The 72,089-nt window shown below is 40.0% G+C and overlaps 1 pseudogene; it reads right to left on the reverse strand.

Annotated features, from left to right (window-relative positions):
* Positions 1 to 10,288: 10,288 nt before the first annotated feature.
* On the reverse strand, positions 10,289 to 24,091 carry LOC121996213 (annotated as a pseudogene).
* Between the last annotated feature and the right edge of the window lie 47,998 nt (positions 24,092 to 72,089).

Raw genomic sequence — 72,089 nt, forward strand, 5'->3', positions numbered from 1 at the left:
CTTCAGTAGATATGGTTATGTGTACTTGATGACACATAAGTCTGAATCCTTTGAAAAGTTCAAAGAATTCAAGAATGAAGTACAGAACCAGCTTGGCAAGAGTATTAAGATACTTCGATCAGATCGAGGTGGTGAATACTTAAGCCATGATTTTCGTGACTATTTAGCTGAGTGTGGGATTCTATCCCAACTCACTCCTCCTGGAACACCACAGTGGAATGGTGTATCCGAAAGGAGGAATCATACCTTATTAGATATGGTACGGTCTATGATGAGTCACACAGATCTTCCGACATATCTATGGGGATATGCTCTAGACACGGCAGCTTTCATACTCAACCAAGTTCCATCAAAGGCCGTGAAAAAGACACCATATAGGATATGGACTGGGAGAGATGCCCAGGTGTCTTTCATGAGGATTTGGGGTTGTGAGGCATACGTTAGACGTCAAGTCTCAGACAAATTAGGACCCAAATCCGACAAGTGCTATTTCATCGGATATCCCAAGGAAACTAAGGGATATTACTTCTACATTCCCAGTCAGCACAAGGTAGTTGTGGCAAAGACTGGGGTCTTTCTAGAAAGGGACTTTGTTTCTAGAAAGACTAGTGGGAGCGCGTTCGATCTTGAAGAAGTTCAAGATGCGAACAATAGCACTGATGCCTCGATGGAAATTGAACTGGAACCACAAAGTGTTGTGGATGATGTTCCACAAGGAGTTGAGGAACAACAACCAGTTCAAGTAGACATTCCTCTTCGCAGGTCTGATAGGGTGCGTCGTCAGCCTGAGAGATACTCATTTCTCTTGTCTGACCATGATGACGTTATGCTCATAGAGGATGAGCCTACCACCTATCAGGAAGCTGTGATGAGACCAGATTCCGAGAAATGGCTAGAGGCCATGAGATCCGAAATGGAATCCATGTACACCAACCAAGTATGGACTTTGGTTGATCCACCTGAAGGGGTAAAACCCATTGGGTGTAAGTGGATCTTTAAGAGAAAGACTGACATGGATGGACTTATCTATAAGGGTCGCTTAGTAGCTAAAGGTTTCAAGCAGATTCATGGTATTGACTATGATGAAACCTTTTCTCCAGTAGCGATGTTTAAGTCCATTCGGATCATGCTTGCTATTGCAGCCTACCATGACTATGAGATATGACAGATGGATGTCAAAACCGCGTTTCTGAATGGAAACCTACTCGAGGATGTGTACATGACACAACCTGAGGGTTTTGTAGATCCCCAGCATACTAGTAGAGTATGCAACCTGCATAGGTCCATTTATGGATTAAAGCAAGCTTCTCGGAGCTGGAATCTTCAATTCGATGATGCGATCAAACAGTTTGGTTTCATCAAGAACGAAGATGAGCCTTGTGTCTACAAGAAGGTTGTAGGGGACATAGTTGTCTTCCTCATATTGTATGTGGATGACATACTACTCATTGGGAAGGACATCCCTATGCTTCAGTCTGTCAAGACCTGGCTAGGGAGTTGCTTCTCAATGAAGGACTTAGGTGAGACATCCCGCATTCTAGGGATTCAGATCTATAGAGATAGATCTAAGAGATTGCTTGGCCTAAGTCAGAGTACATACATTGATAAGGTACTCCTTCGGTTTGCCATGCAGAACTCCAAGAAGGGATTTCTGCCGATGTCACATGGTGTGAGTCTTTCAAAGACTCAAGGTCCCTCTTCTAGAGAGGAGAGAGACTGCATAGATCAGATCCCTTATGCTTCAGCCATAGGATTTATCATGTACGTCATGCTATGTACTCGTCCTGATGCCTCGTATGCTTTGAGCATGACGAGCAGATACCAGTCAGATCCAGGTGAAAGCCACTGGATTGCGGTCAAGAATATTCTTAAGTACTTGAGAATGACTAAAGAATATTTCTTGATATGTGGAGGCGATGATGAGCTAACTGTAAAGGGTTATAGTGATGCCAGCTTCCAAATTGACCAGGATGATTATAGATAGCAGTCTAGGTTCGTGTTTTGCTTGAATGGTGGTGCCACAATGGAAGAGTTCAAGCGGGATCGATGGGCTGATTCTACAACGAAGCCAGTACATTCTTGTATCGGAGGCAAAGGAGGCGTTTGATCCAAGTTCATCGAACTTGGGGTGGTTCTAACATCGGACCAGTTGAGCTCTATTGTGACAACAATGGAGCTATAGCACAGGCGAAGGAACCTCGCTCACACCAGCGGACCAAGCACATACTACGGCGCTTCCATCTCATTCGGGAGATTATCGATAGAGGAAATGTGAAGATTTGCAGAGTACCTACAGAGGCTAACATCGCAGATCCCTTGACCAAGGCTTTGGCACAGAGAAAGCATGATGGTCACACTAGGTCATTAGGCCTTAGAGCCTATATTGATTGGCACTAGTGCTAGTGGGAGATTGTTAGTTAGAGCCCTAGAGCCAATCATTTGATGATTGTATGGACTCATGTATATCATATTTTTGTATATTAATAAAGGCATTGGTTTTTGGTTATTATGCTTATTTGTATTAGTGTCAGATAAAATAAGTATAGTAACGTCCTTGAGTAGAACGTTCATACCTATATCAATCGATTAGTTGAATCGATAGTGAGATGATATAGGGAACACTACTCTAAATCATTCCTAGTCGAGTATTAACATTCAGGGACAATGTTAATACAATAAGACTAGCATGTAGGTCAGCTCGATGACTTGATCTCACAAGTCATGGATATAGAGATATCAAGCTGACACATGGGTATGCATTAGAGAATGTATACTGAATGACCCGCCATGAGAAAGTATCATGGATCGTTATATGAGTGTCATATACTTTCTCATGTGGCTATTAGTATGACTATTAGTCCATAGACCTAAAGTCACCATGGATCCCTACATAAGGAGTTATGTACTTTGGTTTCGTCAAACGTCACCCGTAACTGGGTGGACTATAAAGGCGATTACTAGGTATGTAACAAATTATGCAGTGGAATGTGAGTGATGTAGATGGGATCTATCCCTCCTATATGACGGGAGAGACATCGATATTCTTGATAGAGTGAGACCACGAAGTGTATGACCATACCCAAATGAGTCAATATGAGATATTGAGATCATTTGATTGAGTGAGTCTACTCGGAGTTCAAGATTTAGATTGGTCAGAGGATGACACGGTCTATGCCTCACATTGATCAATCTAGATGTCTAGGATAGGACACTTGTCACATATTGTGAGGAGTCACAATTAGTAGTCATAAGGTGATGTTGGATCTCAACATTTCTTGTAACTTGGGTAGCAATGATGTATTGCTAGATGTCGCTCATTGCTTATGTTTCTAAAAGAGTTTATAACATTGCCAACGTTACAAGAACCTATTGGGTCACACACAAAGAACATGTGCATGGAGATTAGGTTCATATGATGAACCAATAGGATTAGATTCATATGATGAATCAAAGATTGGATTCAAATTAGACTTATTGAGTTAGACTCAATTAGATTCAATTGTTGAATGAGTCTAATTTAAATTTGATTCATGAGTCAATTTATATTAATGAATTGAGATTCATTAAATTAAAATTGACTTGAATCAAAGCTTGGATTTAACTCAATAAGGAAGAGCATTGGTCAAGTTTGATTTGACCAAATAGAGGTTGACACATCAAGTTTTGACTTGATGAATTGCCACATCATGAGGATGACTCATCCTACATGGCATGCCACATCATCCCCTTATATAATGGTGTGCCACCTCATGGAGGTTACACACCATTAATCCTCTTAATGTGGTCGGCCACATTAATGTGGGGGTTACACATGTGGTGGCCGGCCACACTAAGTGATGAGAGGTTTTCATTTGGTGAAATTGAATTGTGTTCAATGCTTCTTCTTCCTTGGGTGCTTCTCCCTCTCTCTAGCTTGCTGATGGTCGTGGCTTCATAGTGGAGAAGAAGTGAGAGTTGATTCTAAGCAACTAGGTGGTGTGAAGGTCACAAAAGGAGAGTAACTAGAGGAGTGTGTGAGTTCCTTTTCCCTTCTCTCCTTTCTCACCTTTTTAGATCCAATCCGAGAGCCCTAGAAAGTGATAGCACACTTGTGGGTTCTCCTCTCCATCTTTGAGTGGTAGAAGACGACTCTTTGTTCCTGTGGATACCGCTAGAGGACCGTTCGCTTGACGGTCTCGAGATCCGGCTACCTTTGGACGTTGCGGGATTGCGAAGGGCACGCATCAAGGGTAAATGTTTTTCCCTCGTAGATCTAAGAGCCGATCGTGTTTTAAACTCGTACTCGTATTTTTCGAAAGTTTTACCTTGCACGAGATCCGTGGCTTGGGTGATTCGGGGTTTCCGCGACGCGAAAAGCGATTTTCGCGGCCTAAAAAACCCAACAGAAAATGGGGCCCGGGAAAGCCTGTTTAGGCTACCCCATTTTAACGAGAAAAAGTTTATTTATTTTATTTCTTTTTCCTTTTCCTTTTATTTCCATCGTTGCTACTGTGTCGTTCCCTTTCCTCGACTCGTGCCTGCGCCTCACCCCATTTCTGTCCCTTCTTCTTCCCAAAACCGACGGCGCCAGTTCCTTTTCTTCCCTCTTGCATACAACCGCCGGCCAAAGGAAGCCTCCAGCGATTCCTCCCATTCTTCTCCTCTCCTGCCCGGTGCTCTAGGATTTTTGTTTTCCCTCTTCCTCCCTTCTGCCAACACCGCCAAGCCCTAGATTGGATTCGCCGGCCTCTCCGATCTCCTCTGTGCCAGCCACTGAGATTCCTCACACCTCTCCCTCACGCTGCGCCACCGCTACTGGATTGCCGCCGTCGATCTCGCCAGTAGCCACCACCACGGATCTGTGCCCTAACCACCACCATTTTCTCTACTCTTCTTTCGATTTGGATGCTCGACGCTGAGAGCCGCTGCCTGGGCAGTGCACATCTGCAGGAGATAAGTCTGGGGTAAGGTTGTTGGATTGAGCTTGATTAGATTACAAGGTTAATTGATAGATTGCTAAGTTCAGGCATCTACTCATGTTGGACAATGATATTGCACTAGTTCGGACACCATTACCGCAGTGAACACGCTCTAACACTGATCAAGCAGATATTAATGAGTTGTTGGAGGTCAATTCATTGTTTTATCATACTGCTGCAAATTGAATCAAAAGATAGTTGGGATTGGTCCGAATGGTGGAACGATTAGAGTTAATGGAGCTAACCATAACTGATCAATATTTAGTTTGGGATTTGATTTAGCTAATAAATTTATGTAGTTAGCTAAACCTGTATATCATGTGTTGCAGGACTTTGTTTGGAGACAAATGTCTGGATACGAGATTTATTGCGATACAGACTATGTATAAAGGCGGGTACCTCTTGACTTATCTTTTATGATATTGTCAATTGGATATGTATAGTATTTTATAGCTACAAGCAATAATTATGTTTTCCTTTGGTATGTCACTGTTTGTTACCCATAGCATGTTCTGTTGGGTGTTTGTTATGTATCCATGTTTACGTTTCGTGATTATTGCCATGAGTACCTTAGTTCCTAGAGTAAGTGACATACCATACCTTACTGAGGTTAGGACTAGGTTCTGGATTTTATTTTCTGGCATGTGTATCTAGATTATCTGATACCTATGTTTTACTATCATACCTGATCTGTGTACCTAGACCTTTTGCTTTGATCCATGTACATTATTGGCACATATTATATGGAGGTGGATATGTCCAGGACCTAGGTTGTTATACCATAAAGGGCCTGTATACCCTAGATCTGTGGATTTGACTTACTTGTACTAGGGTACACATATATATATATATATATATATATATATATATATATATATATATATATATATATATATATATATATATATATATATATATATATATATGTGGAATTGGTTCAGGATATTATCATGCTTAGTTTCATGCACTATTCGCATGATTGCATACTGCGTGATAGGCTGCACCATTATTGTAGAGCATATCGCCAGTTTCATCACTGTTCGGTGCTCCGTTGGTCCGCTCATGGGTAGCGTGACGCAACGTGGTAGTACGTCAGTTTTGCTCTGTTCGGTGCTCCGTTGGTCCGCTCATGGGTAGTGTGATGCAGCGTGGTAGCACATCAAGGATCCCTCTTCGTCATGGTGTACCGGGAGATGAGAGCATTGCACTCCCCCACTTATGATTTGGGATAGGAGTATGTGTGTACTCCGACAGCATCCCGTCCACTCGGTCACTCATCAGGAGCAGTGACATCAGAGTGCACGGTTGTCAGAGCCCTACCCACTCAGTCTCACCATTGTGTGTGAGATGACTGACTAGCGTCAAGGGTGAACATGTCATTGGCACCATATGCATTTATTGCATTTATTTGCTTGTGTTTGCTTCACTTATATGCTGCATTTTGGTGGATGCATTTGTTTGACATGCATACAGGAGGCATATTGTGTATCTGGTTTGATGACCCTTTTGTTTCTGGATAGGAGTTCCTAGTGAGTACAGCTTCCTCAGTTACCTTTCAGTCTTGCATTTTTCCTATATATATTTAGGAAGTTGTATTCCATGTTTATTACTGTTAGATATATCTTACTAGGCATGTCTATTGGTATTCGCTGAGTTGTTGAACTCACCCCCATGGACACTATCTTTTTCAGGTACCAGGTTGTTTATGGAGTCGCTTGGAGTATCCTGACTGCCGATCCCCACGTCACATTAGAAGACCAGTCTTCGCATTTTATTTATGTTTATCGTGGTATATGGTATGTGTGTATTTGGCTTTGTGTTCCGGATTTTGTTTCTGGAGTATTGTGTTGTGGTGTGGTGTAAGCCTAGCCGGCTAGCATGTCATATATTTTGGTTTTCTATCATTTTCTTCTGTGTTTTGGATTTTTGTTCCAGTCGAGTGGGCTGATGATATAAACTGTGTGGATAAATTTGTGTTATATTTTTATTACTGTTATTGTTCCGGTCATGTTGGCCGAGGTATATATGGCCCTAAGAGCTTTGTATAAATGTTTCAGATTGTCACATGTACAGGGGAGGTGCTGCCGAAATTTCTTCGGACAGGGACTTCCTCGGGGCGTGACAGGGGGTTCTTTTTAAAAGAAAAATAGATATTAAACCACCAATCGAGTAAGAGGGATTATATATATATATATATATATATATATATAATATAAATTAAAGAATATAAAAAATGGAAAATCAAAGTCAATGTATGTAACTAATTATTATCAATTTTTCACATAACAATAGTGTTAGTTAGTGAAAGTTACTTCAGAGTCAAGAAAGGTAAAGTCAAATTTATTTGGGTTATTCGCTCAATTCCAATCGAATGCAACTAAGAAATGTTTTGCTCATTGTTAAGCTTAGCTGCAAAAAGTTTGATAATAAAGAAAAACTTGAATTTCTATCTTATGAGTTATACATTTCTATTGGTTTCTGATAAATGCATTTTATAGTTCCTATCTATTTTTTATGTCAATTTTAATTATTAATTTAGTTTTACCAAAATAGTTTGTATGGATAAAATTAAGTAAGATTCAAAAACTATTTCTAGTGGCTTAACTTTAGAATCTACTCCTATTCTAGCACCAAAGGAGTTCATAACGACCTGGAAAGGAAGGAAGTGAATCATTCATGACTTGGAGTTAGGAGTCAATATATTTACGACTTGGTGAGGGTAAATGATCACATTTATGACCAAAGAGTAAATGCCTACAGTCCTGGTGCTAGGGGCTAGCCGAAGTGAGTCACTGTCACTCCTTCCCTATCATCGTTTCTTGCTCAGATGTACCGGTCCTATTCTTTTGAATCTAACAAATCTTGTCTAGCCATTGGTATTCATAATCAAATAGCCTATGGCAATACTTTCTCCTGGACTAGTTCTAAGTTGGTAATACTAGTAGAGTTCAAAAAGGATGCTACTCATATTCTTTTTGGCTACAATGGTATCATCCACATAGACCTCCATATTCTGCCCAATTTATTTTCGGAATACTTTGTTCATAAGCCATTGATAATTAGCACATATCTTTTTTAGTCCAAACGATATAACATTATGGCAATAAATACTCTTGGCATAACATTTAATCTGAATGGCAGATCAAACAATCAAAAATATATTGAGAAATTTACAATAATGACTATAACAACTTGATTTATCAAAAATTCTAGTTTTGCTTTTCATTTTTATTAAAATAAAATTTAAAAATATAGAAAATATAATTTGTATCATTCACTTATTTAAACCATGTGGCACATAGGAATTCCATGATTACTTTGATTCACTTATTATGAAATCAAAGATGATTCAATATTTCTCACTTAAAGGTTATATTACCTTTAAATCAAAACCTAGAAAAATTTATTAAATGACTTTGAATTGACTAAATCATATACAATTTTTGATGAGTGATTGTAACCATCTTGAACAATACCCATGAAAATATAAACTCCACTTAAAATTCACAAGTAAATTGCAACTTTAGCAAAAATTCATTCCATCCAAATACATTTTTTAAATGTCGACACTTCTGAATTGAGATAACTTTGAGATCATATTAGTAACTAACAATCATTACCATTTTCTAGACCCAAAGGTAATGATTCTTATCAAGTGATTCCTCAGCCAGGCTTGGGCAGAATAGCAGAGCAAGTATAAGTATTAGTAGCATAGCAAAATGCGTTCCTCGCCATGAATATGTTTGCTCGTGGTAATTGTGGCATATCAGGAGAATCGATGACTGCATCTTTTATGCACTGCTAGTACATCATCTGAGAATTCTGAATTGGCTATTTACAAGGGATTATCCCAGATCTACGTCGATGTATTGATGATGTTCATTTTTGTAGGTTGGTTCGACCTATTGCTCTTTACAGGTACAACTTTTGTAACTTCATGGTATACTCACGGATTGGCAAATTCGTATTTGGAAGGTTGCAATTTCTTAACCGTTGTACTTTCCATTCCTGCGAATAGTTTAGCACATTCTTTATTGCTACTATGGGGTCCTGAAGCACAAGGAAATTTTACTCGTTGGTGTCAATTAGGACTTTTGTTGCTCTTCATGGTGCTTTCAGACTAATAGGTTTCATGTTACGTCAATTCTAACTTGCTCGATCTATTCAATTATGGCCTTATAATGCAATCACATTTTATGGTCTAATTGTTGTTTTTGTTTCCGTATTCTTGATTTATCCACTGGGTCAATCTGGTTATATATATATATATATATATATATATATATATATATATATATATATATATATATATATATATATATATATATATATATATATATATATATATATATATATATATATATATTTCCATATTCTTGTATTTATCCTAGAATCTGGTTATATATATATATATATATATATATATATATATATTTCAAAATGAATTAAAGAATATAAAAAATGAAAAAGTCAAAGTCAATGCATATAACTAATTATTATTGATGTTTCACATAATAATAGTGTTGGTTAGTGAAAGTTACTTGAGAGTCATGATAGATAAAGTTAAATATATTTGGGCTATTGGGTCAATTCCAATCGAATACAACTAAGGAATGTTTTGCTCATTGTTAAGCCTAGCGGCAAAAAGTTTGACAATAAAGAAAAACTTGAATTTATATCTTATGAGTAACACATTTCTATTGGTTTTTGATAAATACATTTTATAGTCCCTATCTATTTTTTGTGTCAATTTTTATTATTAATTTAGTTTTACCACAGTAGATTGTATGGATAAGATTAAGATTCTAAAACCATTCTAGTGGAACTCTTCTTTTAAAATTATCATTAAAAAATATTATACTTGTTAAAATTATCCTTATTAACATATGCTTCCTTAAATAAATATATATTGAAAATATATATATTTAGGTTCTCTTATATATATATATATATATATATATATATATATATATATATATATATATATATATATATATATATAAAATTTTCTTCATGCTCATTTTAGCTTTAACATTAATCACAAACTTATATAATTGATCATCCATACAATTCAATTTTGATAGAAACTAGATTGACTTATGAGTCTAATTAGGCTTGTCGCCCGTTGAAAATGCAAAATGGATGAGACACAAATAGATGAAGGGAATTTAACATCTCTTTAAAAGTGCCAAAATGAAACACACTCATATTGAAATGTAATTTTATTTATTTATAGTGCCTTAAAGAACAAAGAGTGATTATTTCATGATAAAAGTAGCAAAGATAAAAAATAACCTAAGCCTATAAACAATTTATAAAAGAACAAATTATTAACTCCTTTGGAGAATCTTCTTGAACCAACGAGCCGATTCCTTCGAGAAGCGCTTTTTATTCTTAAAGTCAACATAGACAATACCAAACCTTGATGTGTATCCTAGTCTCCATTCAAAGTTATCAAGAAGAGACCATGCAAAGTACCCAATCACTGAAGCACCATCATCTATAGCTCTCTTTAGTTCAGAAATGTAGTTATGATAAAAATGTCTCCTTTGAGTATCTTGTAAGCCTTTTGGAAGCGTGACATTGCCCGGTTGATCCATGCCTATAATTTTAATCAATGAATTATGTGGTTAGAGAATAAATCTAAATTCTTAAATAGAAGATGCATTAAACATATAAAATACCGGAAATAGGCGAATATGATTAAGGAAATTTTTCGGAATTTTTGGAAATTTTTCGGGAATTTTTCGGAGCTCGTACGGACAAGTTGACGGGGAAAAAAAAAACGGGGCCGGGAAAAGCCTGTTTTGGATATCCCAATTAAATGAGGAAAAGTTGAATTTTTCTTAATTCTTTTCCTTTATTTATTTTTCCTTTTTCTTGCATTTTCGCCGTTTCCTCATTTCTTCTCCCCGACGCCGATCGCGCGTCTTCTCCCCGTGCCCTAACCGCAGAGGCGGTTTCATCTCCTCCTTCTACTTCTTCTCTTTCCCTTCACTCTTCTGCCGACGCCCATCTTCACTGCCGCCAGCCGACGCGGATCACCGACCCTAGCGCCGGCCACCGCGTGCCCTAACCGTGCCCTAGATTCACCGCCGGCCGCAACTCACAGAGCCGACATCGCCGTTCCTCCACAGCCCTAGCGCCGGCCACTCTGTGCTCTAGCATCTCCGTCGACGCCGGGCAGTGTCGGCTTTCCCACCTCTGCTTCCCGATTCCTCCTTTCCTCCTCTGTGCCGAACCTAGTGCCCAACGCCGTTTTGCCGGCCGAGGTTCATCTGTGCTCTATATTAGGGTTCACAGCAGCCAGTACGGCACCGAGCAGCATCGACGTCGAACTTCTTCACCGCTGTGCTCATGCCTTAGCACAGTAGCCGGATCCTTGATCACCTCCGACCAGTGGAAAGGAAGAGGTAAGATGATTAGGTTGATGCATTCATGATCACCAGCTTGATCTCACCTTGAACTGAACTGTAGGGAAAGATTTCAAGCAGGAGTTGTGTGCTGTGGGGAGTTCTTGGTTTCGGCAGCAGCCCTCATTCCAGCATTCCTTTGTTCCAGCAGCAATCGACCTAAATGGGACAGTAACTCCTTAATTCCAGCATCTTCTTGTTCTTGAATAAGCTGTGGAACTTGAGGTAAGGTTTAGGGTTGTGGTCTTTGCTGTAGATGATTTCTAGTAGTGTTAGCAAAAGTTGTTAACTTAAGTTTAGAAGTAAATCTAAAGGTGTAATTAGGGTTAATGAAGCTAACCCTAGTTGGTCAGTGGATTAGAAATTAGTTTAGCTATTTGTTTATAATTAAATTAGCTAAACTGTGCGATTTAACACAGGACTTTGACGCGAGACGAGTATCTCGGAGTCAGATTGGACATTTCTATTTTCGGAGGCGGGTACTTTTGACTTATTGTCTTTGATATGCTTAGTAATGAAAATAATATGTTGCATTAATTGTGTTTCCTATTTATTTCGGTTAATCACTGCCCAATACATGTTACCTGTTTGATTGATTGTTTGATTTCATCTCGTATTGGTCTTGTACCTGATCTATCATGCTCTTGGGTGGTGATATAACCACGTTTCACATGTTCAGGACCTAGGTTTGATACCTTATTGATCAGTATATCTTGATATGATTCATTCGCTTTGGTGCACATTATGATATGTCCAGAGGTTGGATTAGTATATTACCATGCTTAGTGACATGCACCATTTGCATGATCGCATGCTGTGCGATAGATTGCTCCATTATTGTCGAGCACATTGCCAGTTTCATCACTGTTCGGTGCTCCGTTGTGACGCTCATGGGTAGCGAGATATAGCATAGTAGCACGTCAGTTTGACTCTTCCGGTGCTCCGTTGATCCGCTCAGGGGTAGTGTGACGCAGCGTGTAGCACGTTAGAGATCCCTCCCCGTCACAGCGTACCGGGAGTTGAGAGCATTGCGCTCCCCCATTTATGATTTGGGGTAGGAGTATGTATGTACTCCGACAGCATCCCGTCCACTCGATCACTCATCAGGAGTAGTGTTGCTGAGTGCACGGTTGTCACAGCCCTACCCACTCGGTCCCACTATTGTTGTGAGTCGGCTGACTGGCGTCAGGGGTGACCATGACATTGGCATCATATGCATGATGCATTTATTGTTTGTGTTTGTGTTTGTTGCACTTATATGCTGCACATTGCTTGGATACCTTGATTGACATGCATACAGGTCTTCTATACCTTTCGGACTGTTTGTCCTTTTACCGGGTCCTGGTTAGTACAGATTCTCTCCTGTCTTCTTCGGTTTGTAGTTACCTTTATCTTTATCAGGAGACTGTACGCATGATTAGTGCTAGGTGTTATTTCTTTACTTTGCATATCAATTGTACCTGCTGAGTGTTGGACTCACCCCGCCTCCATTGTTGTTATTTTCAGGTTGATGCTGTCAGGAGGGAGTTCCAGTCGCTAGTCCCCACAGCACGTAGTGCTAGTCCTCTGTTGGGTTGAGTTGTTATTTTATTTTAGTTTTTTTTTTATTCTCTATCAGACTTTGTTTTAGTCTTGTTTTGGATTTTTCATATGGATATTGTATGGAATCCTTTCGTTTGATGGACCTTTGATATGATTTGGATTTTATTCTACTATATGCCTGCATGAAGAGGTGGGTTAAATCGGTTTTGAGCTTTACGAGTGTAGTGGAGTAGGGTGGATTTGAGTCGAGTTTTGTTGTTTTGTTTGCTATTTTATTAGCTGCGTGGTTGTGGCAGCGTAATACTTATATAAACTGCGTGGTGATTGATTTTATTCTTGTTATTATTCAGCGCCTGTGGTTGAGGTATTTATGTATGTAGAAAGTTTCAGATTGTCCGTCGTAGATGCTGCTAAAATTTCTTTGACGAGGACTCCTCTGGGGCGTGACAATTTAGTGGTATCAGAGCGCAGTTTTACGATCTTTTGTTTCGTATTTTGGATTTTCGGAATTTATCTGATACCAATTTATTTGGTATCAGAGCGGGTTATGATACCTGCTTTTGGTGTTCTGGAGATTTATCGGATACCGGTTGTTGGTATTCTGGATATTTGGGTTAGCCAGGTTTGCGAGTCAAACTGGGCATTATCGGATTTTCGATATGGTTATGTTTCGGATTTCCGTTTCGGATTTATTTGGATTTCCGGCGATATGTACGTTCGGAATTTTGAGGTCAAATTGGGGACTGGACAGCGACGGAACATCTCCAGACGGCAAATAGGTATGTTGTTATTTTATGTTGGTTATATTGGTATTGATATCTGTAATTTAATTTAACAGATATGAGACGATCTACTCGTATTGCTGCGAGACGTGGTGCTGGACGACCACGTGCGAGGACCACGGGATCTCTGGATATGCCAGAGATGCCCACTGTTAGTGAGCCTATCAGTCAGGGACAGACTCAGGATGCAGCGGGAGCATCGGGCTCTCAAATCCCGATAGCTCCTGTAGAGATACCTACTTTGGCCACACCGACGGTATCCACTCCTACCTTATTTACAGTACCATCAGGGGTACCATTGCTCCATGCGCAGCCTACGGCGTATTCATTGCCACCACCACTTGGATCTACTTGTATCCTATACGATGCTTTTGTGCCCCGGTGCCCTACGCACCATATCCCATTACCCACCGTACCTCCAGTGCCACCACTTTTGTTCCTAGTCGGTACCACCGGCTTATGCTCCGGTATATCTGACGCGGAGTTCCTCCTCGGTTTATTCCAGCGGTACCACACGTAGTATCGGCTCAGTGTTTCCTGCAGTCCCGACACGACTCATTGCCGCACGAGCTAGGATTCCCAGTCGATGAAGACTCGTTTCACTCTTTTCGCGGAGATCTCGATCCGAGTATGGCTCTGTCATGGATAGAGACTATGGAGCAGACTTTCTTCTATATGGCTTGCTCCGAGTGGGAGAAAGCAGAGCTGCTTACCATTTACGGGATGAAGCTAATGCCTGGTGGGTTACTCAGCGTGCTATTATTGGTGAGCGCAACGTCACATGGACCAGGTTCAGAGAGGCTTTTGAGAGCCGTTTCTTTCCACTGTCCTATCAGATGGCTCGCCGACAGGATTTTATGAGTCTGAGGCAGAATAATCGCTCAGTGACCGAGTATAATACTGAATTCCTCCGGTTGGCTCAGTTTTGTCCAGAGTTAGTTGCGGAGGACAGAATTCGCATGATGCAGTTTATACAGGGATTGGATGGTTATCTGCATGTACAGCTTGCCGGATTAGGGATTACATCTTACTCTGATGCATTGAATCGAGCTTTGATGATAGAGTTAGCTCGACAGACAGCATATCCGGACAGGAAAAGAAAGCATACGGGTCAGACATCTGGGCAGGTCCAGCAGACTCAGGCGACAGGACAGCCTCAGAGTAGTCGCAGACAGTCAGGTCAGAGTTCTTCTGGGGCGTCTCGTAGGCCTCAGAAATCAGGGCGGTCTTCTTCAGGACGTTTCCGGTATTCTCAGCAGAACCGGCAACCACCTTCCGGTGATGCTCAGTGTTTCCGATGTGGTTCCAGAGACCACATCACTTCAGCCTGCACTCTGGAACAGTCAGTTTGCTTTTATTGCAAACTGCCTGGGCACCAGAGCCGAGATTGTCAGCTGAAGGCTCAGCACACGGCTTCCGGAGGGTCAGAGCAGAGGGGACAGTCTAGTCAGTCAGTGTCTCGACGAGGAGGGCGGAGATTTACACCCTCACAGCGTCAGCAGGGAGCAGCTCCCTCTGCAGCAGCATTTGGCATGCTTGGACAGGAGTACTCCAGTGCTTCTGTAGCACCCCAGAGTTTTGTTCCAGGATCTTATTATCCGACTCAGGGGCAGTACCAGACTCAGTCCCAGCCAGCTGCACAGTATCAGTCACCATCCTCTCAGTCTTCTCTGGCTCATTATCCAGCACCGCCTCGGTGGCAGACTGGACGAGTTCATGCTATTACCAGAGAGGATGCTCAGCGGGCCGACGGATCCGTTTTCCACGGTACGATTTTCATTTATGCATTTACTGCTGATATTTTGATTGATACTGGTAGTTCGCATTCTTTTATATCCCGTACCTTTATGCGGGAGATTGGTAGATTACCTACTGTTAGGTTGCGGCGATTGACTGTCTCTTTACCGTCCGGTGATACTTTAGACGTCACCCAGGAGATCAGAGGTTGCCCGTTAGACTTTGGCAACATGATACTTACGGTAGATCTTCTAGTATTGGAGATGATCGAGTTTGATGTCATACTTGGCATGGATTGGCTGTCAGTTTATCATGCTACCGTTGATTGCCAGACGAGGGTGGTCACCTTCCAGCCTCCGAACCAACCCTCGTGGAGTTTCACTGGCATCAGAGACGACGGTATCTCGATTATTTCGGCGATTCAGGCGCAGAAGCTGCTGTCTCACGGCTGTCATGAAGTAGTTCGCAGCTCTCCGACGTTCCTGTAGTCCGGGAGTACCCAGATGTATTTCCAGAGGAGCTACCTGGTTTGCCTCCCAGAAGGCCAGTGGAGTTCGCTATTGAGCTGATTCCGGGAACTGCGCCGACATCGAAAGCTCCGTATCGTATGGCACCAAAAGAGTTGAACGAGCTGAAGGTTCAACTCCAGGAGCTTTTAGACAGGGGATTTATTCGCCCTAGTGTTTCACCATGGGGTTCTCCAGTTCTATTTGTCAAGAAGAAAGACGGCACCATGAGATTATGTATTGACTACAGGCAGCTGAATTCAGTGACCGTCAGAAATAAATATCCATTACCACGGATTGAGGATTTGTTTGATCAGCTCAGAGGTACATCAGTGTATTCTAAGATTGATCTGCGATCCGGATATCATCAGTTGAGAGTCAGAGATTCTGATATCCAGAAGACAGCTTTCCGTACCAGATACGGTCATTATGAGTTTTGGTAATGCCATTTGGGCTTACCAATGCTCCAGCGGTGTTTATGGACTTGATGAACCGCATCTTTCTGGAGTATCTGGATCAGTTTGTTATCGTTTTCATTGATGACATATTGGTCTACTCTCGTTCCGAGGAGGAGCATGCACAGCATCTTCGCACAGTCTTGGAGATTCTTCGACGACATCAGCTGTACGCAAAGTTCAGCAAGTGTGCATTCTGGCTATCCTCAGTCGGTTTTCTGGGACACGTGGTTTCTAGCAGAGGTATTTCAGTTGATCCTCAGAAGATCGAGGCTGTCACCGGTTGGGAGCAGCCGAAGTCAGTTCAGGAGATCCGCAGTTTTCTGGGATTAGCCGGATATTACCGACATTTTGTCGAGGGTTTCTCGCGTATTGCTATGCCACTGACACGTCTTACCCGGAAAGGCGTGAAGTTCATATGGTCCGAGGATTGCGAGACCAGCTTCCAGGAGCTGAAGCGGAGATTAGTGTCGGCTCCAGTTTTGGTTTTACCTTCTGGAGAGGATGGATTTGTACTTTACACCGACGCGTCTCTACAGGGTTTGGGTGCTGTTCTGATGCAGCACGGCAGAGTAGTCTCTTATGCTTCTCGTCAGTTGAAGGAGCATGAGAAGAACTACCCAGTTCATGATTTGGAGTTAGCTGCCATCATCTTTGCTCTGAAGCTTTGGCGTCATCATTTATACGGTATCACATTTGAGATTCTCACTGATCATAAGAGTCTCAAATACATTTTCACTCAGAAGGAGCTTAATCTCCGACAGAGGAGATGGATGGAGTTCCTGAAGGACTACGATTGTACCATTAGCTACCACCCTGGGAAAGCTAATGTGGTTGCAGATGCACTCAGTAGGAAGTCCAGAGGGACTTTGGCTAGTCACCGGACTTCAGTCACGGACTTGATTCAGGCTTTCTCAGAGTTAGATCTTGAGGAGCAGGGACCGACAGAGCAGGGTATTCTGGTTACCATGGTTGCTCAGTCGTCGATCAGGACGAGGATCCGAGAGGCACAGGCTGGTGATCAGCATTTGCAGTTCATCAGCAGTCAGATAGCTTCTGGGCAGCAGACTGAGTTTACACGAGATGAGGAGGGTATTATATTCTTCCGAGGCAGATTATGCGTACCTCAGTCTCATCCGGTCTTACAGGAGCTACTTCAGGAGGCACACCGTTCTCGATTTGCGATCCATCCAGGCGGGACCCGTATGTATCGAGACTTGAGGCGTTCCTACTGGTGGAACGGCATGAAGAAAGACATCGCGGATTTCGTAGCTAGATGTCTTGTCTGTCAGCAGGTGAAGGCTGAACACCAGAGACCTGCAGGGTTACTTCAGCGGATTCCTATTCCTGAGTGGAAGTGGGATCACATTACCATGGACTTTGTGGTAGGGTTGCCGAGGACACGACGAGGCCATGACGCGATTTGGGTTATCGTTGATCGATTAACCAAATCCGCGCACTTCTTAGCGATTCGGAGGACTGATCCCCTGGATCGATTAGCAGATTTGTATTGTCGAGAGATTATCAGACTACATGGTGTTCCGTTGAGTATTATTTCGGATAGAGATCCACGGTTTACGTCTCGTTTCTGGCAGAGTCTGCAGCAGGCCTTGGGCACACAGCTCCGTTTCAGTACAGCCTTCCATCCACAGACAGATGGACAGTCAGAGCGGACCATTCAGACTTTAGAGGACCTGCTGAGATCATGTGTTATGGATTTCGGAGGCAGTTGGGAGGACCATCTGCCATTGGTAGAGTTTGCCTACAACAACAGCTTCCATTCGGCTATCCAGATGGCACCGTTTGAGGCGTTGTATGGTAGACCTTGTCGGACACCCGTCCTCTGGGATGAGGTTGGAGAGGCTCAGTTGTTGGGACCTCATAGAGTTCAGCAGGATGCAGAGTTGGTCCGTACTATCAGACGGAGGATGTCAGAGGCGCAGGATCGCCAGAAGAGTTATGCTGATCGGAGACGCAGACCACTAGAGTTCTCTGTTGGCGACCATGTATTTCTACGAGTTTCACCCACGAAAGGGGTGAAGAGATTTGGCCTCAGAGGTAAGTTAGCTCCGCGGTACATTGGTCCCTTCGAGATCTTGGAGAGGATCGGAGCAGTAGCTTACCGACTGGCACTACCACCGTCCCTGTCAGGCGTTCACGATGTATTTCACGTATCCATGCTGAGGAGATACGTACCCGATCCGACGCATGTGCTGGCAGATATCCCAGTTCCAGTTCAGCCTGACATTACCTATGAGGAGGTTCCGGTACGGATTCTCGACCGGAAGGAGTGTCAGTTGCGGAATAAGACCATCCGGCTGGTTATAGTTGGATGGCAGCATCATTCGGACGAGGAGGCTACTTGGGAGCTCGAGGATACTATCAGAGCTCGATATCCCCATCTTTTCACTTGAGGTATGTGTGTTTATTTACCGTTCAGCATTTATTATTATTATCTGTTGTTAGTATTTGCTGATGGTAGATAACGAAATTTGGGGACCAAATTTTTATAAGTGGGGGAGAATGTAAAATACCGGAAATAGGCGAATATGATTAAGGAAATTTTTCGGAATTTTTGGAAATTTTTCGGGAATTTTTCGGAGCTCGTACGGACAAGTTGACGGGGGAAAAAAAAAACGGGGCCGGGAAAAGCCTGTTTTGGATATCCCAATTAAATGAGGAAAAGTTGAATTTTTCTTAATTCTTTTCCTTTATTTATTTTTCCTTTTTCTTGCATTTTCGCCGTTTCCTCATTTCTTCTCCCCGACGCCGATCGCGCGTCTTCTCCCCGTGCCCTAACCGCAGAGGCGGTTTCATCTCCTCCTTCTACTTCTTCTCTTTCCCTTCACTCTTCTGCCGACGCCCATCTTCACTGCCGCCAGCCGACGCGGATCACCGACCCTAGCGCCGGCCACCGCGTGCCCTAACCGTGCCCTAGATTCACCGCCGGCCGCAACTCACAGAGCCGACATCGCCGTTCCTCCACAGCCCTAGCGCCGGCCACTCTGTGCTCTAGCATCTCCGTCGACGCCGGGCAGTGTCGGCTTTCCCACCTCTGCTTCCCGATTCCTCCTTTCCTCCTCTGTGCCGAACCTAGTGCCCAACGCCGTTTTGCCGGCCGAGGTTCATCTGTGCTCTATATTAGGGTTCACAGCAGCCAGTACGGCACCGAGCAGCATCGACGTCGAACTTCTTCACCGCTGTGCTCATGCCTTAGCACAGTAGCCGGATCCTTGATCACCTCCGACCAGTGGAAAGGAAGAGGTAAGATGATTAGGTTGATGCATTCATGATCACCAGCTTGATCTCACCTTGAACTGAACTGTAGGGAAAGATTTCAAGCAGGAGTTGTGTGCTGTGGGGAGTTCTTGGTTTCGGCAGCAGCCCTCATTCCAGCATTCCTTTGTTCCAGCAGCAATCGACCTAAATGGGACAGTAACTCCTTAATTCCAGCATCTTCTTGTTCTTGAATAAGCTGTGGAACTTGAGGTAAGGTTTAGGGTTGTGGTCTTTGCTGTAGATGATTTCTAGTAGTGTTAGCAAAAGTTGTTAACTTAAGTTTAGAAGTAAATCTAAAGGTGTAATTAGGGTTAATGAAGCTAACCCTAGTTGGTCAGTGGATTAGAAATTAGTTTAGCTATTTGTTTATAATTAAATTAGCTAAACTGTGCGATTTAACACAGGACTTTGACGCGAGACGAGTATCTCGGAGTCAGATTGGACATTTCTATTTTCGGAGGCGGGTACTTTTGACTTATTGTCTTTGATATGCTTAGTAATGAAAATAATATGTTGCATTAATTGTGTTTCCTATTTATTTCGGTTAATCACTGCCCAATACATGTTACCTGTTTGATTGATTGTTTGATTTCATCTCGTATTGGTCTTGTACCTGATCTATCATGCTCTTGGGTGGTGATATAACCACGTTTCACATGTTCAGGACCTAGGTTTGATACCTTATTGATCAGTATATCTTGATATGATTCATTCGCTTTGGTGCACATTATGATATGTCCAGAGGTTGGATTAGTATATTACCATGCTTAGTGACATGCACCATTTGCATGATCGCATGCTGTGCGATAGATTGCTCCATTATTGTCGAGCACATTGCCAGTTTCATCACTGTTCGGTGCTCCGTTGTGACGCTCATGGGTAGCGAGATATAGCGTGGTAGCACGTCAGTTTGACTCTTCCGGTGCTCCGTTGATCCGCTCAGGGGTAGTGTGACGCAGCGTGTAGCACGTTAGAGATCCCTCCCCGTCACAGCGTACCGGGAGTTGAGAGCATTGCGCTCCCCCATTTATGATTTGGGGTAGGAGTACGTATGTACTCCGACAGCATCCCGTCCACTCGATCACTCATCAGGAGTAGTGTTGCTGAGTGCACGGTTGTCACAGCCCTACCCACTCGGTCCCACTGTTGTTGTGAGTCGGCTGACTGGCGTCAGGGGTGACCATGACATTGGCATCATATGCATGATGCATTTATTGTTTGTGTTTGTGTTTGTTGCACTTATATGCTGCACATTGCTTGGATACCTTGATTGACATGCATACAGGTCTTCTATACCTTTCGGACTGTTTGTCCTTTTACCGGGTCCTGGTTAGTACAGATTCTCTCCTGTCTTCTTCGGTTTGTAGTTACCTTTATCTTTATCAGGAGACTGTACGCATGATTAGTGCTAGGTGTTATTTCTTTACTTTGCATATCAATTGTACCTGCTGAGTGTTGGACTCACCCCGCCTCCATTGTTGTTATTTTCAGGTTGATGCTGTCAGGAGGGAGTTCCAGTCGCTAGTCCCCACAGCACGTAGTGCTAGTCCTCTGCTGGGTTGAGTTGTTATTTTATTTTAGTTTTTTTATTCTCTATCAGACTTTGTTTTAGTCTTGTTTTGGATTTTTCATATGGATATTGTATGGAATCCTTTCGTTTGATGGACCTTTGATATGATTTGGATTTTATTCTACTATATGCCTGCCTGGACGGCAGAAGAGGTGGGTTCGTCGGTTTTGAGCTTTACGAGTGTAGTGGAGTAGGGTGGATTTCGAGTCAGAGTTTTATTGTTTTGTTTACTATTTTATTAACTGCGTGGTTATGGCAGCCAGAGGCTGAATACTTATATAAACTGCGTGGTGATTGATTTTATTTACTGTTTTTATTCCAGCCGCCTGTGGCTGAGGTATTTATGTATGTAGAAAGTTTCAGATTGTCCGTCGTACAGGGGAGATGCTGCCGAAATTTCTTCGGACAGGGACTCCTCTGGGGCGTGACAAAACAAGTTATAAATTTTTACCATTTTCAGATAGAAAGACAATTGGATTGCCATAGTTTTCCTTAACATATGTCACTGCCTTATACAATCCCCACGGAACTATGTAGAGCCAATCAGAATGAGCCTAATGATATATAAGCAATTGTATTCGATTAATTATAGGCTTACATTTAGTTTTAAAAAGAAAAATCTATAATATAATCGAAAAAGTTATAAGAAGATTATTTCTTACCCTTGGTCCAATTGGTACCCCATTTCGATCATCTGAATTTATTAGTAGAACAATATTATTAGCATATCATTTTATTAAGTTTAACATTATCAAAAATAAATATTGTATATATCTTACATTTAAATTCAACGAGCCAATCATCTTGATAACTAATAGGTTTAGGATTCGTTGTACTATTATCCTTAACATAATAAGTTGTGTATTGATTAATTCCCAAATAGTCGTATGAACCTCTAACTAGCTCCACTTCATCATTAGTAAATTTTGGCAATCTTTCTTTAACAATGTCTTGAATGGATTGAGGATAGTGTCCATATGTCAGAGGGTGAATGAACCTAAGAAAAGTAAACAAAATTAGGTTACATTGAAAAGATTAATCATAGTTAGATGTTGAAACCAAGAATGTACAATTACTTACCATCCCACATGAAAATCTTTAGCTCTCTGAGCAGCAGCTTTATCCTTGTCAGAGTAAGTGTGAGGCTCGTACCAAACAAAATCTAGAAGAATTCCAATTTTTCCTTATTGCTCTTTCTGAATAAAAAAAGAAAATGGTTTTAGTATTATATATATTTGTAGACTTACAATTTTAAAATGAGTTTATTATATTTGATAGAAAGAGATTTTAAGTATTAGCTAAGAATGAATTTAATATTAATACATAAACTTTGTTAAAGACATATTACTTGGTACTTCTCACGATATCTATTAACTGCTGCAGCATGAGATAAGATGAGATTATGAGCTACAATGTAAGGCTCTATAGATGAGTTTCCTCCAAATTTGCTACCAGTAGCTCTGCCAGGGGCTTGAGAACCAGTATCAAAACCTAGAGCTGCCACCACTCTTGGCTCATTGAATGTGAACCAATTTTTCACTCTATCACCGTATCTCTTAAAGCAAAACTCAGCATAATCCGCAAATGCATCCCTAAACAAATTGATTATAAACTAAATCAAATATTTATAACATCTTTTAATAAGTTAGATTAGAAATTCTTAAATATGCCATAAGCATAATTAATTTCAACAATATAAGTAATTATTCTATTTTACTACTTACACTATCTTCGGACTCAACCAACCCAAATACTCATTTTGGAGTGCCAATGGAAGATCGTAGTGATAGAGATTGGCATATGGAATAATACCTAATGTAAAGATAAAAAAGTTAAAAAATATGAAAGCATGACAAACTTATTTGTTTAGCAGTCAGATAAAAATAAATTACCTTTGAGTATTAAATTGTCAATTAGCCTATCATAATAGTCAACACCTTCCCAATTAATGGCTCCAGTTCCATCTACAAGACAAAAGAAATAACAAATTGTTAGTATTTTGAGACGGTAAGATGGTGTATATAATATTATGAAAAAGATTGATAGCTTCAATTACTTGGGAAAATTCTAGTCCAAGAGATCGAGAATCTATAAGCATCAAAATTGTGCTCCTTCATAATGTCAATATCTTCCTACAAGACGAAACTCAAATTTTAATATATTTAAGAAAAATATCAAATCCAATTTAATTTCATTTTAATTGTCTCCAAATATCAACAATGAGAATATCAAAAATTTGTTTGTTTGAACTTAATTATCAACATAAAGTTACATTAGATAAGATCTTTTTAAATTATTAAAAATAAAATCTTGAACCAACGGAATAATGATTTGAAAATAAAATTTACTATTTGATTCTTCATAAAAATGATATTTTTTGCTTTTTGTTATTAAATTTAAAATTATTAAATAGTCAACAATAACAAAAAAAAATATGCATTTGACCTTATAATGATGATACTCATCGTCTGTTACATCACCCGTTGCATTATTTGGGATGAGACCTACATCACAATAAATAAATCAAATTCAAATTTACTCCATTATATAACTTTAATTCAAGATAGAAATATGTAAAACTATAAAATTTAAATGTTTAGTACGTTACTTGGAATTTTTACAAATGCATCCCAAATGCTAGGTCCTCGACCACCCTTGAGTGCTTCTCCCTCAACTTGATAAGCAGATGCAGCGGTGCCAAATACAAAGCCATGAGGGAAGGCATCACGACTTAGCTTGTGCACTTTTGAAACTAGGTTCGCATTGTTTCTTTTATAACCATATACACATTGGGCTACGAGAAGTAAAATAAATAAAAAGAAAAATGTGGAGGACCCTTTAAGGTTCATTGTGGAAGAGATGTAGATACACTACGATTGTGAAGAAAATGAGAAGCAAGTGATACCTATATATAGGGGTACAATTACTAGATAAACATGGTAAGAGTTAAATGGATGAGTATAAAAGAAATCTTGGACCAATTCTTAAGGATAAAAATTTCAAGCTAATGATAAAAATTCAAGAATTCAATGAATTGATTTTCAATTTAAAATATCTCTTTAATTTTCTTGAAGTCTAACTTTTATATCATTTATTTGGAATTTTAAAATCAACAAATATTTGAGATAAATAATAATAATAATAATAGTAATAATATTTATCATAATCTAAATCAGAGGTTATTTTACCTAATATACTAAATATATAAATATATCTATAGTAAATTTTTTTTTAAAAAAATGTTTCTAAGTATCTATATCATCGAAAGGCATCATCTTTTTAAAAATTATTAAAATAATATTCTAAACAAAATTTGATATAAAAAATATCTCAACGTACTCGATTTTAAAATAACTTTAACTAAAATTCTACTAACTAAAACTACTCTAAAATGATATTATTCATACCTTTAAAATAATATATCTTTATCTTAAAGTAGTTTTGATCAAGATGATGCAGTTTTAATTAAAAGTACGTATTCTAAAATGGTACAATTTAAGCAAAAATTATTCTAAAGTGATGTAATTTTGTTCGAAGTTGCTTCAAATGGAGTGAGCATTGGTACTATTTTGATAATTTTTGTTTTTAAAAAATAATATTATAAATAATTAGTTACGGATATTCTTTTATTTTTATGAATATATATTATATCAAAAACTTTCAAATTCATAAAAAATTTTATCGTGTCAATTCAAGGAACTACAATTGTTTATATAAGCCAAACTAAATAATATGAAAGTAACTACTCTAATCGAGGTTGTTGCACCAATATTTTGTTGACGTATGTTTTCTTTTTCAATTTCTAATGCACAATAGAATAGAAAATACTATTTCAATTTTACTTACAGCAAATGACCAGAACGCACACTTAAAGCTGTGGTGTTCTAAAATAGCACATCTAACTTTCAGATTTCTTAAAAGATACATTTTTTTTTTCCAATTTTATCTCTCTCATCAGTCACTTTGGTATTGTATTCGAAAAACAGACTTATAGTAATTGACCAAAAAAACATACTTAAGGTTGTGGAATTATCAAAAGGTACATCTAATTTTTAAATTTCTCAAACGATGCACTTGTTTTCTATTTTACCCCTCCCAACAATCACTATAGTATTATTGTATTCAAAGAACAACACCATTAAACATTTCAAAGAATATCATCATTGTGATGATGCAGTGCAAAATCAATACTACTTTAATGTTGCATAAATCTTAAAATCTACACCAATGTGGTGTTATTTTTAAAAATCAACACTATAATAGTATTGATTTTTAAAATGCAGCACAACCACAATGGTCACAACGATGATGTTCTTTGAAATTCAACATCACAATGATATTATTTTTTTAAATGTAGTACCACAATAATTAGTGAGAGAGAAATGGGAAACAAATAATCTAAAAGTTAAGAAATCTAAAAGTTAAGTACACCTTTTAAAAATTTCACAATTTTAATTTTCCCATTGGCCCATTGTCGATTTACTTATATATAAAAAAATTGATCCTAGCTAAAAAATCATCTATTAACAAATTACATATAGCTTGTAATGTATTCAAATAATCAAATGAAAAAGCTTATTTTAATTATATTTTGGTTAAAGGAACTAAATTCTAGCCCATTTTTAAGTTGATTCAGCTTTAATTTCAACTCATTGTTTGATTTTGAAAATGAGTTAGTAAATTTGTTGATTCTATAATTCAAGATAATATATAAGAATAGTCGTAAAATCATTGTTATGATAATTAAATATTTCAACCCATGATAATTTGGATTTTTGAACAAGTTCGCTTGGATTAATCTGAGATAGGACAAAACACATTCAAAAACCATTGACTTAAATTATTTTTATCATTTATTTATTTGAATTAAAATAATCAACTAATTATTAGGATGGCAAGAGATAGGAGTGTGCGTTCAATAATACAAATTAATATTAAATTTAAAGACATTCATACAATTAAAGACACAAGAACTGGGAAACTGCCATGTAGAATTAATTAATATAAAAAATTAAATAATTAGGCTTAGCATTCAATTAGGACAAAGGCTCAAAAAATAAAGAAAAAAATTAAAGTTCTCCTATTAACTAATATTTGATGAGTTAAAAATAATAATATTTTTTATTTTTAAAAGCAAATTGGAGAATTCAAAATTAGTTGGTTTCGATTGATTGAGCTTGATTGGAGTCACTTTGAATTGTGTCATATTAATTTTAAAAAGTTTAGCTTTTGGGAGGAATTAAAGGACAATGTTATTGTTTCTTAAGAAAAATATAAATGCTAAAATTTGTGATTCAATAAATATTCATATTGACACTTTATTGACATATTAACTAATGGGAGCTAAATTATTGTTTTGATAATTCATATTTTTGTCTAATGTGGTATTAAGGCACTCTAACCATTTAATACAATGTTTTATGAGTATGACATTTATTCATAAAATTTGTAGGTTGTATAATGTGAAAAAATTCACTTGAAAGGAATTGTCTAACAAGTTTCGTGCTAGCACATGAGTGCATCTCAAGACGAAGGGTTAGACCTTGCAAATTCTTCAACTATAGTCCAACAAACCACATGTGCAAATGAAAATTTGACATTAGTGTTTTGTTTGTTGATGATATTACCTTACATTGTGTTGTTAAGTTATAGTGGTTTATACATTTGAAATCTCTTGCATTTTTTACTTGACTTTTATGTCTTAAAATGGAGCTTGCTAGTATCAAATTAGGTCTTTAATTGGCATGAAGCTTGAGTATTGAGACATCTCATCTTGAGATTAGTTGTTTCAACACTTGATTCATGGAACCTCTTGTCCAATATCTTGTAAGTTAGTTGTTGATCAAGTAAGATATCATAACAAGAAGTTATAGTCTCTAGCGCGAGCATTCTTGTTTAAATCATGATTGAAAACATGATTATTCTTGTTTCATCATTGTTACAGGATTATTTAACCTATATCATATACATGTTTAAAACATGATTTAGACTTTTAATTATATAATATAGGTTAGATCTTAAATTGATACATTAATTTTTTTTTTACTTTGGAGAGAAGAAGAATAAAGAGGGAAAAAAAACAAGGGGAAACGTTACCAATCTTTTTTTTTAATTAGTATTTTTATATAAAAAGGGTTATTATACGATTTTTTTCTGAAGATAGAATTGACCATGAAACTGGTTTTAAATTTTCACTCCAATAGTGAGTAACAGGTAGATCAAACAACCATATTCTATATTTATTAGAATAAATCTACAGAAAACAAGATTAACAAACAGAAGATTCAATAAGCAACAACAAAGACTGAGTTCTTACCAATAAAACAAACAAAGGTTGAATTTATTTTATAATAAACAAATTGTAAAACTCAGAAAAGGAAGATTTCATTCCTTCGATCACAGGAAATTCAAGCTCACTAATTTTAGTTTTGTATCATACCGATCCTAGGGAACATTCCGTAGTAGAAAACAAGTTTTCATGCTACAAATGATGTCACACCTCGGGGGAGTCTCTGCCAGAAGAAATTTCTACATCATCTCCCCTGTACGGATGACAATCTGAAGTTTTTCTACAACATAACCATACATGGCTAACATGGTCGGAAACATACAATAAAATAAAAGTGACAACCATGCAGTTTAATAATAAAAGCTAAACTAAAGCAATGATAAGGAAATCATCTCAAATACACCCATAAAACTCAAATCTTATATCCTACTCAACTACACTCATAAAACTCAAATCACCTGCATACATCCAAATGAAAACCCCATCGATAATAAAGGACCATACCAGATCCAAAGTGCAATAAAGATACAAGCCTGGAAATATAGACGATAACATTGTTAGGATGTATACTAAAAGTCTAGCTTTTAGTATAAACATTTATCTAGAAATAAAAATCACATTGGTCAAATGTCTACATTTATGATAAATGTAATTGTTCAATTAATTTATATTATAGATAACATGGTGTGTGGTGTCACACACAGAGGATCATGTTATCAGTACCTTATAAATTATAAACAGTAGCTCTCGACCAAAATGGAAAGGAACAAACCATTGAAAGGTCGTAGTGTAATTAGGTATTAGTTTATCTTAACTATATAATTACACTAGTACACTTAGAGTGTATTGAGTAGGATCATTAGAGGTCGTTTCTTTTATACTGACTTTATAAAGGAACAAAAACCTCAGTTATTATGGAAGTGTGCGCTCTTAATCCTAATATAATAACAAGCACATATATTTGATATTTATTTCTTTAATTTATCAATGGGTGAGATTTAGTTCGATAAATCAATAAGCCCGATAAGTTGGGAAATGATATCACTTATAGTGTGTGTTGTTGATTATAGAAGGAAACTGTGTCCTAGTAATCTAGGTTGAGAATGTCCCCAAGAGGAGCTCATAAGGATTGTCATGTTAAACCCTGCAGGTGGACTTAGTCCGACATGACGATGAAGTTGAGTGGTACTACTTTTGGAGCTAGATATTAATTAAGTGAGTTGTCAGTAACTTAATTAATTAGTGGACATTTGTTATCTTAAACACAGGGAGACTAACACACTCATAATAAGAAGGAGCCCAAAATGTAATTTGGGATTGGTGCGGTAGTTCAATAATAGTTCTCTAGTGGAATGAATTATTATTGATGAAATTAAGTTGTGTGTTTGGGGCGAACACGGGATGCTTAATTTCATCGGGAGACCAAAACCAATTCCTCCTCTCGGTCCCTATCGTAGCCTCTTGTATATAGAGATTTATACCCACCACATACCCACCTTCTTACCCATCCAATGGGGTCGGCCAAGTTAGCTTGGAACCCAAGCTAGGGCCGGCCAAGACCAAGTGGATGAGCCAAGTTTGTGGCCGGCCAAAGCTTGGGTCCCAAGCTTAGGTGGCCGGCCACTAGAATATTAAAAAGGATTTTTATTAAAATTATTTCTTATGTGGATATCATGTTTTTAAAAGAGAGTTTAAAAATTAAAAATTTCCTTTTATAGCTTTCTACAAAAGATTAAGAGAAGAGATTAATCTCTTTCCTTATTTGTAGATTAAAAAGGATGGTTTTAATTTTTGATAAAAACTTTCCTTATTTGTAAATCATCTACATGTTTAAAAGAGAGTTTAAAATTTGAAATATTTCCTTATTTGTTGATTAAAAGGTGGATTTTAAATTTTAAGAAAACTTTCCTTTTTAACCATGTTCATGATTTAAAAGAAAGTTTAAAAATTAAATATTCTCTTTTATAAGTTTCTACAAGAGATTAAGAAAAGATTTGATATCTTTCCTTATTTGTAGATTAAAAGAGATTTTAATTTTTAGAGATAACTTTCTTTTTATCCACATGTTTAAAAGAAAGATTTTAATTTATTAAATTTCCTTTTTATAAACCAATCATGAAGGGATAAAAATTATTAGAGAAATTTTATTTCCGGAAACAAATTAGGAAGGTTTTAATTCTTGATTGAATTAAATTTCCTTTGCTTAGATTATTGTGGCCGGCCATGTTGATTAATAAAAGAGAAATTGATTTTATATCAATTAAATTTATTTTTCATGGCAAAGGAATTAAGGAAGTTTTTTATTAAAATTTCCTTATTTGCCAAGACCAAGGATTATAAAAGAGAGGGTAGAGGTGCCTTCATGATAAGAACTCTATTCTATTTTTCTCCCTATTTTTCTTCCTTGGTGTGGCCAGCCATCCTCTCCTCCTCTCTTCTCTTTGATGGTCGAACCTCATCCTTCTTGTGGAGATTCATATGGTGGCCGGATCAAGTTTAGAGAAGAAGAAGAAGGAGAGAAAGAAAGCTTTGTTTCTAGCATCCCTTGGAGCATGGTGGTGGTGGCCGAACCTCTTCATCCTAGGAGAAGTTTTGATGGTCGAAACTTGCAAGGAAGAAGAAGGTGCTTGGTGGTTCTCGTCTCGGAAGATCGTTGCCCACACAATGTCTGGGATTAGAAGAGGAATACGGTAGAAGATCAAGAGGTCATTAAAAGTTCACAAAGGAAGGTATAACTAATATAGTTTTCCGCATCATGTTAGTTTTATCTCCATGTAAAAATACCAAATACAAGAGGCATGCGATTCTAGTATTTCGAATTTGTTTTCGATGTTGTGTTCTTTTGTTTTTCTTTTCCTTGTGATTTGATTGTTCTTTTCGGTTGACCTAAAGTTATTTAAGGAAATTAAATATTAGCTTTCCTTAAAAGGATTTGTCTAGGCGGTGGTGGTTGTTCCCATATCCAAGAAGGCCATGTGCCTCGCCATGCAGTCCTGGAAGCTAATTTTGGAAATTAATATTTAATGGAATTAATAACCTAGGTGATTTGGATCGAAAGTGTTAAGTTTCGCAGGAGATCCAAGTCTAAACCTAAAAGAACAAATAAATTAAACTTTGGATCAAACGTGTTAAGTTCCGCAGGCGATCCAAGTTTAATTTAAAAGAACACATGGTAGCTAGGAAAAGGTTCAGACCTTTGTACAAAATTTTTGTACAGTGGAACCATTAGGCTTTCCGAGTAGCAACCAACAAACATAACAAGGAAAAAACCAAAGAAAAGATCCAAAACCGAAATCCTCGCAATCTGGAGGGCGGTGACTAGCGACTGGAAATCCTCCCGACGGCCTCAACCTAAAAATGATAATATCAACGGGGTGAGTCAACTCCTCAGCGGATACCAAGTTGACATGCATAGCAAACTATAACTAATAGTAATAAATATGTGTACAACCTTCTGAGATAATCTACAATGCAAAACTGAAAGAGAAGGGAGAAGCTGTACTAACCAGGACCTAAGTATAAGGATAACAAGGTCGTCAGACCGAGAGTATCATAAATCCTGTATGCATATCAAATATATGTATCCACCAAATATGCAGCATATAAAGTGCAAGAAATACAAACAATAAATGCAGTCAGTGCATATGATGCAACATGTCCTGGTCACTCCTGATGCCAGTCAGTCGTCTCACACACGATGGCGAGACCGAGTGGATAGGGCTGTGACAACCGTGCACTCTGCTATCACTGCTCCTGATGAGTGACCGAGTTGACGGGATGCTATCGGAGTACACTTATCCTCCTACCTCAAATCATAAGTGGGGAAGTTCAATGCTCTCATCTCCCTGAGCCAATCCAGAGGAGGGATCCCTGTCAGCTACCACACTGCATCACATTACCCATAAGCAGACCAACGGAGCCAAACAGAGCAAATTTGATTGTCGGCTACCACGCTGCGTCCCACTACCCAACAGTGGACCAGCGGAGCCTAACAGAGCATAAATGTTACATACCCCGTGTTGGGTTCTTCGGGCCGCGAAAACCGCTTTTCGCGTCTCGGAAACCCCGAATCACCCAAGGCCAACGGATCCGTGCAAGGAAAACCGAACGATAAATACGAGTACGAGTTTGAAAAACCTTTTAGATCTACTCCTAGATCTACATATTAAGAGAACTTTACCCTTGTTGCGTGCCCTTTCGCGTTCCCGCTCTTCCAAGGAGTTGCTGGATCTCAAGACCGTCAAGTGCCGGTCCTCTAGAAGTATCCACACGGACACGTAGGTGGAGAAACCTCACACAAAAGGTGTGCTAGCACCTTGGTGAGATTCGGCCAAGCAAAGAGGAGAGGGAGAGGGAGAGCTTGAGAGGAAGAAGAAAGGAGTAAATGAGGAGTTGAATCAAAAATTCATTTTCCTTCCCCTCACTAAAGTGGCCGGCCACATTTTGTTGTGTAACTTCATTTCCACTTAATTACAATTAAGTGGAGGCCATTAAGAGGTGTTGTGTAACTCCTATGATGTGGCACATCATGAAGATGTGGATCATTACCATTGGTCCACATCTTGCCACCTCACAATGATGTGGCAAATGAGTAACCTCCACTCATTTAATGTGGCCAACCCACATTAAATGCAATGCAGGCTTGTAACCTCCATGAGGTGGCAAAGCAAGATGATGTGGAACAACACTATTGGTCCACATCTTGCCACCTCACTCATGATGTGGCAAAGAGTTAAGTCAAACTTGACTCTTCCTCTTCCTCTCTAGTCAAGTCAAACTTGACTCAATCTCTCTCATGGTTGATCTAATCTAACCATTTGATTCAAGCCAACTTAATATAATGAATCTAATTCATTAAATTAAATTGATCTAATGAGTCATAATCTAAATTAGACTCATTAAATACATGAATCAACTTGAGTCTAACTCAATTAGCCCAATTTGGATTACTCTTAATCCAATTTGATTCATCAAATGAATCTAATCCTCTTGGTTCATCATATGAACCAAATCTCCATCTAAATGTCCTAAGTGTGTGACCCTATAGGTTCTTGTAACGTTGGCAATGCCCTAAACCCATTTAGGAGCATAAGTAATGAGCGGTATCTAGCAACACATCATTACTACCCAAGTTACAAGAATGTCGAGATCCGACATCACCTTGTGACTACTAATTGTGACTCCTCACAATATGTGACAAGTGTCCTTCTATCCTTGACATCTAGATTGATCAATGTGAGGCATAGACCGTGTCATCCTCTAATCAATCTAAATCTTGAACTCCAAGTAGACTCACTCGATCAAATGAGTTCAACATCTAATGTTGACTCATTTGGGCATGGCCATGCACTTCGTGGTCTAACTCTATCAAGAATATTGATGTCGCTCCCGTCATATGGGAGGGATAGATCCCATCTACATCACTCACATCCCTCTGCATAATTTGTTACATACCCAGTAATCGCCTTTATAGTCCACCCTGTTACGGGTGACGTTTGACGAAACCAAAGTACATAACTCCTTATGTAGGGATCCATGGTGACTTCAGGTCAAAGGACTAATAGTCATACTAATAGCCACATGAGAAAGTATATGACACTCATATAACGATCCATGATACTTTCTCATGACGGGTCATTCAGTATACATTCTCCAATGTATACCCATGTGTCAGCTTGATATTTCTATATCCATGACTTGTCAGATCAAGTCATCGAGCTGACCTACATGCTAGTCTTATTGCATTAACATTGTCCCTGAATGTTAATACTCGACTAGGAATGATTTAGAGTAGTGTTCCCTATATCATCTCACTATCGATTCAACTAATCGATTGATATAGGTATGAACCTTCTACTCAAGGACGCTATTATACTTAGTCTATTTGGCACTAATACAAATAAGTATAATAACCAAACAAATGCCTTTATTAATATACAAGAATATGATACAATGAGTCCATACAATCATCAAATGATTGGCTCTAGGGCTCTAACTAACACCCCGCCTGATATACCACTAACTTATAAGTGGTTGTGTATGCAGATCCATGTAACTGGCGATGTGCTCAACAATAATGAAACTGCCAATCACTCAGCATGCAATCATGCAAGATGGTGCATGACACTAAGCAATAAGATATCCTGATCCTATCCATCTCTATATAATGTGTACCAAAAGGTATATGGATCAAATAGAATATCCTAGGTACATAGGTTAGGTACGGTAGAATAAATCTAGGTCCTGAACATAATAAGACATGGTATGTCATTACCTTAAGGACATAAATAATCAAAGGAACATGAATGCAAAATCAGGAAATAAATACAACATGCTCAGGTAATAAATAATGGCATACCGATACAAAAATGAACATAAATATCACTACTCGTTATATATTACTAAGCATATCAACATGACATATCAAAATAGATAAGTCAAGGTACTTGCCTCAAAACGAAGATCGTATCAGAATAACTTCAAGTCCAAGAGCTCGCTTCAAATTGAACCAAAACTCTACAACATAAAAATATAAATCATACCAATCTGCCATAATTTGCATAACCAAATGAAATCTCAATTAGGAATAGGAAACCCTAATTGCTTAACCTATTAATCCTACATACTCACCAAATCCGTGGTAGCTAATAGGGCTCTCGACCGGAGCAATCCATAGCCATAAGACGGTGGCCAAAGCTAGGTAAAGCTACTGTTCTGCAAACCAGATTGCCCTAAATCAACACCTAGCATGAATCCAATATCCGATTCACAATCACTGCATTCTCAACTGTGAATTAAACTCAATCATTCATCCATAACCTTTTAAACTAGAAATCTTACCCTCAAATAACCCTAAGTTTCTGGCCGGAACAGATGAGGGGTGCGATGTCTGAAAAGCAAGAACAGGCCGACGATGCTACCACTGGCTGGGGATGAGTGGTCAGGACATCAACGCTGCTATTGATCACAAAAGCATACACTTCAACATTAGCATCCAGATCAGTGGTAGATCATGGTCGTCGTGGCGCTCGGGTGGCTGGCACTGGAAGAGCTCAAGCATTTGGTGGCCGGCAATCGGCTGTAGGGGCGTTGGCATTGTTCCGTGCGGTGGTGAGGCGATGCGACGGGAGAGGGTGACACCTAGGGTACAACATAGCAAAGGAGAAATCTAGGGCACGACTTCTGCGTCGGAGGGGCTCAGCGGCTCTTGCGACAATTGACAGTGTCGCTGACTGGTCTAGCGTGAACGGTCAACGACGGGTGGCGACGACCGGCGTCAGGCTGTGGTGGCCGGTAGTGACACAGAGAGGGATCGACTCTGTTTGGAGAAGAGGAAGGGGACGCGGAAGAAGAAAGGGTCAGGGTAGAGTCGAGAGGAAGGAGATGAGGAAGATGTAGGGTTTGGGTCGATGCTGCTTGGCGTGAGGCAATGCATGGATCAGAGGGGAAGGAGGTGTCAGCGCTGCTCAGTTGGAAGAGAGGAAGAGGTGGGGAGGCAGAAGCTTAGCTGGCGATGATCGAAGAGGAAGGGGAAGAAGAGGAGATCGGGAAATCAAAGGGGAGAAGAGAAGAGGCGTGAGACTTCCCTTGGCCACGGTTTTGTACGCGAGGGGAGGAGAAACCATCGCATGTGGCGCCGGTTAGGAAAAGGAAGAGACGACGTGAGAGGAGAAGAAAAAAGAAAAGGAAAAACAAAAGAAAAAGCAAACTTTTCCTCGCTTAAATGGGGTAGCCTAAACAAGCTTTCCCGTGGCCCAATATTTATCCCCGTAACCTATACCATACGGTCTCCAAAAAATTCTCAAAATTTTTTTAAAAATTTTGGAAAATTCCATTATGGTTATTCACCATTTTCTGGTATTTTACATTCTTCCCCACTAATAAAAATTTGGTCCAATTTTGTTCCTTACCATCAGTAAGTACTAGCAAAAGCTAAACAGTATAAATGCCGAATGGAAATTAACCCACATACATCAAGTAAAAAGATGGAGGTACTGAACTCGGATCGTATCCTCGAGCTCCCAGGTAGCCTCCTCGTTCGAATGATGCCGTCATCCGACTTTAACCAGCTGGATAGTCTTGTTCCGCAACTGACGCTCTTTCTGGTCCAAGATTCGTACTGGAACCTCCTCATAAGTAACGTCAGGATAAATAGGAACTGAGATATTTGTCAGCACATGTACCAGATCGGATATATATCTCCTCAGCATAGATACATAGAATACGTTGTGAACGCCTGGACGGTGGTCCACCTCGCTTGATGATATCTCCTCACAAAATTTGCCATCTCGCTTGATGATGATCCACCTTCATCATCGGACTTGGAGGAGGATGTAGATGAAGAAATCTCCTTCTCCTTCTTCTTTTCCCTCTTCCTTCTTCCATCCTTGTTCTTTGGTCCTGCAACTAAGGCAATACCTTTCTCTCTTTAACCTTTGTTAGCAAGTTCATGAAGTTCCATTTCACAAAAGAATTCGTCTAATTTAAAAATGGAAAGATCCTTGGAAACCTTGTAGGCATCTACCATAGATGACCACAAGGCATTCCTTGGAAAGGATTTAAGAGCGTACCTTACTAGATCGCGATTCTCCACGCGTTCATCCACGGAATGTAGACCATTGATGATTTCCTTGAACCTCCCATGTAGTTCACTTACCGTTTCATTTTCCTTCATGGTGAGATTTTGTAGTTGATTCAAGAATAGGTCCCTCTTGGCTATCCGAGAATCACGAGTTCCTTCTTGGAGATCGATAAGCTTGTTCCACAAATCTTTTGCACTCGAGAATGGACCTACCTTGACGAGTTGGTCCTTGGCAATCCCACATTGTAAGGTGACTACTGCCTTGGCATCGGCTTGCCCTTTATGAGTTTGTTCGGTAGACCACCTTGATGAATCGAGTTCCTTACCTTCTTCGTCCTTCGGTGGTGTGAATCCTTCCTTGACCGAGAACCACATGGAGATATCAGTCTTGAGGTAATACTCCATGCGGCTCTTCCAGTACTGGAAATCTGCTCCATCGAAGAAGGGTGGTATGTTGGTGCTGAATCCTTCCTTCATGGCCATCTTCTTGCTCCTTTGGATGTTAGTCCAGATGAAGAGCACCAGGCTCTGATACCACTTGTTAGGATCTTAGATGGCTAGAGGGGGGTGAATAGCCTCTTTGAAACTTAAACACTAATTTCTACAAATAAACTTGTTAGCACAGCGGAATTAGGAAACTAAAACAAGGAGGAAACAAGCACACTAACACAAGAATTTACGAGGTTCGGGGATAACTTGCCCCTACTCCTCGGCGTGTCCGTAAGGTGGACGACCCCTCGATCTTCGGTAGATCGCACCCCGGAAAAATTCCGGCTAAAGATCCTCCTTCTCGGTGGAGTAACCTCTCCACAAAGTCTCAAGAAATATATATGTTAAAGCACAAGACTTACAGAGCTCGGTGGCAAAGAAGAATGAACTATCGCTTACAACCACGCGAGGATCAGTGGAAACAGAGAACTCACAAACCAGCAGTTTCTCACCCGAGAGCTCAAGAACTTAGCACACCTCAACGATCAACAGAACTTTCTTTTTCTTACTTGCTTGTTGTTCTTTCCTCTCGCTTTTTACTGCTTCTTAAGCCCCTGTTCTCTGCTGTCGCGGATCGTGGTCAATCTGCACAGAATCGTCGCTGCAGCCAATCCCTCTTCCTCCTTACTGGTTCTCTGAACTCACACCAATGAAATCACAGTCTTCACTGGTGTCTTCTGAGCTCGAACCAATCACCAGGAGTCAAGCGGATCGCAGCCAGATCACACCAGTAGCCGTTGATGCCTCAAATGCACCATGCGCCGCGAATCACACCAGAAAGGCCATTTGTCGTATTCCTCTTATAGACTTAATTTGAAATTAGGCTTGGAATGATACCTGTGATCCTGCAAACTCAAAAGCTAACAGCACAGAGGGTTATATGAATCAGGCAGTTCAAATGCAGTGGAGGAATCGCAGAAACAAAACTGATTGTGTGTGTGGATCGGTCACCAGATCCACGGACCGATCAGGACATATCCTGATCGGTCCGAGCTTGTCCGATCGGTCGTGGAGACCGATCAGGTAGCTGGATCGGTCTCCACGACCGATCCCCGCCTTCTTCTCGCAATACCATCTCACGATCGGTGCGAAGACCGATCGATTTCACTCGCAGTGCTCGAGTGTTTCTGATCGGTCTGCATCGATCACATTACTCGATGTGCTCGAGTGTTTCTGATCGGTCTACGATCGAGATTACACTCGATGCTCTTGGTGATCCATGGAAACTTAGTTTCACTGGATCGGTCTGCCGACCGATCCACTGTCTTATGTGTCACTGGATCGGTCTGTCGACCAATCCAATGTACCATGGAATCATTCTGACCTAATCCGGAGAACAAACTATCGAGCCCTCTCCGACTTCGTCCGGTCCAGAGAACGAGCTACCGAGCCCTCTCTGACCTAGTCCCGGAGAACGAGCTACCGAGCCCTCTCCGACTTCGTCCGAGAACGAGCTACCGAGCCCTCTCTGACCCGGAGAACGAGCTACCGAGCCCTCTCCGACTTCGTCCGGTCCAAAGAACGAGCTACCGAGCCCTCTCTGACCTAGTCCGGAGAACGAGCTACCGAGCCCTCTCCGACTTCGTCCGGACCACGAGCTACCGAGCCCTCTCTGACCTAGTCCGGAGAACGAGCTACCGAGCCCTCTCCGACTTCGTCAGGTCCAGAGAACGAGCTACCGAGCCCTCTCTGACCTAGTCCGGAGAACGAGCTACCGAGCCCTCTCCGACTTCGCGTGCCAAGTTTCCAACTTGGACTTTTCCCTTCCACTTGATCAACCTTGATCATTAATCAAACTGAGTTTAATTAACATCTGATACAAACTTAAATCCGTGTCAACATCAAAACAACAGCCAGGTCAGACTGTATCAACAATCTCCCCCTTTTTGTTGTTTGACAACACGATTTAAGTTTAGATCAGAAATGTTCTTATTTTCATAATTTTAGGGGAATCAAGATCCTCCCCCTAAGATGGATACACCACTAAGTCAATAACGGGAATCAAGATCCTTCCCGTTATCTTCTCCCTAAAATCAAGCCTTCATACATCTCTAAACTTAGGTGTCCTCTCCTCCTTTGTCAAACACCGAAAAGGTGCAAATGAGGTGACAAAACTCAAAAAAGCTCCCCCTTAACCCATACTGTCTTTTTCGTAATGCACCTAGAGTTCCCTCTAAGTGTATTATATGACAGTAAGAAAGAGATAAGATACAATCAAATCATGGCATAGGAACAACATATTAATATGAACTGAAGCATAAGGAAAAGCAAGAAATAGACAAATGAATAGCAAAAACATATGAGTAGCATAAGTATCCAGGTCAGACAAAGATATCCAACAAATAGCATCCAACACAGACAGGCAAAGTGACACACAGAATGTCTCAATCAATATCCTCAACAGGAGGAACCTCATCATCATCTGCAAGAGGCACGTAACCCTGAGGCGGCATGCTGGAGCTCGAAGGTGGATGGCCCGAGAAATGCTGCGGAGGTGGGTAGTTGGCCATCCAGCCCAGAAGCAGCTGCTGCATCACCAACTGCTGACTGCGTAGATCATCATAGCGCTGGTCGATCCGAACGCGCAGTCCATGGAGCTCAGCAGCCAATAGCTCATCGTGCTGATTGAAGCGGCTCTCTAGCTCAGCGATCTGCCAGCGCAGATCAGGATCGGCCTCATCAGCAGCAGGAGGAGGAGCAGCAACCTGTCGAGGAAGTGCCCGTGGTAACTCTCCCAGACCTCTCCCATCCTTCCACTGAACATCCCCATTCTGTCCCAAGATACCGGACTTGGAAAATGCCCGTTTCCCAAGTCGGCAATCCTGTCTGACCATCTTCACTATCCTACCCTTAGACACATCTATCTGAAGGGTCTCGAGCCAATCTATAATGATATGCCCATAAGGCATATAAATGGTGGAGCTGCTAGGCTGAGAATAGGAGATGATCGAAGAATAGATGCTGGACATAATGTCAAAGTCGAGACGCCGACGCAAACCATAAAGCATCAAACAATGATAGGATCGGATCTCTGCTAGAGGTTTGGATGTGATTGGAAGAAGATAGTTTGTGACTATCTTAAAAAGAATATAGTCAGGTGGAGATAGTCTCAGAGCCGCAAAAGTAGGAAACTCAACATCCAACTCATCCAGTCCATCTGGTCTAGGATGACCGAAGAAGTACTCATAGATGGAATCAGGTGAGACATCAAATGGAGGAGGTAAAGGATGGGGTAAATCAGGATAAATGGAAAAAAGATCTCCTGAACACATTCAGCAACCTAGATATCCAAAGAATTCTACGATGGAGAAATCGATAGTTCTTTTAGCAACTCTGGTTCTATAAGCACCATCATTGCCCTGATGAAGATTGTTGTAGAATTCGGATACTAGGTCATAGTTGATGTCCCTTTCTAGGTAGACTAATGAGTCAAGTTTGTAATATGCCAGGGTTTCGGATACAGAGGGACAGAACTCATCCATGTATTTTCGATCTACAGATCGACATGGGAGCAGCTTGAATGTCCTCTGTTGAAACGCTTGTTCAAACTGTCGGTTCGGGAATCTTGAAGAAGAGGAAGGTTGAGGTTGGGAGGGTGCCTGGGACATGGACTTCTCAGCAGATGACTTAGACGTACCCTCACCGGCTGATTTCTTCCTAAATAGGTGAAAAATGGGACATGGTCGGGGCAAATGGGAGTCCACGGGAGCCACAGAGTCGAGAACCGAGACAACACACACAACACACAGAGATACACTGTGAAAAGAAGCTAAAATGCTAAAAATGAACAGATTTCGGGGAGAAAGGAAGTTACCTAGGCGCCATTTGAAGCTTTCGGAGAAGATGAAGAGAAGAGTCGGGATTGAGGAGTGGTTCGGCTAGGGTTTTCGGTGTGAAATGAGAGGAGGAAGGATTGGGGGAAGTTAAAAGGGGTGATCAGATCATAAGATCGGACGGCTGTCCGATCAGGAGAAATCCTGACCGATCAGGGAACGTCCTGATCGGTCAGGGAGGGTCCTGATCGGTCATGGAGACCGATCAGGGAACCTCCTGATCGGTCCCCAGACCGATCAGAGGTGGATCAGAGGTAGAGCCTCCTGATCGGTCATGGAGACCGATCAGAGAACCTCCTGATCGGTCCCCGGACCGATCAGGGGTCGATCAGAGGTCAGAGCCTCCTGATCGGTCGTGGGGACCGATCAGGGAACCTCCTGATCGGTCCCTGGACCGATCAGAGGTCGATCAGTAAGAAAAGAGAGGTGGAACTTCCCTGATCGGTCGTAGAGACCGATCAGATATCATCCTGATCGGTCCCTGGACCGATCAGTGTCTGATAGTCAGTGATTCCAGTCTCTGAAATTCGTATCGAAAGCTCTGAAACTTGGTTCAACAACTTCCAAGTTCAGAACCTAGGATCTGAAGAGCCCACAGATTATATTGAGTGATACCAATGAATATTTCCTAATGATGAGCTCTAATGATTTGGAATTAGTTAGGGCTCGAAAGTTTCAGACACTTCATAACAAATGTGTTGAATCTCAAGGTTTCAAAACCAGAGAAGTTTGTTTTGTTTGTTTGCTGAAACTATGATCTATAGTGAACCAAGGTAATAAATCTGACTTAGGCTATCGGTTCAAAATATATCCTTACTATGAGTATTTACAAGTTTGTCAAAATATGTCAAGGTTTCTTCACCAACTTGTCCTATTTTCAATCAAAATCAGGAAGATATCAATCAAGGGTATCAATCAACACATAAACAAGGTTAGATGATTTCTAGACACAGGTCCAACCAAGATTCCTTGGTTGGAATATATGAGTAAGATCTAGGAGCCAAATACACATGAATTATGTAATGACCTTCCTCATACTCAATTTATGTCTCTTCAACCTAATTATTCAAGGGATGCATGATACATTTTGAATAATTTGGTTGATCCTAGCATCTCACCCCATTTCTAGCAAACAAAAATATTTTGTTAAACCTTATAGTTTGTGTGAGATGTTCCCAAGTTGCCCAAATTAATTTCCCAATTTCTCTTGTCATTTTAATGGTCCTTATTGATCATGATGTGGTCAAAATGACTTATTGAGCCAAACACATTCCCAATTCCCTCCGTAAATGACTAAATTCATTTTTCGGAAGGGGTTTGGTGAAAATATCGGCTAGGTTTGACTTTGACTCAACATATGTGAGTGTAATGTCTCCCCTAGCTACGTGATCTCTAATGAAGTGATGACGCACTTCAATGTGTTTGGTCCTTGAATGATGGACTAGATTTTTCGTTAGGTTTATTGTGCTAATGTTGTCACACAACACTTGCACTACTTTATATGAAAGTCCATAATCTTCTAGAGTGTGAATCATCCACAACAATTGTGATACACTCTCTCCCATGACAATGTATTCAGCCTCGGTCGTGGAGAGAGCAACACAATGTTGCTTCTGACTTGACCAACTAATCAACGATGAACCTAAAAACTGGCAACCCCCACTAGTGCTTTTCCGATCCAATTTGCATCCAGCATAATCGGAATCGGTATAGCCTATCAAATCAAAAGACTCCGTACGAGGGTACCAAAGACCTACTCTAATTGTGCCTTTAAGGTATCTCAGAATTCTCTTAACTGCAGTTAAATGAGATTCCTTGGCACAAACTTTATATCTAGCGCACATACCCACAGCAAAAAGTATGTCCGGTCGACTAGCTGTGAGATATAGAAGACTACCGATCATGCTTCTATATTGCGTTAGATCAACTGGTTTCCCACTCTCATCATTGTCAAGACGAGTGTTTGTCGCCATTGGAGTGGATACTTCCTTAGAGTCACTCATTTTGAATTTTTTGAGCATCTCTTGAGTGTATTTCGTCTGATGGACATAAATTCCATCTCGAGTTTGTTTGATTTCAAGTCCAAGGAAGAATGTCAATTCTCCTACTAGACTCATCTCAAACTCACTTTCCATGTGAGAAATAAAATCATTCAAATAGCCCTTGTTATTTGAGCCACAAATTATGTCATCGACATACACTTGGGCTACAAAAATGTTTTCACCATCTCTACGCAGAAATAGTGTTGGGTCTATTTGGCCTCTTACAAAACCCTTTTCTAGTAAATATGTTGACAACCTTTCGTACCAAGCTCGTGGTGCTTGTTTAAGCCCATAAAGTGCTTTCTTGAGCTTGTACACGTGGTTTGGAGCTTCGGTATTCACAAACCCCGGTGGTTGTTCTGTTGGATCGAGATCGCGCTAGAGGGGGGGGGTGAATAGCGCTCGCGGCAATTTTTGTCGTATCGGAAACGTAAAACTACCAAAGTAAATATACGCAGCGGAAGTAAAGAATGCAATCACAGAAAGACACAGATAGTTTTACTTCGTTCGGAGCCTAGGTCGACTCCTACTCGAAGGCCCGCGATCCTTGATCGCTTTCGGTGGGCAACACTTATAAGTACGAAAAAGAGTACAAGATTTACAATCAGTACAGTAATTAAAAACAAGTTTACCGACGACAGAATCGTAGACTCGAAGCTCCTGGTCGTCGTGGACTTGTAACAGCACTTCAGGGTCGTTGAATGAGCAACACGCAGCACAAGGATTGCTTGGAAGTTCTATATTGAAGCTGCTGGTCGAGACCCCTTATAAAGGGGGTTCAAGGCGCCTTACACTGTTCACCAAGGCGCCTTGAACGAGCCGAGTCACCCGCGTGGATCAGCACGGACCTGGTCGAACTCTATCTGGTTTAAGGCGCCTTCACCTATCCAAGGCGCCTTGAACCCCATTCAAGGCGCCTCCAGTCTGCTGCGCTGGCCTCTTCCTGGCTCGCACCCGAGGCGCCTCCAAGCTCCATGGAGGCGCCTCGGACACTGTTCATCCGAGTCCTTCTTTGTGTTTTTGGTACCTGCAAGTATGTTAATCCAAAGATACCTGCAACACAAAGTTAACACAACATAATAGTATGAATATGAAATTATGACAGTCTCCGGACTGTCCGGGTCTGACTTCGGGTTTCCAACCGGAAACCCTAGGTCGACCCGACGCCTACTGTTCCCTCTACGGGGAACGCGTCCTCACCTACTCCTCTCAGGAGATTTTACCTGTTGCCAGTGCGATCCTCCAGATCGACTGGACTTTTGCTCGGCACTCGATGCTCCCGGACTTTCTGCTGAACATCCGCTTCACCGGCCAGTTCAGACTTTCACCTGGTTCGCGATACCAGGACTTTCCACCTAGGGTTACCACCCCTAGGACTTTTGCCTGAAGCCATCGACCTGCCAAGACTTTCCGCATAGGGTTACCACCCCCTATGACCTAGGGTTACCACCCCCTAGGGTTTTACCTTGCCTAACCGCAGTTAGGACTTTCCTGAAACACTCAGCAAAAGCTGTCAGATAACAAAGCACCTTAACTTTGAATCCTTTGCCATTATCAAAACTTAGGTTCGATCGTCGGATGCTTCCCGCACCAACAATCTCCCCCTTTTTGATTATGGCAACACGTAATTCAAAGTTAAGAAAAACAACATATGTAATAACTGCATAAAGTTAACCAAGCTTAAGTAAATAAACTTCAAATGCAATAGAGGTTAAGCTGGAAACTTTGAACTTTGACATATTAGACTCCCCCTTAATAAAAGCCCTCCTTTTATCAAATACTTTGAATTTAACTTTAATTTACCTACTCTCTGCTTTTATTAAATACTTTGATTTTTCCATTAACTTTAAATCTACTCTCCCCCTTTGCCATATATCAAAAAATAAACTAGTTTGAAAGTAGATTTGTATTTTTCAAAAGAGGGAAAAAGAACAAAAAACGACTTAGCTTTTTGAGTTTTGGGATTTTCTAAATTTGAAAATACTTAGCTATATATTCAGCTTCAAAATGATTTGTATTGAGAAAATATTTTGCCAAATGCAATCAAACTAAGTGTAGTAAACTTATTCTTAAAATTTAACTAAGTTTGAAGATATGAGTATTTGAATTTTCAATAAAAAAAATTTAGAAGTTATAAAATTTGAGGTCACTTTAAAATGTTATAATTAGTTTACTAGATTTGAAAAATAGTTGAATATTCAATTTCATGGTCAAGTTTTTGAAAAAACTGTAAATGAGTTTTGAATACTCATTGTGAACAACATATTTATTTTTAGGGCAGAGGGAGTAGTAGGAGTTTGTTTTCAGTCCAAGCATGAGTCAAATTAAATTATTAAGTTTAAATTGATTAAGTATCAGAGCCCTAAAATAATCAGGTAAAGAAATTTGATTAGAACCGTAAAGTATAATCATGCTTAAATTGAAACACATTTTTCCAACTGTCTAACCTTTAGCTACTTGCTGATTGCCTAGAGGGCAGTAGCTTTCACATGGTTAGTCAAATTAAGTCCATTTGGTCCAGTTAGATTTGTCTAGAGCTGGAAGACTTAACTTGGTTAATATTTATGATGTGTTTAACGCCCAGACTCATATTGATGCACAAATATAAGCATTCCTGAGTTCAGGCTGTACCCTATGCATCTCACGCCATTCTAAGTTTTTCAAACACAAGCAAGGTAGACCTAGGTGTTTGTGAGATGCTCTGGCTTTAATCTAGGGGAACATGATTTCTAGGGGAAAACTTAGGCTAGTTCCAAATGTTGAAAATTCTAAGAAATTGGAATTTTGAAATAAGTATTTTCCTAGAAATTTAAAAGCAAATGATAACCAAACATTGTCTATTCTACCCAACACATTCCTATGTGTCTTCTAAGTGAGCTGAACTCAAGTTCAGGTAAGGGTTTTGTGAAGATGTCAGCTAGATTTGATTTTGACTCAACATAGTTGAGTGTAATGTCACCCTTAGCTACATGATCCCTTACAAAATGGTGCTTTACTTCTATATGTTTAGTCCTTGAGTGATGAATTGGGTTTTTGTTAAATTTATGGAACTTATATTATCAATTGAGATTTTTGTGTTATGATAGTTCAGTTGATAGTCTTTAAGAGTGTGCATCATCCAAAGCAATTGAGATGTGCATTCACCTAAGGCTATATATTCAGCTTCAGTGGTAGACAAAGCCACACAATGTTGCTTTCTACTTGACCAGCTTACTAGGCATTGTCCTAGAAATTGACAGCTACCACTTGTGCTTTTTCTGTCTAACTTGCATCCGGCGTAATCCGAGTCAGAGTAGCCAAGAAGGTCAAAGGTGCAAGTTCTAGGGTACCAGAGTCCTATATTTAGAGTACCTTTAATGTACCTAAGTATTCTTTTAACATAGGTTAAATGTGACTCTTTTGCACAAGACTGGTATCTTGCGCACATACCAACTGCAAATAATATGTCGGGTCGGCTTGCAGTTAGGTAAAGCAGGCTTCCTATGGCACTCCTATAGTACTTTGGGTCTATTGGTTTGCCTTCAGGGTCAGAGTCTATGTTAATGTTGGTTGCCATGGGTGTATTTATTATTTTTGAATTTTCCATGCAGAATTTTTTAATTAATTCCTTTGCATATTTAGTTTGATAAATATATATTCCATCTTTAGTTTGTTTTATTTGTAGGCCTAAGAAAAAATTAAGTTCACCAACCATGCTCATTTCGAATTCATTTTCCATTAATTTAGTGAATTCTTTTAAAAATTTAGAGTTATTTGATCCACAAATTATATCATCAACGTAGATTTGAGCTATGAAGATGTCTTTGTCTACAGTTTTTACAAATAGAGTTGGATCTATTTGACCTTGGTTGAAACCTTTGGATATTAAGTGATTTGACAATCGTTCATACCATGCCCTAGGGGCTTGTTTAAGTCCGTACAAGGCCTTTTTTAACCTAAATACATGATTAGGATATCCTAAGTCCTCAAATCCCGGGGTTGGCTTACATATACTTCCTCCTTAATAAATCCATTTAAGAATGCTGACTTGACATCCATTTGGTATAGTTTAAATCCTTTGTTTGCTGCATAGGCTAACAACATTCTAATGGATTCTAGTCTAGCTACTGGGGCATAGGTTTCATCATAGTCCAAACCTTCAACTTGGCTGAATCCTTTAGCTACAAGCCTAGCCTTATTTCTAATTATTTCGCCTTGATCATCTAGCTTGTTTCTAAATACCCATTTTGTATCGATTATTGATTTATTTGAGGGTTTAGATACAAGTTCCCAGACTTGATTTCTCTCAAATTGGGCTAACTCTTCCTGCATAGCTATGATCCAGTCCGGGTCAGGTAGTGCTTCTTCTATTGTTTTTGGTTCGATTTTAGAAATTAGGGCAATTTGACTGTGAATTCTGTAGGAGGATCTAGTTCTTACCCCTAGATTTGGATCACCCAAAATTTGATCAGATGGGTGAGAGGTACTGACCCTAGTTAGTCTTGTAAGTGGGTCAGGGGCTGGTTCCTCTGGTTTATGAAGATTTGGTTGAATTTCATCATCTTCTATATTTCTTGGATCAATATCAACATTCTCATTTATATTTGGTAGATTATTTTCTTCATCAAATATTATATTAGTTGTTTCTTCAACTTTTAGGGTGTTTTGATTGTAGACTCTATAGGCTCGACTGTTTGAGGAGTATCCTAAAAATATTCCTTTGTTAGATTTGGGTGTGAATTTTCTTAAATAATCTTTAGTGTTTAAAATGTGAACTTTACATCCAAATACTTTTAAATAATGTAAGTTAGGAATTTTATGATAATATAGTTCATAAGGGGTTTTCTTGTGAAATTTGTTGATCAAAATTCGGTTTTGAATATGATTTGCAGTATTTATTGCTTCTGCCCAGAATTGGTGATTTAAGTTATATTCATTTAACATGGTTCTAGCGGCTTCTTGTAGGGTTCTATTTTACGTTCCACCAGACCATTTTGTTGGGGTTCTAGGACATGAAAATTCATGTTGATATCCATTTATTTTACAAAATTGGGTAAATTTATGATTTTCAAATTCCCCTCCGTGATCACTTCTTATTCTTTTAATTTTAGTATCTTTTTCATTTTCTATTAATTTACAAAAGTTACTAAATATTTCATAGGTTTCATCTTTAGTTTTTAGAAATTTTACCCATGAAAATCTAGAGTAGTCATCAATTATTACTAAGCAATACTGGTTCTTGCTTAGTGACTTAGCTCCATGTGAATCAAATAAGTCAAGGTGAAGGAGCTCAAGTAAGGAGCTGGTTCTTTCAAGATTTGTTGATTTGTGTGTTGACTTAGTTTGTTTTCCTTGTTGACAAGCATTACAGATTGAATTTTCAATGAATTTTAGGTTTGGTAAACCTTTAACTAGACCATTTTGACTCATTTTTGAAATGAGTCTAGTGTGAGTGTGACACAATCTTCTGTGCCACAAAGCAGTTTCCTCTTCTTGTGTTAGAAAACACTTTGTTGAGGATGTTGGTAGATTAATGGAATACATATTATTTATCCTAAGTCCCTTAAGTAAGATTTCAGGATTTTCAATGTTTTTAACTAAACACCTGGTTTTGTCAAAAGTTACTAAGTATCCGTTATCACACAATTGACTTATACTTAGTAAATTAAACTTGAAATTTTCAACTAAAAGGACTTTTCGAATAATAAAATCGGAGTTGAGTTCGATATTACCTCTTCCGATTACCTTAAGTTGACCTTCGTTACCGAATGCAACTGATCCTAAGTTGTTGTATGTGAGTTTAGTAAACTTCAATTTATCTCCAGTCATGTGTCTGGAGCAGCCACTATCCAACATCCATTGATCCAATTCCTACATAGGAAGTGGTTGAATTGTTTTAATGGATTGCACGATAGTTAAGTTGAAGTAAACTTGTTAGAGATAAATTTTGAAGGAGTTTTGAAATTGAAAATAATTTTGAAATTGAGTTTTAAAATTAAGTTTTAAAATAATTTTGAAATTGAGTTTTAGAATAATTTTGAAATTGAGTTTTTTTTTAAAATAACTTTTGAAATTAAGTTTTTAAAATAATTTTGAAATTGAGTTTTTTAAAATAACTTTTGAAATTAAGTTTTTAAAATAATTTTGAAATTGAGTTTTTTTTTTTTAAAATAACTTTTAAAATAATTTTGAAATTAAGTTTTTTGAAATAATTTTGAAATTGAGTTTTAGAATAATTTTGAAATTGAGTTTTAAAATAATTTTGATATTAAGTTTTTAAAATAATTTTGAAATTGAGTTTTAGAATAATTTTGAAATTAAGTTTTAAAATTAAGTTTTAAAATAATTTTGAAATTAAGTTTTTTTTTTTAAAATAATTTTGAAATTGAGTTTTAAAATTAAGTTTTAAAATAATTTTGAAATTGAGTTTTAAAAATAAATTTTGAAAAGATTTTTCAAATTGTTTCAGTTTTGAAAATAATTCAAGTTAAAATAACTTGATTTAAGTTAAGTCAATTTAAATAATTTAAATTCCTAATCATCTCACCCGATCTAAAATTGTCAATCAGGGAACCCTATAATTGTTGTGAGATGAATTATAATTCAACTTTAAGGTTTGGGTTAACTTTGTGTTAGATTCAGGTTTGGCTTTGGGTTCAACAAGTAAGCATTCTTTGGATAAACTTCTGGGCTATGGTGAGTCACAAGGAGCTCATTAAAGTAACCATGCCTTCGAGGTTTTCCAAATAGTCCTACCCATTGATCTTAATACCAATCCTTGGTCTAACTAGTCAGGATTCATTTAAGGGTAGCTTCGGTCAGTTCCACTTGGCCAATTGCACCAGGTTGAAGCCATATCTTCCTAGACATGCGATGCCCAAGCTTCCCTAACGTACTATCATCCAAAAATTTCACCAGTACTGTGGATCAAGTTAAACCTAGCCCGTTTTAATCTAACCTTAATTACCCTGCCGGGTAATCTACTCTTGTTTTACCCATCTCGGGTAGATTAGGTTTAGTTACCCTGCCGGGTAGTTTAGTTGGGGGTGCCAGCGAGTCTGGATCCTCCATTTTTATTTTCAGTGTTAACTAAATTTCGACTCTTGAATATCTTAACTTGATTTTAACTTTGAGTTTTGAATTGATAATTTAATTTTGAATTTTGAATTTTAATTTTTAATTTTAAATTTCGAATTTTGAGTTTAATTTTAGTTTTAAATTTTGAATTTTGAATTTAATTTTTAATTTTGAATTTCGAATTTTGAATTTTAATTTTTAATTTTAAATTTCGAATTTTGAGTTTAATTTTAGTTTTAAATTTTGAATTTTGAATTTAATTTTTAATTTTAAATTTTGAATTTTAAATTTTTAGGATTGTTTTTCGTTTTGCTCCCCCTGAATCATGGCCTCGATATGGTCTATCGAGGTAGTATATTTGATCCTTTGGAACCCAGTATTGGTCAGGTCTAACTTGATTGACCAAGTTAGACTTGGAGACCCATGCTTGGACTGATTTAACACTTTGTTTGTTTATTAATGATAAATAAGATCTATATTTACTTTTGTATCCCAGCCCAGTTCTGTTGTAGACGGCTCTTTGTGTCCCAAGAATCAAGTCCAAATTCTTGGAGCCCAAAGTAAACCGTTCTAAGGTATTTTCTAAATTTTTAACCCGATTTGTTAGACTTGAATTTTCTTCCTCAAGTTTTTGAACTTGAGTTGGAAATTCAGTCTGACTCTGGTCAGGTAAGGGTTTAGCCACTTCTTTAAGGACACTTACTTCCTTTAGAAGTGACTTAACCTTCAGGTTTGACTTAGCTAATTTGCGCAATAAATAGCTAACTAAAGTGTTCAACCGGGAGATACTTACAGTGGTCCTTCGGAAACGGATACGGATCCGTGGCTTTGCTCGGACTCGCCTCGGACTCGCTCTCGCATCCGGATTCGACGACTTGGTCCCGGGCCATTAATGCAAGTAGACTCGTTTGTTCGAGCTCGTTGTCGTCGTCCTCCGATGAAGATTCGTCCCATGTTGCCTTAAGGACCTTTTTCCTTCTTTGCTTTTGACCTCCTTCAGGTTAGGGCAGTTGGTTTTGATGTGCCCTTTTTGGTTACACCCGTAGCATGTAACTTCAAACTTCATCTTTGTATTTTGTGGGCCTTCCTTTGATTTCACTGCCTTCTTTAGATCTCTTTTGTCGAATCCTTTCGTCTTGTAGAGCTTCTTCACGAGATTTACCAGCTCGGTTGTAATGTCACCTTCTTCATCATCAGAGTCTGGTTCAGCTTCCGATGCTGGTTCGGTTCTCCGTCGAGGTCTCGGTTCCCGGGTTCGGCTTGTACCTGCAACCAACGCAATACCTTTCTCGGTAGGCTGTGCATTAGTCTGCTCATGAAGTTCAAATTCACTAAAAAGTTCATCTAGTTTTAAAGAAGATAAATCCTTGGAAACTTTGTAGGCATCTACCATTGATGCCCACAATGTATTCCTTGGAAACGAGTTTAGGGCATACCTTATTACGTCTCGATTTTCTATCTTCTGGCCAATTCCGTGAAGAGAGTTAAGGATGTCTTGTATTCTTGCGTGAAGAGAACTCGCCGTTTCGCCTTCCTGCATTTTTAGATTATATAATTTATTAAGTAAAAGATCTCTTTTACTTACCTTAGTGTCGTCAGTGCCTTCGTGGAGTTCGATGAGCTTTTCCCAGAGTTCTTTTGCGGAGGAGAATGGACCGACTCTGTTGAGCTCTTCTTTGGTAAGACCACATTGGATGGTGCAGGTGGCTTTTGCGTCAGCTTCCACCTTTTTGATAAATGTTGGCTCCCAATTTTCACAGGGTGTAGGCTTACCGTCGGTACCAGTTGGCAGTTCCAGTCCTGTTTTGATGATCATCCAGGTATCGAACTGGATCTTCAGATATATCTCCATTCGCCCCTTCCAATACCCGAAGTCTTCTCCGGAAAATAGTGGGGGACGAACGGTGCTATATCCTTCTTGTTGGGCCATTTTAGATCTAAAAGAACAGAAACAACAAAATCTATTCCAAGACTGAGTCTTGGATTAGTAGTGCGAGAGTAAAGGATAATAAAAACGAACTCGAGTGGTGTTGCACCTACTTCGAGCAAAAGTCGATTCGAGGGAAAAAAAAAATTAGAATATAGCTATAAGGCTAAATTCTAATTTGACTCCGAAAACGAAAAAAAACTGCGAAAAATTTGTTTTGAAAGGTGGTTGCACCAATTCAAAACGACCCCGCTCTGATACCAATTGTTGGATCGAGATCGCGCTAGAGGGGGGGGTGAATAGCGCTCGCGGCTATTTTTGTCGTATCGGAAACGTAAAACTACCAAAGTAAATATACGCAGCGGAAGTAAAGAATGCAATCACAGAAAGACACAGATAGTTTTACTTCGTTCGGAGCCTAGGTCGACTCCTACTCGAAGGCCCGCGATCCTTGATCGCTTTCGGTGGGCAACACTTATAAGTACGAAAAAGAGTACAAGATTTACAATCAGTACAGTAATTAAAAACAAGTTTACCGACGACAGAATCGTAGACTCGAAGCTCCTGGTCGTCGTGGACTTGTAACAGCACTTCAGGGTCGTTGAATGAGCAACACGCAGCACAAGGATTGCTTGGAAGTTCTATTTTGAAGTCTGGTCGAGACCCCTTATAAAGGGGTTCAAGGCGCCTTACTGTTCACCAAGGCGCCTTGAGCAGCCGAGCGTGGATCAGACGGACCTGGTCGAACTCTATCTGGTTTAAGGCGCCTTGACCTATCCAGGCGCCTTCAACCTCGGTTCAAGCGCCTTGAACCCCATTCAGCGCCTCGATCTGCTGCTGGCCTCTTCTGGCTAGGCGCCTCAAGCTCCATGGGGGTCACTGTTCATCCGAGTCCTTCTTTGTGTTTTTGGTACCTGCAAGTATGTTAATCCAAAGATACCGCAACACAAAGTTAACACAACATAATAGTATGAATATGAAATTATGACAGGCGTCGGGTCGACTTCGGGTTTCCAAACGGAAACCCTAGGTCGACCCGGCCACTGCCTCTACGGGAACGTCCTCACCTACTCCTCTCGGGAGATTTACTGTTGCCGGTCGATCCTCCGGATCGACGGACTTTGCTCGGCACTCGATGCTCCCGGACTTTCTGCTGAACATCCGCTTCACCGGCCAGTTCAGACTTTCACCTGGTTCGCGATACCAGGACTTTCCACCTAGGGTTACCACCCCCTAGGACTTTTGCCTGAAGCCATCGACCTGCCAAGACTTTCCGCATAGGGTTACCACCCCCTATGACCTAGGGTTACCACCCCCTAGGGTTTTACCTTGCCTAACCGCAGTTAGGACTTTCCTGAAACACTCAGCAAAAAGCTGTCAGATAACAAAGCACCTTAACTTTGAATCCTTTGCCATTATCAAAACTTAGGTTCGATCGTCGGATGCTTCCCGCACCAACATGTTCAACATAGACTTCTTCTTTAATAAAGCCATTTAAAAAGGCAGATTTAACATCCATTTGATAGAGCTTGAAACCTCTATGTGCAGCAAAAGCTAGCATCAAACGAATGGATTCTAATCGGGCCACGGGAGCATAAGTCTCATCATAATCGAGACCTTCGACTTGACTATAGCCCTTGGCTACAAGTCTTGCCTTGTTTCTTACAACTTCTCCCTTTTGATTTAACTTATTTTTGAAGACCCATTTAGTTCCAATAATGGTGGTCTTCTTAGGTCTAGGAACTAAGTCCCACACTTGGCTCCTTTCAAATTGACCTAACTCATCTTGCATAGCTATGATCCAATCAGGATCGCGCAAGGCCTCATCAACTAATTTTGGTTCAATCTCTGAAATCAATGCGACTTCATTAGACTCATTTCTAAAGAATGACCTAGTCCTAACCCCTTGTTGGATGTCTCCCACAATTTGGTCTTGGGGATGACTAGTGGCTATCCTAGATTGTCTTGGTGTTGGTGGTGCCTCATGAATGGTCTCACTAGGCGCAAGCAAGGACTCAATATCAGGCAAAGGATCAGATTGAGTTCTTTGTTGCCTTTGTTCATCATCATCAGAGTCAACTTCGACTCTTTCTATGTTTCGATCATTCAAACTTAGCCTTCTAAGTTCAAATTGAATTTCTCCTACATCCCTTGATTGATCATTTAAGTTAGGGATTTCTTCAAAAGCTACATCAGAGGACTCTTCAATCAATTTAGTCCTATTGTTGTAGACTCGATAGGCTTTGCTGGTGAGTGAGTACCCGACCAGTATCCCTTCATCAGCTTTGGCCGAAAATTTTCCAAGATGGTCCTTGGTGTTCAAAATAAACACCTTACAACCAAACACCCTAAGATGTTTAATTGTAGGGGGTTTTCCAAACCAAAGTTCATGGGGAGTCTTTCCTAAAAACCTATGTATCAGGATTCGGTTTTGCACATAGCAAGCTGTATTTACAGCTTCAGCCCATAAGTAACTCGGTAGTGAGTACTCATTGAGCATACTTCGTGCAGCCTCTTGTAAGACTCGGTTCTTTCTCTCCACAACCCCATTTTGCTGTGGGGTCCTTGGAGTAGAGAACTCATGCCTATATCCCTTTTCTTGACAGAATTCTAAAAACCTATGATTTTGAAATTCCCCACCATGATCACTTCTAATGGTTTTAATTGTTGTTGATTTTTCATTTTCAGTTCTTCTACAAAAGGAAATAAAAATATCTATGGTTTGATCCTTAGTTTTCAAAAAGAAGGTCCATGTATACCTAGTAAAGTCATCAATAATCACAAAATAGTATCTACTTCCATTTAATGAAATAATACTACTGCAATCAAACAAATCCATATGTAATAAGTCTAAGGCAGTAGTTGTACTTACAGCGCTTTTACCTTTATGAGGCGCTTTAGTTTGCTTACCCTTCTGACATGCATCACACAATTTGGTCTTTTGGTACTTGATGCTTGGTAAGCCTCGCACTAACCCTTTGTTGACCAGCTTCCGGATATTCTTCATGTTCACATGAGCCAACCTCCTATGCCAAAGCCACGATTCTTCTTCTTTTGACATGAAACACTTAGCAAGAGCATTAGTAGCACTTTTAAAAGAAACTTGATAAATGTTATCTACCCTTGTGCCTACTAGTACCGTGTCAAGTGTGTCAATGTTTTTGACTAGACATTGACTCGAATGAAACTCAATTGTGTAACCCGTATCACACAATTAACTGACACTTAGGAGATTAAAAGTCATCCCCTTGACTAGAAGGACATTCTTGATTTGGAGATATTCGGATATATGAATGTCTCCAACCCCTATAACCTTAAGGCTACCATTATTATCAAAGGACACATTACCTATATTTTTGTTTTGAATGGTAGAAAATAGTGACTTGTCCCCGGTCATGTGCTTGGAGCATCCACTATCAACAAACCAAGTTGATAGACACTCCCCCTTTACCAATGCCTACAAGACACGAAAGATAGATGTTTTAGGTACCCAAATCTTGGGACCTAATGCATCTACAATGAAAGACTTAGGCACTCATGCCTTTGTTACCTTCTTCCTAGTCTCATGAACCCTAGAAACATGCGATCTATGAAATTGGGTTCTTGACACTAAAGAAATAAAGCTAGACTCCTTAGGTTGGTATCCTAATCCAGCCTTGTTGTAGACCACCCTTTGGGCATTTAGAATCATGTCTAGGGTCTTAGAGCTAGTTGAGAATTTTTCAAGCATTTTCTTGAGTTTCTCAACCTCACCCTTCAAGGCCTTGTTCTCATCCTCAAGGACCTCTAGATGTAGGTCATCAACCTCATCTTCCTTAAGGGCCCTCAAGTTTTCTACTTCTTCTTTTAATGATTTATTTTCTGTTTTTGATTTTTTAAGCAAGGTAGACAAATGTGTAATAGTCTTGTAACATTTTTCTAAGTGAGAAGAGGTTACCTCTTCATCATCCGAAGATGATGAAGCCGCGGCTGAAGTGCTTGAGTCATCACTCTCGGACTCGGACTCTTCCCTTGCCATGAGTGCCAATTGCCGAGTACTCTTCTCCTTCTTCTCTTCCTCCTCCGATGAGCTTGAGGAAGATTCATCCCAAGTGGCTTTGATAGCTTTCTTCTTCTTGGCTCTTTCCTCCTTCTTTTTGGCCCGTTCCTCCTTCTTGAGTTTTGGACACTCACTCCGGTAGTGGCCTTTCTTGCTACACTCATAACATGTAACATTAGTCTTATCGATATTTTGATCATTAGGTTTACCTTTTCCTTTGTATCTTCGGCTTCTTATCATAATTCTCCTCACAAAATTTGCCATCTCGCTTGATGATGATCCACCTTCATCATCGGACTCGGAGGAGGATGTAGATGAAGAAATCTCCTTCTCCTTCTTCTTTTCCCTCTTCCTTCTTCCATCCTTGTTCTTTGGTCCTGCAACTAAGGCAATACCTTTCTCTCTTTAACCTTTGTTAGCAAGTTCATGAAGTTCCATTTCACAAAAGAATTCGTCTAATTTAAAAATGGAAAGATCCTTGGAAACCTTGTAGGCATCTACCATAGATGACCACAAGGCATTCCTTGGAAAGGATTTAAGAGCGTACCTTACTAGATCGCGATTCTCCACGCGTTCATCCACGGAATGTAGACCATTGATGATTTCCTTGAACCTCCCATGTAGTTCACTTACCGTTTCATTTTCCTTCATGGTGAGATTTTGTAGTTGATTCAAGAATAGGTCCCTCTTGGCTATCCGAGAATCACGAGTTCCGTCTTGGAGCTCGATAAGCTTGTTCCACAAATCTTTTGCACTCGAGAATGGACCTACCTTGACGAGTTGGTCCTTGGCAATCCCACATTGTAAGGTGACTACTGCCTTGGCATCGGCTTGCCCTTTATGAGTTTGTTCGGTAGACCACCTTGATGAATCGAGTTCCTTACCTTCTTCGTCCTTCGGTGGTGTGAATCCTTCCTTGACCGAGAACCACATGGAGATATCAGTCTTGAGGTAATACTCCATGCGGCTCTTCCAGTACTGGAAATCTGCTCCATCGAAGAAGGGTGGTATGTTGGTGCTGAATCCTTCCTTCATGGCCATCTTCTTGCTCCTTTGGATGTTAGTCCAGATGAAGAGCACCAGGCTCTGATACCACTTGTTAAGATCTTAGATGGCTAGAGGGGGGTGAATAGCATCTTTGAAACTTAAACACTAATTTCTACAAATAAACTTGTTAGCACAGCGGAATTAGGAAACTAAAACAAGGAGGAAACAAGCACACTAACACAAGAATTTACGAGGTTCGGGGATAACTTGCCCCTACTCCTCGGCGTGTCCGTAAGGTGGACGACCCCTCGATCTTCGGTAGATCGCACCCCGGAAAAATTCCGGCTAAAGATCCTCCTTCTCGGTGGAGTAACCTCTCCACAAAGTCTCAAGAAATATATATGTTAAAGCACAAGACTTACAGAGCTCGGTGGCAAAGAAAAATGAACTATCGCTTACAACCACGCGAGGATCAGTGGAAACAGAGAACTCACAAACCAGCAGTTTCTCACCCGAGAGCTCAAGAACTTAGCACACCTCAACGATCAACAGAACTTTTTTTTTTTTTCTTTTTTTCTCGTTTTTTTGTTCTTATTTCCTCTCGCTTTTCACGGATCGTGGTCAATCTGCACAGAATCGTCGCTGCAGCCAATCCATCTTCCTCCTTACTGGTTCTCTGAACTCACACCAATGAAATCACAGTCTTCACTGGTGTCTTCTGAGCTCGAACCAATCACCAGGAGTCAAGCGGATCGCAGCCAGATCACACCAGTAGCCGTTGATGCCTCAAATGCACCATGCGCCGCGAATCACACCAGAAAGGCCATTTGTCGTATTCCTCTTATAGACTTAATTTGAAATTAGGCTTGGAATGATACCTGTGATCCTGCAAACTCAAAAGCTAACAGCACAGAGGGTTATATGAATCAGGCAGTTCAAATGCAGTGGAGGAATCGCAGAAACAAAACTGATTGTGTGTGTGGATCGGTCACCAGACCGATCCACGGACCGATCAGGACATATCCTGATCGGTCCGAAGCTTGTCTGATCGGTCGTGGAGACCGATCAGGCTGCAGGTGGATCGGTCTCCACGACCGATCCCTGCCTTCTTCTCTTCGCAATACCATCTCCTGATCGGTCTGAAGACCGATCAGATTTCACTCAGTGTGCTACTGAGTGTTTCCTGATCGGTCTACAGACCGATCAGATTACACTCAGTGTGCTACTGAGTGATCCATGGAAACTTAGTTTCACTGGATCGGTCTGCCGACCGATCCACTGTCTTATGTGTCACTGGATCGGTTTGCCGACCGATCCAATGTACCATGGAATCATTCTGACCTAATCCGGAGAACAAACTACCGAGCCCTCTCCGACTTCGTCTGGTCCAGAGAACGAGCTACCGAGCCCTCTCTGACCTAGTCCGGAGAACGAGCTACCGAGCCCTCTCCGACTTCGCGTGCCAAGTTTCCAACTTGGACTTTTCCCTTCCACTTGATCAACCTTGATCATTAATCAAACCGAGTTTAATTAACATCTGATACAAACTTAAATCCATGTCAACATCAAAACAACAGCCAGGTCAGACTGTATCAACAGGTGGTAGTGCCAGACGATAAGCTACCGCTCCAATCCTCTCCAAGATTTGGAAATGTCCAATATATCGCAGAGCTAGCTTACCTCTGAGGCCAAATCTCTTCACCCCTTTCGTGGGTGAAACACACATAAAAACATGGTCGCTAGTAGAGAACTCCAGGGGTCTCCGTCTCCGATCAACATAACTCTTCTGGCGGTCCTGCGCCTCTGACATCCTCCGTCTGATAGTACGGACCAACTCTGCATCCTGCTGAGTTCTATGAGGCCCTAGCAACTGGCCTCTCCAACCTCCTCTCAGAGGGTGGGTGTCCGACAAGGCCTATCATACAACGCTTCAAACGGTGCCATCTGGATAGTCGAATGAAAGCTGTTGTTGTAGGCGAACTCAACTAATGGCAAATGGTCCTCCCAACTGCCTCTGATGTAACGACCTCACTTCTTAAGTAGGGCACGACCGTGTGTGTCACACGACCGTGTAAGGTCCTCCATGCTGGAGCAGGGCACGATCGTGTGGCTTCCACACAGCCGGGTCACCTTGGCCGTAACGAAGAGGGGCATGGCCGTGTGGCTCACACGGCCATGTCACCTCAGCTGAGTCAAAGGGGTGCACGACCATGTGAATCCACACGGCCGTGCCATTTTTCACGAGGAGAAGAGGTGCATGGCCGTGTGTGGCACATGGCCCTGCAACCTTTCCCAGAGGCTAAGCCTTGCATGGTCGTGTGTGGCACACGACCGTGCGACTTTTCCAAGACTAAACCTTGCATGGTCGTGTGTTGCACACGACCGTGCAACCCTGGCCGAGAGGGAGAGGGTTGGACCCGTGTGACTCCACACGGCCGTGTCACGGCCGTGTGGGGGTCATGCCCTGCGCCCAAAAAGGAGTGGTTCTCCCCCTTTGTACTTCTTCTTAGCTTATCATTTTATCCTACAACCTTATGAAGAACATTTGACACTTCAACTACTACCAAACCGCAAATTCAATGTACACCATTCTTAACAGTACTTTTATACTAAGCGGAGATAAGAACATATGTCCATCCGCGACAAAATCTAACGTGGTCAGATACTAGCAAATTCAAAGATCGCTTCCCTTTGTTTCGTCACCCATACCATCAAACATTGCTCCTGTTGCCCCTTCTTACTCCAGCTTTCCCTTACCTTTATCTGCAGTATAAAGAAATGCAAACTATAAGTAAAGGCTTAGTAAGTACCATCTACTCACAAAACTACGCATTAAAGAGAGCATGCCCTTTTTATTGTAAAACTGCTTGAGAAGAAAACAACAAATATGCCCTCGAGTATAGTTCACGCTAAAACATATGCTTTGTAAATATGCACATGATATGTATTTTTAAACAGTTTTAGAAATGCTAAACACCAACTTAAACCTTGCTAGTAATGTAACGAAATAGAAATCCTGGCATATCATAGAGTTCACCAACACTACACTTTATAACCCAAGTTCTCCACTTAATGATGGTTTCACTTCAACAAACCAATGCACTTTGAAAACTTTATCATACATATTAGTGAACATAATAATCAACTTTCTTGGGCCCGGCAATGTACCATTTGTGCGCATCCTTAATAAAATCCGAGGTAGCTAATCCCGAACCTATTAAGGTACTACTAGGTGAACTTATGCCTAGGGGCAATCTAGGAGCCCATCCCATGGACCTTGTGTCCAGTACATGCCATTTTAAAGTAAAATACTTTCTTCTACTCAGTACATTCTTATAATTGCACTTGTTGTCATTTCGACAAACACCTTATGTGCACTTAATCCCCCACACATATTGGGAAGCATCTTAGGGAACTTGATTTTGCTTCTTAGTCCCAAAAACTTAATGGGAAGCAAATCAAAGTACTCACATGCTCTTAATCCCAAAACTTAGAGGGACATCATATCATGCATTATATCTTCTTTAACATGCACTTTAACATGAAATTTTTTAATCATGCATACAACCATACAAACATACCACAAATAGGTTTCTTCATGCATAATCGAAACAACTTATACTGCAGGTGAGGAGTAGTTACATTCTTTCGCTAGATCTTACTTTTATAGGGTGTAAGAAAAGCAACACTCTCTTTTGTATGCCTTGATCTCCAAACTACCCACCTCGTACGTACAAATCCTGATGAAAACACCCCTCTAGATTCTCTTCTTGAAGAACCTAGAACCTTGGAACCCTAGAGTTATTGGCTAAAACTGCAAGAGAAGAAGAGGAAAGGAGTTTTGGCTAGGTATGGGAGAAGGAAAAATGAAGAGATTTAGGTTTTGATCTCATCCCTTACCTTTTATACTAAGTGGAAGTTGAAGCATCTCTTCTCCCAAAATCTGCTTATAGGGAATTGTTTCTTATTGCTAGTGTGATGTTTTACCACCACTCAAAGGGAAACTCTAACCAATCATATATAAGAGGTCTTGGGTTCAATCCTGCCCAAGGCCATTTTTAAATCTATTTTTATTTCTTTTTCTCTTCTTCTAGTTCTTTTTGCCTTTTTGAATAGAGAAAATTTATGGGTGTTACAATCCCCCATACCTTATAAAGAGTTCGTCCTCGAATTAGAACAATTGTGGATGCTTCTGTCTCATCTTGTCCTCACACTCCCAGGTTGCATCTTCGTTCTGTTGACTTTGCCACAGTACTTTTACTAATAGTATCTCTTTGCTCCTCAGCTTTTTAACTTCTCGATCTATTATCTGAATAGGTCGACTTTCATAACTGAGATCCTCATGAACTTGTACCGTCGGTGGCTCAATCACATGACTTGCATTGGGAGCATGCTTCTTCAGCATTGAAACATGAAATACATTATGTGTAACACCCATGAAATGCTAAGCTATACCTAGGAGTATTTTCCTTTAAAATAGAAGAATAAAAGAAAGAAAGAGAAAAATGGAAAAATAGAAACCAAAATAAAAAGAGGTGAGGACAAGGATTGAACCTTGAACCTCCCACAAATGATAGAGTTAAATTGGTGCATAGAACCACTAGAGTAATGAATGATATGTGAATAGAAAAGAATGGAAATGTTAGTTAAAGGTGAGAAGATGGTTAAGTAAAGGAACAAGAGAAAACCAAGTAGCTTACTTTCTTTTCCTCTTGGTTAAGAGAAGAAGCAAGCAAAAGACAAGTTGCTTTCTTCCCTCCCTCTCTCCATTTTCGTGAGATTAAAGGAATGAGGAAATAGAGGGGTTGAGGGAATGAATGAGGACATGCTTCATTTACATGGAAATAAATAGGATTGAGAGAAGAAAAGCAAGAGATTAATCCTTCTTCTTCTTCCTCCTTCCTTCTCCTTCTTCATTCCCCACCGAAACCAAAAGCTCTCCCTCTCCTCATTTCCAAAAGCTAAGCTAAGGTTCCTCTCCAAGAAAACTAATTAACAAGAAGGAGCCTTCAAGGTCTACCCCTTCCAAGCAAGAGAAACAAAAGGGAGTACAAGAAAAAGAAGCTCTCTTCTTCCTCTTCACCTAGAGTATCTTTCCTTAAGAAAAACCACAAGCGAAAGGAAGTAAGTATCCCCTCACCTGTGGTACAAGTTGCTTTTGTTTTCACATAAGAGTAGAATGCTTAAAACCTAGGGTCACAAGTTGGAACTTTCGGCCAAGTATAGAAAAAGAAAGATTTGGGTAGATCAAGATCTAAATAAAGCATGTTCATTATGTTCTTATGATAAGTACCCTAGTATAAGAAGCTAGTTAATGTTCTCATGTTGTATGTTGACTTAAAACCTAGATTTATAAACATGAACTTTCGGCCAAGTATAGATGAAGGACCTAGAAAAGCTTAAGACCTAAACTTGTTAGCTAGAGCCCTAGAGTCAATCATTTGATAATTGTATTTTGGACTTGTTGTATCATATTCTATATAAATAAAGGCATTTGGTTTTTGGTTATTATACTTACTTGTATTGGTGCCAAATAAACTAAGTATAGTAACGTCCTTGAGTAGAAAGTTCTTACCTATATCAATCGGTTAGTTGAACCGATAGTGAGATGATATAGGGAACACTACTCTAAATCATTCCTAGTCGAGTATTAACATTCAGGGACAATGTTAATGCATTAAGACTAACATGTAGGTCAACTCGTTGACTTGATCTCACAAGTCATGGATATAGAGATATCAAGTTGACACATGGGTATGCATTAGAGAATGTATACTGAATGACCCGCCATGAGAAAGTATCATGGATCGTTATATGAGTGTCATATACTTTCTCATGTGGCTATTAGTATGACTACTAGTCCTTAGACCTGAAGTCACCATGGTGCCCTACATAAGGAGTTATGTACTTTAGTTTCGTCAAACGTCACCCGTAACTGGGTGTACTATAAAGGCGATTACTGGGTATGTAACAAATTATGCAGAGGGATGTGAGTAATGTAGATAAGATCTATCCCTCCTATATGATGGGAGTGACATCGGTATTCTTGATAGAGTGAGACCACGAAGTCCATGGTCATGCCCAAATGAGTCAATATAGGATATTGAGCTCATTTGATTTAGTGAGTCTACTTAGAGTTCAAGATTTAGATTGGGCAGAGGATGACACGGTCTATGCCTCACATTGGCCAATTTAGATGTTTAGGATAGAAGGACACTTGTCATATATTGTGAGGAGTCACAACTAGTAGTCACAAGGTGATGTTGGATCTCAACATTCTTGTAACTTGGGTAGTAATGATGTGTTGCTAGATACCGCTCATTACTTATGCTCCTAAATGGGTTTAGGGGCATTGCCAACGTTACAAGAACCTATAGGGTCACACACTAAGGACAATTAGATGGAGATTAGGTTCATATGATGAACCAAGAGGACTTGATTCATTTGATGGATCCAATTGGATTAAGAGTAATCCAAATTGGGCTAATTGAGGTAGACTCAAGTTGATTCATGTATACAATGAGTCTAATTTAGATTATGACACATTAGATCAATTTAATTTAATGAATTAGATTCATTATATTAAGTTGGCTTGAATCAAATGGTTAGATTAGATCAACCATGGAAGAGATTTGGTCAAGTTTGACTTGACTTGAGAGGAAGATGAAAAGTCAAGTTAGACTTGACTTTATGCCACCTCATTGGTGAGTTGGCATTGATGTGGACTAATGATGTTACTCCACATCATCATTGGGTGCCACCTCATGGAAGTTACAAAGCCATTCTCTTTAATGGCTTCACATTAATGACACTTAATGCATTAATGTGGAGAGTTACACACATGATGGTGGCCGGCCACTTGAATGAGAAGAATAACTTTTCATTTTAAAAATTATTCTCTCAATTCATTCCTTCTACTTCCTCCTTGAGTTCTTCTTGCTCTCTCCCTCTCCTCTTCTTGCTCTCTCCCTCTCCTCTTCTTGCCGTGGCCTATCAAGGTGCTAGCACACCTTTGTTTAGGTCTTCTCCACCTAAGTTGTCCGTGTGGATACTTCTAGAGGACCGTACGCTTGACGGTCTAGAGATCCGGCATTTTGGACGAGCGGGATTCGCGTAGGGCGCGCATCAAGGGTATATACATCTTAACCTTTGTAGATTTAGTGTAAATCAAAGTTTTCTAACTTGTACTCGAAATTTTTCAAATTTTCCTTTGCACGGATCCTGTGGCATGGGTGATTCGGGGTTTCCGCGACGCGAAAAGCGATTTTCGCGGCCCGAAAAACCCAACAGTGGTATCAGAGCCACGTGCAAAGCGAGTACGAGTTTCGTTTCATATTTTTATGAAAAATATAAATCTGTAAACTTTCTGTAAATTGATGTTTTTATAGTTTTAATGGGTTATTTTCTCGTAGTAATGAAGCACAAGTGTTTAGACACTTGTAGGCTTCGACTACCGAGAAGTTTTTCACGAAAAGGCGAAGTTTCGACCCCAAAATGTTTTGGGACAGCGGGCTTAGGCGCTATTGGATCGCTTAGGAACAACTCGCGATGGTTAGATCGCGGGTAGGGGTACTTCCCCTAACCCCACAAGGGGATTTGCTCCGCGATTGCGCCCGAAATTGCTAATCGGGACCACTGGGAAAAAATTACCCATAAAATTGTAAAATTATGAAAAATTACAGAAAATTATGAAAAATATATAATTTTGAATTATATATTAATTTTGTGATAGTCATGGCCCAAATGACCTAAATTAGATTTAGAAATTGTGTTGTAATTTATAATACGGCCTGCGCGCCGTCATTTGTGTTTGCGTGTGCTGTATATCATTCGCGACCTGCGTGTCGTGCCTCTCTTTTATATATTCTTATTGTAAATTAGATTTAGACTCGAATGTAACTCGAGTTTCAAAAATTGTAATGTACAAAATTGGAGCGGTGGAAGGTCCACTCGAGACGGAGTTACGAGGAGGGCGCGAGCAACACAAGGTGGTCAAAAGGAAAGCGCTTAAGAAGCTGTTGACCCTAGGTTGACCATCCGATCTTCTCATTGGGTTGAGAAGATCGTAGTAGGGCCATGACTAAATCACAAAAATTATTTAATTAATTGATTTTGTGTATGTGATGCATAATTTAGTAATTAATTAGTGCCTTACGATTAGATTAGATCTACATCGTGTACAAGATGTACTCTATCGAATAAATTAGATCTATCGTGTATTTGATACACATCGACGTTTAGATTAGATCTAAATTACGTCAACTCTAATGTCTACCATGTCGTGATACCTACCACTACCTCGATCGCATGCTGTTGTTGAATCTGCCAAAGCAGAGCAACACATACTATCTTGGTAGGGTACGGAGGGACAATCTTGGTCCCGCCTATCAACGCATGGGTGAATACAAACTCAATTAGATTGAGTATTCCTAGTTTACTCGGTTGGATCGAGTACAACTATAAGCATTCTTCCAATGGTTGGAAAGGTAGGACAAAATCACGTTTATATTGATTCTCGGGCGTATTAGCCAAAGCTAACTCGAGTTTTAATATAAATGCGGATTTTATCCTATAAACAAGAGTTGCATAGAAATGTAATTGGTAATCGTTACCTACCGATCATACTAAGTCTTGGGCGTATTAGCCAAAGCTAACTCAAGGGTTAGTATGATATGGATCTTGTCCCACATGAATTATAGAATTCAGTGGGAGCATCATTTACTTAAAGGCCTAATTAAATGATTTAGAATATGGTATTTATTTCTGCTTTTATTTCTGTTGTAGATTACCATGACGTCGAATATGAACATCTTCTCTCTGCATTCTGTCCTTAAGAAGGACAAGCTCAACGGAGCAAATTTCCTGGACTGGTATAGGAATCTGAGAATAGTTCTCACTCAGGAACGTAAAATGTACGTTCTGGAGCAGCCCATTCCGGAGGCTCCTCCTGCCACTGCCACGCGAGCAGACCGTGATGCTTACAAGAAGCATCAAGATGACGCATTAGATGTGTCCTATCTTATGCTCGCGACCATGAACTCTGAGCTTCAGAAGCAACATGAGTTGATGGGCGCTTACGATATGGTTGAACATCTTTGTCACCTATATCAAGGACAAGCAAGGCACTGGAAGAGGAACTCCAAAGAATACCTGGAAGATCTTAAGAAGAAGAGAAATAAGATTTCTACTTCAGGTATACATGTTATAGAAGTCAACCTCTCTATTTCTTCATCGTGGGTATTAGATACCGGATGTGCTTCGTACATTTGTACTAATGTACAAGCGCTGAGGAATAGCAGGGCATTGACGAAGGGTAAGATAGACCTACGAGTAGGCAATGGAGCACGGGTTGCTGCTATTGTTGTAGGAACTTACCATCTATCTCTTCCCTCTGGGCTTGTACTAGAATTAGATGATTGTTGTTATGTGTCTGCCTTGACTAAGAACATAATTTCAGTTTCTTGTTTGGACAAGAAAGGATTTTCGTTTATAATAAAGAACAAATGTTGTTCCGTCTATTTAAACGATATGTTCTATTGTAGTGCACTTCTGATAAACGGACTCTATATTCTAGACCTTGAGAGCCCTATCTATAACATAAATACCAAGAGGTTCAAGTCAAATGACATGAACCAAACTTACCTCTGGCACTGTCGCTTAGGTCATATAAATGACAAGTGCTTATCCCAGCTCCATAAGGATGGTATGCTGGACTCATTTGATTTTGAATCATATGAGGTATGCGAGTCATGCCTACGAGGCAAGATGACCAAGACTCCCATTAGTGGGCACAGCGAGAGAGCGACTGATTTGTTAGGACTCATACATAGTGATGTATGTGGCCCTTTCAATGTTGCTGCTAGAGGCGGTTATAGGTACTTAATTCATCACATTTACTGATGACTTCAGTAGATATGGTTATGTGTACTTGATGACACATAAGTCTGAATCCTTTGAAAAGTTCAAAGAATTCAATAATGAAGTACAGAACCATCTTGGCAAGAGTATTAAGATAGTTCGATCCGATCGAGGTGGAGAATACCTTAGCCATGAGTTTCGTGACTATCTAGCTGAGTGTGGGATTCTATCCCAACTCACTCCTCCTGGAACACCACAATGGAATGGTGTATCCGAAAGGAGGAATCGTACCCTATTAAATATGGTGCGATCTATGATGAGTCACACAGATCTTCCGACATACCTTTGGGGTTATGCTCTAGACACGGCAGCTTTTATACTCAACCGAGTTCCATCCAAGGCCGTGATAAAGACACCATATAGGATATGGACTGGGAGAGATGCCCAGGTGTCTTTCATGAGTATTTGGGGTTGTGAGGCTTACGTTCGACGTCAAGTCTCAGACAAGTTAGGACCCAAATCCGACAAGTGCTACTTTATTGGATATCCCAAGGAAACTAAGGGATATTACTTGTACATTCCCAGACAGCACAAGGAAGTTGTGGCAAAGACTGGGGTCTTTCTAGAAAGGGACTTTGTTTTTAGAAAGACTAGTGGGAGCGCGTTCGATCTTGAAGAAGTTCAAGATGCGAACAATAGCACTGATGCCTCGATGGAAATTGAACTGGAATCACAAAGTGTTGTGGATGATGTTGTTCCACAAGGAGTTGAGGAACAACAACTAGTTCAAGTAGACATACCTCTTCGCAGGTCTGATAGGGTACGTCGTCAGCCTGAGAGATACTCATTTCTCTTGTCTGACCATGATGACATTGTGCTCATAGAGGATGAGCCTACCACCTATCAGGAAGTTGTGATGAGACCCGATTCCGAGAAATGGCTAGAGGCCATGAGATCCGAAATGGAATCCATGTACACCAACCAAGTATGGACTTTGGTTGATCCACCTGAAGGGGTAAAACCCATTGGGTGTAAGTGGGTCTTTAAGAGAAAGACTGACATGGATGGACTTATCTATAAGGGTCGCTTGGTAGCTAAAGGTTTCAAACAGATTCATGGTATTAACTATGATGAAACCTTTTTCTCCAGTAGCGATGTTTAAGTCCATTCGGATCATGCTTGCTATTGCAGCTTACCACGATTACGAGATCTGGGAGATGAACGTCAAAACCGCGTTTCTGAATGGAAACCTACTCGAGGATGTGTACATGACACAACCTGAGGGTTTTGTAGATCCACAGCATACTAGCAGAGTATGTAAGCTGCATAGGTCCATTTATGGACTAAAGCAAGCTTCTCGAAGCTGGAATCTTCGATTCGATGATGCAATCAAACAGTTTGGTTTCATCAAGAACGAAGAGAAACCTTGTGTCTACAAGAAGGTTGTAGGGGATATAATTGTCTTCCTCATATTGTATATGGATGACATACTACTCATTGGGAAGGACATTCCTATGCTTCAGTCTGTCAAGACCTGGCTAGGGAGTTGCTTCTCAATGAAGGACTTAGGTGAGGCATCCCGCATTCTAGGAATACAGATCTATAGAGATAGATCTAAGAGATTGCTTGGCCTAAGTCAGAGTACATACATTGACAAGGTACTCCTTCGGTTTGCCATGCAGAATTCCAAGAAGGGATTTCTGCCGATGTCACATGGCGTGAGTCTTTCGAAGACTCAAGGTCCCTCTTCTAGAGAGGAGAGAGACCGCATGGATCAGATCCCTTATGCCTCAGCCATAGGATCGATCATGTACGCCATGCTATGTACTCGACCTGATGTCTCGTATGCTTTGAGCATGACGAGCAGATACCAGTCAGATCTAGGTGAAAGTCACTGGATAGCGGTCAAGAATATTGTTAAGTACTTAAGAAGGACTAAAGAATATTTCTTGATATATGGAGGCAATGATGAGCTAGCTGTAAAGGGTTACAGTGATGCTAGCTTCCAGACCGATCAGGATGACTATAGATCGCAGTCGGGGTTCGTATTTTGCATTAATGGTGGTGTTGTGAGCTGGAAGAGTTCGAAGCAGGACACAGTAGCTGATTCTACGACAGAGGCCGAGTATATTGCTGCATCAGAGGCAGCAAAGGAGGCAGTTTGGATTCGCAAGTTCATCACTGAACTTGGGGTGGTTCCTAGCATTGCTGACCCTATTGAGCTCTATTGTGACAACAATGGAGCTATAGCACAGGCGAAGGAACCTCGCTCACACCAGCGGACCAAACACATACTATGACGCTTCCATCTCATTCGAGAGATCATCGAGAGAGGAGATGTGAAGATTTGCAGAGTACCTACAGAGGCTAACATCGCAGATCCCTTGACCAAGGCTTTGGCACAGAAGAAGCACGATGGTCACACTAGGTCATTTGGGCTTAGAGCCTACACTGATTGGCACTAGTGCTAGTGGGAGATTGTTAGCTAGAGCCCTAGAGCCAATCATTTGATGATTGTATTTTGGACTTGTTGTATCATATTCTATATAAATAAAGGCATTTGGTTTTTGGTTATTATACTTACTTGTATTGGTGCCAAATAAACTAAGTATAGTAACGTCCTTGAGTAGAAGGTTCTTACCTATATCAATCGGTTAGTTGAACCGATAGTGAGATGATATAGGAAACACTACTCTAAATCATTCCTAGTCGAGTATTAACATTCAAGGACAATGTTAATGCAATAAGACTAGCATGTAGGTCAACTCGATGACTTGATCTCACAAGTCATGGATATAGAGATATCAAGTTGACACATGGGTATGCATTAGAGAATGTATACTGAATGACCCGCCATGAGAAAGTATCATGGATCGTTATATGAGTGTCATATACTTTCTCATGTGGCTATTAGTATGACTACTAGTCCTTAGACCTGAAGTCACCATGGTTCCCTACATAAGGAGTTATGTACTTTAGTTTCGTCAAACGTCACCCGTAACTAGGTGGACTATAAAGGCGATTACTGGGTATGTAACAAATTATGCAGAGGGATGTGAGTGATGTAGATGAGATCTATCCCTCCTATATGACGGGAGTGACATCGGTATTCTTGATAGAGTGAGACCACGAAGTGCATGACCATGCCCAAATGAGTCAATATAGGATATTGAGCTCATTTGATTTAGTGAGTCTACTTGGAGTTCAAGATTTAGATTGGTCAGAGGATGACACGGTCTATGCCTCACATTGGCCAATCTAGATGTCTAGGATAGAAGGACACTTGTCATATATTGTGAGGAGTCACAACTAGTAGTCACAAGGTGATGTTGGATCTCAACATTCTTGTAACTTGGGTAGTAATGATGTGTTGCTAGATACCGCTCATTACTTATGCTCCTAAATGGGTTTAGGGGCATTGCCAACGTTACAAGAACCTATAGAGTCACACACTAAGAACAATTAGATGGAGATTAGGTTCATATGATGAACCAAGAGGACTTGATTCATTTGATGGATCCAATTGGATTAAGAGTAATCCAAATTGGGCTAATTGAGTTAGACTCAAGTTGATTCATGTATACAATGAGTCTAATTTAGATTATGACTCATTGATCAATTTAATTTAATGAATTAGATTCATTATATTAAGTTAGCTTGAATCAAATGGTTAGATTAGATCAACCATGGAAGAGATTTGGTCAAGTTTGACTTGACTTGAGAGGAAGATAAAAAAGTCAAGTTAGACTTGACTTTATGCCACCTCATTGGTGAGTTGGCATTGATGTGGACTAATGATGTTACTCCACATCATCATTGGGTGCCACCTCATGGAAGTTACAAAGTCATTCTCTTTAATGGCTTCACATTAATGACACTTAATGCATTAATGTGGAGAGTTACACACATGATGGTGGCCGGCCACTTGAATGAGAAGAATAACTTTTCATTTTAAAAATTATTCTCTCAATTCATTCCTTCTACTTCCTCCTTGAGTTCTTCTTGCTCTCTCCCTCTCCTCTTCTTGCCGTGGCATATCAAGGTGCTAGCACACCTTTGTTTATGTCTTCTCCACCTAAGTTGTTCGTATGGATACTTCTAGAGGACCATACGCTTGACGGTCTAGAGATCCAACATTTTGGACGAGCGGGATTCGCGTAGGGCGCGCATCAAGGGTATATACATCTTAACCTTTGCAGATTTGGTGTAAATCGAAGTTTTCTAACTCGTACTCGAAATTTTTCAAATTTTTCCTTTGCACGGATCCGGTGGCATGGGTGATTCGGGGTTTCCGCGACGCGAAAAGCGGTTTTCGCGGCCCAAAAAACCCAACAAAACTAACCATGTTCACTACATCCTTATGATATGTATGCTATGTTAAGGGATTGGGTTGGTTTTCTTATGCTTGAATGTTGCTTAAAGCTTAGCTTACTCTTCATGTATGGTTCGACCAAGAACCAAATTAGGGTTTAGAGAAGCTAAAAAGTTAACATAGCATGCTCATGTACCTCTTGATGATATGATATGAATTTAAGTTAGGTGTTTATGTTTACATGTTATTTTAAAGCTTAACTTCCCTTTATGTATGGTTTGGCCAAGAACCAAATTAGGGTCTAGAGAAGCTAAAAAGTTAACCTAGCATTCTCATGTACCTCTTGATGATATGATATGAATTTAGCTAGGTGTTTATGTTTACATGTTGTTTTAAAGCTTAACTTCCCTTCATGTATGTTTCGGCCAAGAACCAAATTAGGGTTTAGAGAAGCTAAAAAGTTAACCTAGCATGCTCATGTACCTCTTGATGATATGATATGAATTTAGCTAGGTGTTTATGTTTACATGTTGTTTTAAAGCTTGATTTCCCTTCATGAGTGGTTCGACCAAGAACCAAATTAGGGTTTAGAGACGCTAAAAAGTTAACCTAGCATACTCATGTACCTCTTGATGATATGATATGAATTTAGCTAGGTGTTTATGTTTACATGTTGTTTTAAAGCTTAACTTCTCTTCATGTATGTTTCGGCCAAGAACCAAATTAGGGTTTAGAGAAGCTAAAAAGTTAACCTAGCATGCTCATGTACCTCTTGATGATATGATATGAATTTAGCTTGGTGTTTATGTTTACATGTTGTTTTAAAGCTTAACTTCCCTTCATGAGTGGTTCGGCCAAGAACCAAATTAGGGTTTAGAGAAGCTAAAAAGTTAACCTAGCATGCAATGTACCTCTTGATAATATGATATGAATTTAGTTAGGTGTTTATACTTGCATGTTGCCTATAGCTTGGTTTCCTCTTTATGAGTGGTTCGGCCATTATGAGTTTAGAAGCTTAGATATGCCTCACATGATACGTTATTAATTAGGAGATGTTATTTAATGATGTCATGCATGATTGTGTCTTTTATGATGTGCTCTGTGCCCAAAGATGCATGCTTTATGATATGACAAATAACATGATCATTATGTATGCTTATGATCCATGCATGTGCTGTGTGCCCAAATATGCATGCTTTATGATATGATAAATGACATGCTCATTATGTAAGCTTATGATCCATGCATGTGTCGTGTGCCCAAATATGCATGCTTTATGATATGGCAAATGACATGCTCATTATATATGTTTATGATCCATGCATGTGCTGTGTGCCCAAATATGCATGCTTTACTCCTCATGATATGATAAGATAAGATATGTTATGTTATGATGTGAACCATGATATTATATTTTACTTTGTATGGCTTGTA

Source organism: Zingiber officinale, chromosome 1A (assembly GCF_018446385.1).
Source record: "Zingiber officinale cultivar Zhangliang chromosome 1A, Zo_v1.1, whole genome shotgun sequence".
NCBI classification, from domain to species: domain Eukaryota; kingdom Viridiplantae; phylum Streptophyta; class Magnoliopsida; order Zingiberales; family Zingiberaceae; genus Zingiber; species Zingiber officinale.